The sequence below is a fragment of the Talpa occidentalis genome, unplaced genomic scaffold, assembly GCF_014898055.3.
Source record: "Talpa occidentalis isolate TD23 unplaced genomic scaffold, MPIMG_talOcc4v2.1 talOcc4.7, whole genome shotgun sequence".
Classification (NCBI taxonomy): domain Eukaryota; kingdom Metazoa; phylum Chordata; class Mammalia; order Eulipotyphla; family Talpidae; genus Talpa; species Talpa occidentalis.
In genome coordinates, this window is record NW_023605083.1 from 130059280 (window position 1) to 130131368 (window position 72089).

General features: G+C 42.2%; 1 long non-coding RNA gene across 5 annotated transcripts; it reads left to right on the forward strand.

Annotated features, from left to right (window-relative positions):
- Window positions 1-26826: 26826 nt before the first annotated feature.
- On the forward strand, window positions 26827-44593 carry LOC119232137 (uncharacterized). 5 transcript variants are annotated; one of them, XR_008549526.1, is made up of 6 exons: window positions 26827-27316; window positions 31035-31196; window positions 31856-32098; window positions 34147-34239; window positions 43243-43288; window positions 44503-44593. It is a non-coding gene; the product is annotated as an uncharacterized LOC119232137 (long non-coding RNA). The 5 variants fall into 5 exon arrangements; XR_008549527.1 differs by lacking the exon at window positions 43243-43288 and having other exon boundaries at window positions 26828-27316; XR_005122012.2 differs by lacking the exon at window positions 34147-34239 and having other exon boundaries at window positions 26828-27316.
- The last annotated feature ends 27496 nt before the right edge of the window (window positions 44594-72089 follow it).

Below are 72089 nucleotides of genomic sequence, written 5' to 3' on the forward strand. Positions count from 1 at the left end.
GGGTGTTTAATGGAGTCTGGGTCACTACCTGCCAGGGACAGCATAGAGAAGATTCTTGCCTCAGATGGGTCATTGAAAGAGCTAAAAATCTTTCTCAAGTTAAGTTGAGGGTAGTAAAAGGAATTGAGAGAAGACAAGAAAATAAAACACAGTACATAATTTTCTTTTTTATCCATATTGGTTTCCACACATTATCCCTGCTGCTCTTCCCTGTAGTCATGAAAAAAATCCACTAGACTCTCACGAGATGTTCTTTCATATACAGAATTGCATTATCATACAACCATTAATGCTTGCAGAAATTGGTGAAAATTGGAATGATGTATTGGAGAACTTCCTCAGTTTTAGATTTATCTCTCCCCCTTTAGTTGGCTAAAAGGTTGATGAGTACAGAATGACTATGGATACATAGAGATGAACTGATGGATGGGTGGGTGAGTAGGTGTATGGGTGGGTGGATGGATGGGTGTGTGAGTAGGTGTATGGGTGGGTGGATGGATGGGTGGGTGGGTGGTGGGAGGATGGATGGATGGATCGGGGGGTGCGTGGGTGGATTGTAGATATGCGCTATCTACTTCCTGTATGGTCAATGACTTATTACATCCACAAAAACATCCACACTTAGGTATCATATACAACTGGGGAAACTTAATCTCACAGAATTAACTTGTCCAAAATCACAGAGCTAGAAAGTAGCAGAGACAGGATTAAGATCAAGAATGAGTAGACCCCTAGCAGCATCCATCCACTCTCTCACACAGTTCTGCAAACCCAAGTCAAGGTAGTTTGTCCTGCTTTGGATAATCCGCTCTGAAGGACTGGAATGTTAATTCGAACTTCAAGGAGGGATGAAGACACCTATTTCTTTATATGTGGTTTTGTAGAGATGGTGACTCATAAATAACTGATTGCTAGGAGAGTTTAAAATATCACCTCAAAACTACCTTCTCCTTTCTAATGTGACATGGTAAATGCCAATCTAATGTCCTTCTGAAAGAAGGAATTTCGTACCCCAGTGGGTGTCCTGACACAGTTGGCTTTAGCCCAGCCCCTGGCAGGAGCCCCCAAGACACATTGTCAAGGGAGCAAACTTCAGAATTATTCCTGAGAATGTTGGAAACTTAAAGCCTAGAAACAACTTATTTTCCTTAAAGTCTAAAATTTTATATGATAGATGAGAGTGATAAAATTGTTACTCCTCCACTGGGGGATTTCAGCAACATGGAGATGTTTTTGAAAATATCACTTGGATTTTTCTAGTTCCTAGCAAGAGACTGACTTTTACAGGTTGACATCAAAGCGAGCGCTAGGCAGGAATCCAAATTAGGAAGAGTCCTTCACCCATGTTTTCCCCTTTTCCTAGCCTCATGTTACCATTATGTTGTTCATCCAGATACTCTTCATAATGCTAATTCTCTTCCAAATTGGAAGTGGCAAGTCTTTATGAGTAAGAACAATAATTAATTATTCTATTGCACCTCCCTACAGAGAAAATTCCATAGAGCCTATCAAGAAAGAGCTATGTTAAGTTTGTGTTTAGCTTAAAAACTTGGTTATCTACCTAACAGGGAATAGCTAAAAGCCTGTTGGAACAGGGATTGCAAAAATAAACAAAAGCTATAGGTAAACTGGAAATGGCATTCCAGGCCTTGAGTTCCATAATCCCCCTGACCAGTTCTTTCCCTATTGTCAGTGTTAGGCCATCACAATGGTTTTCATTAGAGATACTAAAATATGCAATGCTCTTTTTACATTAGTCTCATCAATCCCAAAAGTTGGGAGCAAGAAACACAAAGCAAGTATAGCATCATGGTGAAGAACTTGGTCTTGCTCCATTTCTTCTAGGACCCAGATACTGGTTATGCCTCTGTGTGACCTTGGGCAAGCCCTACACCTCTCTGTGCATCTAAAATGGGAATCACAAGAGTTCCCCAAGCACCAGGTTGACCAGAGAAATAAAAGTGATCGTGACTGGACTGTACCTACAGGATTTCTGACACAGTGAAAGGTTGTCAAGATGAGCCACTGTTATGATATCTTCTTTCACAAATAGCTTGTGCTGAGCACTCAGTAGAAGCTTTATATATAAGTGATAATTTGTAACATGAGGGAGAGACAATCATCACAAATTGGACTACATTGCAGAGTAATTCTAGGAGTCGAAAATTATGTTATTTTTTTAAGTGTCTCTCTTGTTACACAACTCTTTCCTTTCCGCTCTTGTTCCCTCATTTGATACTTTGCCCAAGGCATCATTTAGGGTTCCAAAATATTAGACTCTTATAGGTATTCAGAAGCCCCAGGAGAAATGGAATACATTTACAGACCCATAAACATCTAAATTAGTGCTATAAAGGGGAAATATACTCTAGAGTTGGAGTGTACCCAATGCATAATGTGTGGTGGCGTAGAAGAGACTTCCTTTCTGGTGGCTGGAAAATCTATTGACTCTAAGTATTCAATTTTAAAATGGATAATAAAAATAAATAATAGGCATGCTTCTGCTTAAATTGCACCTTTCATGGGAGATCTCAAAGAGTTTTTCAACTGTTAATTTATAACCCCTGGGAAAAGCTAGGTGGCAAGGAATAGCTTTCTTCCTCAAATGGAGAAACAGAAAGGTTCAGGTGACTTGTCCATGAACACAAGACAAGCCCTGCCTCAAGCAAAGCATCTCAAGAAAAGAAAATGCAGACTTAACTCTCTTGAAATGATTAAAGCCTGTAATGCTTTCCTGTAAAACCTCAGATGAGTGCCAATGTGGGTTGCACAAATGTCATACACCAAACGCTATTTTCACTGGTATATGGTTTGTCTATTCCTGCAAAGCAAACTACCACAAAAAGTTAAAGGCATATTTTGGTAAATATTTATTCCCTTTTCCCCAAAATTATGTTTATTGCAGTCAAGTAGGTTTACTTCTTTATATCTACTCCAGAAGTAATAGGTTCAAACCTCTACCAAAGTAGACTTTCATACCCTGCCCACCATTAGTGTTCCAAAATCTTCCACTATGTTCCATTGCTCCTTCCCTTCCGCTCTGGTTGCCTCGGCTTTGCAGACAACATTAAGAGTTCACTATTGGTTTGTTTGTAACTAACACTTTGTTGTATTTCTTTATATTCCCCATGTAAGTGAGATCATCCTATATTTGTTTTTCTCCTTCTGACTTACTTCATTACTCCTTCCAATTCTGCCTTTGTCACAAAGAGCAGGATTTCATCCTTTTCTATGGGCGAGTAGTATTGCATCCCATGTATTGTATATATCTCTATATATACCACACTTTTGATCCACTCCTCTATCCTTGAGCTCTTACACTGTTTCTGTAACTTGAATGTTTATTCTTCATTCATCTGTGGGTGGGCTGGGAGTTGACTATCCAGGTTGACCTCAAGAAAGATTGAACAGTCTGAAATGCAGTTTCAGTCCACATTTTCTCCCTCTCTCTCTCTCTCACTCTAACTGGAGCAGGAGTCTAGCAAGGCAAAGATCATCTCAAGGAAATGCAGAGGAGCAAGAGAGCAAACCCCAGCCATGCAAGTGAATCTGTCTCTCTACTAATCCCATTGACTAAAACAAGTCAACCATGAGCTCTGATGGAAGGGCAGATAATTCCATTCTCTACCATGAAGCTGAAAAGTCTCATGGCCGTGCTCCAAATCAATTTCCTCAGCAGTACACTGTCCCCATGCAAGTGAGAGCTGGGAATGGGCCGTCTTTTCCTCCCTTCCTTTCCATCCGAACCTCAGAGCCCCACAGTGCTTATTGCTTTCCACTAGTTTTTTTGCAAGTATCTTATTTTATCAAATTGTCCTTTGTATAGACAGTATTTGTTTTTATTGTACTGAGTTGCTTTCCTACAAGTAATCCTACAAACCCCCTGCATTTTGCTGTACCTGGTTGTATTTCATCTTTCCCTATTGCTAATAGGGTTGTATTTCATCTTTCCCTATTGCTAATATTCTATAGTGTGGATATCACACATCTTCTTGATCCACTGGTCTATTGATGGATATTTAGGCTGTTTCTGTGTCCTCACTGTTGTGTATAATGCTGCAACAAACATAGTAGAGCACTGTTTTGTTTTTTTTTTTTTTTTTTTTTTTTTGCTCTGATGGCTTCATAGCCTTTGGATAGATGCCTAAAAGTAGGATTGCTCAGTTGGAATGAGTAATCTTAAATAATAATCTCAGTTACCACAATCAGCATGTTATCATTTTAATATTTCTGTTATTTTTGCATGTGCTAATCCTTAAAACTGTGGGGCTTCAAACGCTTGTGTAACTTCTGCAGACCAGTGGCTTCACCCTGGCTGGGAAGGGTGACATTTAAGAAAGATAATAAGTACCTATTGTCACTCATTAGTAGCTCCTTGATACCAGATTAAATATACTAATCAGAGAGTTAAGAAGAAACCTCCTAGTAAGAAAATGGTGCTAATTATTTAGATGAAATTATATGGTTCATCAAATTAAGGAAGTTGTCATCATTTTAAGCAACAATGGGTTTTAAGGAGACCTTCTCTGTGTGGCAGGGTTGTGTGGGGAAGCCTGGCTACAGAGGATAAAGGGAAAAATGAGCTGTCGCTCTGAGACCACTTTGAAGTCCAACTTTCTCTCTAAGGTGGCTGAGTCCTCTCCACATCAATGCCAACCCCTGCCTCCAGGCACTATCTGAGTCACTTTCCTCTCTGATTAAATCTGTGGGTTCCTGTGGAGAGAAGAGTGGCTCCCACTGGCTCAAGACTACTTCTCTGAGTTATATATGTCACAATTTTCCATGCCTTTAACAACACTCAATTAAAAATTAATCGGTCCAGCATGGCAATTTGAGAGGTAATTGTTTCTTTTCCCGACTCCATGGCCATAGGCTAAAAGCACACCCAGAACCTAAATTAATCATCTAATTGGGATTTTTCCATACTCCAGCACTTAGTCTTCCAGGGTCTCAGGAATGTGCTGCCTGACCTCCATAATTAGATTGCCCTGCTGTCCACTCTGTGGTTTTCTACCCTACTCTTTCTTCCAATTCCTTTTAGTAAAATGGTAAATGGCCAGGTCGTTCTCCAACAACCCATAGCCTTTATCTTCAGATAAAGCAGCACTGGATATACTGGAAACAGTGGGGCAGGTTAATATATTCAACATGGTTCCCAATAGCAAAAGTTGATTGCAACGTAATGGCTGTCTTGGATTGGTTAAATACAATATGGCCCTTTCATGTAACATGTGCCTATTTTTGCCACAGGTAGCAATGTAGCTATAAAAAGAAACATAGTGTGTATATATATCCAGCTAGGAAATGTTCTCCCCCATCAAACATGGATACCTACACTGAATAGCAGCAATCCTGCCAGGTAGCAGCCATTCTCTCTCTTTATTTTAATCCAATGAATATATTGAGCATGAAAAGAAGAAATTAGGTTAATACCAGAAATGGTGTGTTGATATATCAGCTAATATACACTACCTGTATATTTAATTTTGATAGAAGAAGAAATACATTTTGTTGATTCTTCCCAAATTTAACAATTTGTTTGTTTCTGTCCTGTATACAGGTGAAGGCTTGCATTTTATTATTTCATTTTTCAGATCTTGACGTGAGCCTGATTCTTTCCTTAAGAGATGGTGTCAAGGGGCCTAAATATCTTATTTTTCTCATAAGACTTTATCTGGGGAAAATTAATCAAAAATATCCACTTTATTCTTCACATAGGTTTATTCATCATACACTGAAGATGCCAATAAAAAAAGATTTTTTTTTAAGTAGAGAATCGTTTGTTATATAATTAATATTTTGAAGACCAGTTGATATTTGAGTCTCTTGTGACAGAACTTAAGTTCTCATCATAAAAACAAACTTCATTTACATTACACTTTCCTCTCTCTGAATATACTCAAATCATAAATTTATAATTTCTTGCTAACTTTTGACCTTTAGGAAAATTTTGAACCACCAAAGACATACTTTTCACCTAGAAGGTAACTAAGAAATTAATTTTTTTCAATTGATATATCCTTACCCTTCAATTTCAAATAGCTAAGCATCTTTTGCCAACTATAAAATAGTATTCAGATATTTGCTATAATATTGTTAATAAAAATGACAACTAGATGCCTGTAATTGCAAAAGAATTATCTTAAAAGAAATTCCTCTCTAGCCTCTACAAATTTGTCTGTCAAGAGAATCAGCCTCTTCCCGCTAGTACATGTAGCCTCAAGAAAGCCTATTTCTTATAGCTTAGGAGCTGTATGAAGTTCATGAAGACTATCACTTTAATTTCCCTGGGATTGCCGGTAGGCATGTAAATAATCGTGCCAATCTTATTTAAAATATCTTCAGAGTGTGTGTCACAGGAGTGAGTGAATGAGGAAGTACACAAGTTCTGGTACTTGAATTCTGTCATCACACTATCATTTCAAGACCATTGTTCCATTACTAAGGGATACCGCTTCTAGAAAAAAAAAATCTCAAAGGAATGCATCTTCATCTCCCTGAACACACTTTCAAAAACATAATTCTGCTTTAACTGGCCTCACATAACCTATGAGGCAAGCACGTATCCTCTCCTGATGCACAGAAGTAATATCACACTTAGTATAATCATGGTCATCCAACAATGTGTGAAAGGCTCAGTCACTTCTGCTTCACATGTGTATGAGTGAGGAGCAAATTTCAAGTTTTATCTCATTCAATGTGTTTGTAAAATTCAGTGCTCACACCTCAGTTCACAGATCTTAACTGAATATCATACAGCTATTGCCAGTTGCTAATGGCCTATCCTAGAGGGCATCACAGTACCCTCCCACCTACCTGTTCATCATAACAATCCCAGGGCTTTCTTACCTGTCTCCCGGCAAAGCTTCTCCTTGGAGAGAATTTGCAGCAAGCAGGAAGCTTTAGCCTCTTTATATTCATAGCAGGACAAGTCAAGGGGAGTCCGAGACCTCTGACCTCTTCTCCACAGTGAAGGTCGCCTTAGGGCTCATTCCCATGGAGAAAGAACCGGGGTCCTACTTTCCCCTCTCTCCTTCCCTGCTCCCTGGTCAGCCTCACCTGTGATCACCAGGGATAGGAAGAGCTGAAACCCTCCCCTGGCTCTGATAACAGGGTTGCCTGACTGTAATTACAGGCTTTCGCTTCCTAGCTATCCAAATGACAGTTACAATCGAGGCTGAAACTCTTCAGTCAGATGGAATCAATTACGGGGCAAAATTGGGAGGTTAATTTTCCCCAGAACGAGATATGCCTTTTAGCTTTGCCATCTCTTTCACCCCAGCTGGTGGCTCATTTGGCTGCATTGTTCTCTGTTATATGAACAAAGTTCCATCAGGAAGGGTTTCCAAAGAGTTGATCTGAAAAGGAAACTCCATCAGCCCCCAAACTCAATATGTGGACTAGGACCACTGTTATTAACCAAGAAGCAAGGATGGCTAATCACAAGAATTTACATTTGACGGACAGGGATTTATCCAATAAGAAATGGAATCTGCAGCAACCATACCACTCCCTTCTTGAAGTTGCCTTGGCATCGAAGCAGTCTTTCCTTTTTGGAAAATACCACAAAAATATGTCAGTTGCAGAAAATTAGAAAAATTTTTAAGTACGACAAAGCATCTCTTTAACAAGGAATGAAATATAAACACCAGTATTCATCTTCTCCAAATGGAATCACCTCCTGTGAAGGGGTTAGTAGGAGTTAAAATAGTTTCCACTTAACAAGTAATGATAATAACAAGGATCAAAATTCAGTCAACACACATAATGTTTCAGAAAATGGTAAACATTGTGTATTCATTAAACTAAGGCGTTGAGAAGTTGAATAAAGAGCTCCTGTTTATCTGGTAAGCAACAGAGCAGACAGGTGATCTGAAGCCAGAGTCTGCAACTGAAAATCACTTCAGCTCCATTAACACTCCCCATCTCTATACATTCCAAAAGGGAAATACTTTCATCATTTTGTATGCAGGGAATGTGGAGCTAGTCATTTGTTCAAGTTTAGATATGTCATAAATGAATGAACCTGCTCTGCCAGGCCAAGCTTAGCAGACTCTAAAGTCCCATTAATACCCAACTGAGGTTTTGCACAAAACATTTCCTGGTCTTGATGGTTCGCTAAAATCATAGGTAGCAACTATCAATTTTGGTATCTTGTATATTCTTTCATCAGTCCTCTTTAGGAGTATGGCCAGGTCAGTTTGAGTGGATTGATATGATTCCTATAACAGTGTAGTACATTGACATTGCATTCTAAATCCCACATAGCTGTTTTCTTCACACCATCCTTTTTAAGGAGTCATTCAATAAAGTACACACCTCATCAGGAAACAAGACTTTAGGAGTTTAATAGTAAACTTGTAGCAAGACCTTTGGAATTAAATTTTGGTACTACTGAAAGCCAGTTCTTCCATCGCCCACCCCTGATATTTGACAGATCGAAGGGCAGGTAATTTCATTATTATGTCTTCAGTCTCTGAGACAGAAATAATGAACCAGGATCTGCCATTTGTGTGCCACTGATTAGAAGTACAGTTTAGTGGGTTTATTCAATAATTCAGCAAACATTTATTGAGTGCCTGCTGTATACCAGCATGCTGACATGTAACAGACCATGGCTAAAGTCTCAGGATAGGACAAGGCAATGTCTGTTTTCATGGACTTTGTATTCTACTGATAAATGTTGTGAGAAAGTTTGCAAACTTTCACGGACCTGATAGTGTATGTAACTTGGTGGAAATGAATAGCAAATAAGCTACTGTTTTGCTACATCTGAAAAACTAGATAACTTGTTTGCCCAAAGGGGTATACCATGCTAATCAAGACACTTAAGAATATATTAATGTGACCAGCAGGGGAATCCAAATTTTCTTTCATTTTGAGAGAGGGTCAAGGTGGAGGAGTGGTGTAGACATTAAGGCAGTAGTCTTTATTGTTCACACACACGCTGGTGTATACAACTCTTATTTCATAAAGAAATGTTTCTGCAGAGAACCTCAAATACAGAGTTACAACTACTGCCAAATTAAAATGAATTATTAGTAAATGCATTAGATGCTTAAAAATGTCTAAAAAAAACAGAATCATGAATGTATAATCACAAATTAAGTAAGTAAATATTTGTGTGTTTATTACAAGCACCTGATTCAACTGCACAATGTTCTGGAAATAGAGAGCCCAGATTTCATAATACGAGACTCACCCTGTGTAAGTGATATCTGGGGTGACACCAAATTGAATAAGCTAAAAGAACATTCTGTTCTCAGTTGACACGGAGAAATCATAGTTTGTGTAAGCCAAAAGGAACACACACACACACACACTCTTTGCACCCCATATTTTTAGATCAGAAGAATATGAGTTCTGGAGTCAGAGCATGATATACCATATGGTTTTGGATCACTCTAAAGTGTTCTCCAGTTCATCAAATCCCATCTCAATTTTAAAAATTCTTTTCTTTTTTGAAAATTGTTATTTTTTTTAATTGAGGTAACATTGGTTTACAACAGTGTATAGGATTCAGAGGTACAGGTTCACACCTCTTCAGATGCATGTGACCCCACCATACTTACCACCAAGGCACCCACAGGCCTCCACCATGGCCCATGGTCCCCCCTTAATCCCTCACCCCACCCTCTCCTTCTGGTAGCCACAATTTACAGTGAGATTCCTAGTGATTCTGGTTTAGTTTTGTCTGTTCCATGGTTTTATGGCCCTATATTGCACATATTAGTGAAACCATCCAATATTTGTTTTTCTCTTTCTGTCTTATTTCTTTAAAGGAAAAAAAAACAACTTAAAACCCCCACCACCATCCATTATACTCCCCCCCACCCTTTTTTCCCATCCCCAATCCTTTTCACCACTAGTAACCTCATTCTAATTTTCAGCGCCCACTTGTTTATTTTTGTTTGTTTAACCCATGCAGGTGAAATCATCCAACATGTGTCTATCTTTCTGACAAATTTGAATTTGCATAATCCCTCCTCTGAGTTCTCCTTCCATTTTGCTGCAAGTGGCAAAATCCCATCTTGCCTTCAAGCTGAGTAGCACATCCAAGTCTCTGCTCTTCGCCCTGCTTTTCTGCTCTTAGACTCTGTTGCCTCCCTTGCGAAAGGCAGGCCTGGATAGGAGCCGGGCACAGGCGCAGATACAGGCCATGGGGCTCTGGTCTTCCCCCATTACCACATCTTTATGTAGCTGTAGGAGCAGACCTTGTAAAAGGAGCTTTTTCTCATTATTATTATTTTGTGGTCAAAAGGTTGCATACACTATTTTTTTTTCTGCTGCTAAAGCTTAGAAAGGGTGGAAAGCAAAATATTTTGATAATTATTCAGGCCATCAGGTTACATAAGAGGTTCCATAGCTTTCTGCATCAAACTTGAACAGTTGAAACCACAAATTCTGTTTTTGCAGCCATAAAACATTCGTGGCAAAAAAACGAGAGTGAGAGAGAGAGAGAAAATAATAAAATCCATTTTCCATTCGCTTGAAACTTATAAAATTTAATGTGGTGAAAAATGACAGTTTACTCCCCATAGGAAACTGTTCTGAGCCATGTTTCATAGGCGTGGGGTGGAGTCATTCAATACGGCAAGAAATTGGACGCTGAAAGGATGTCGCAAGGTGAAAGGTCTAAGTGGGAAGGTAAATAAGGCCTTGGATCTAGAAGGGGAAGGTTCGCTTTGCCACCAAATCACGGACTTGCGTCTATTCCATGGTCACCATTACATCTCAAGCCTGCAGACATTTTCCTACTAGTAGGAAATGACTGTGGTTATCAGCAGGGAAAACATTGGATGATTTGCTAAAAATGTAATGGCAAAGCTATGAATGCCCCAAAATATAGCATTCATATAATATTTCTCTTCTCATGCTGTCTTGCTAAGCAGAGTCAAGACATCCAAACGGTGGAGTCCAGCTCTGTAAGTACTGGGGCATAACGGTAGGATCATCCTCTAACTCAATCTGCCTTGATTCCTTTTCTATAAAGTGGACAGTTGGACTAAGTGACTTCTAAGTCCCACTTTTTACTAATATTCTATAGGAATTTCAGAAAAAGGATCATCACCTGGAAATCCAACTCAAAAGAACATCTAACCAAGTTAATAAATGAAACAAGAACTGCTTTGACCTTATCTGAGTTAAGTGAAATATTACGTGTGGTTTGTGGAATTTCTGGTCCTACTATTGCTTTACTCATAACGTGAATGCTAAATATTTGTACTAATTACCTATTGCCGCAATAATGCTCTCCAGTAAACCACTCCAAACCTCAGCGGCTTGACACAAGGAGCACCTATGATTGCTCAAGGGTCTGCAGGTCAGCTGATCATTTCTGTCACTCTGGGTCAGGTTTGGCTGCCCTTGGATGAGCCTGCTGGTGCGTCTGCAGTGAGCTAGTGAACCAGTTAGCAAATGACTGGTCAAGGATGGCCTCACCTACGTGTCTCATGATTCATGGTCTGGTATCTAGAGTGACAGAGGATGCGTGGCCAAACATCTCCCACCATCTGGGTGGAGAGCACAGACCTGTTCTCATGGCAGATGGAAAAGTTTACAAGAGAGAGAAGAGACACACAGGACTCATTTGCAGCCTCTGCTCAGAACTGGCACGTGGTCACTTTCACCACATTGAGTTGGTGCAAGCAAGTTGCAAGTGCAGCCCAGATTCAAAGGATGGGGAAATAGAAGCCAATTCTTGACAGGAGAAACTGCGATGTCACGTTGCTAAGGGTAGGATTTGGGAAGGTGTGGAGAGTCAGGACACTTTGGCTATTGATCTGCAACACTCTGCTCAGGCACTACTGACAGTAGATCTGTGATTCCTGGAATAGCCCCTGTCTCTCTACCTGTTTTGTTCTGTTATACAATTTCCCATAAGGATCAACTTCTGCTAATTTTTTTTTTCCTGTGTGGTCTACTCTACTTACTACCATTAATATTACAGCTGGTCAAGCCATTATTTTATAATTAATCATAATTAATCACAATTAATTAATCACAATTTCATTACTGTAGCATTTACTATCTACTGAGGAAGGCTTCTTCATAACTGAAAATATGTAAAATCAAGTTAAATGTATCCAGTTATTATACAGAACAAAAAGGTAGGATCCCTGCAGAACTTGCAACCTAAAATATTAAAACTAGAATTAAATTCTGGAAATATAGAAAAAGGTAAGATGACACACTACTTGTCTGCTGTGCTTTATGGATCATTTAATTTTTGAGTCTCCATTGGCTTTTTGACAAAAAAAAAAGTGCTTATGTGAAGTGTCTCTTAAATTCTATGGATCTGTCATTTTAAGTGGTACCACTCTGCCAACATTCCTGAGGAATATTCCTGAAGTCTTAGATGTATTTTTAAAAGTATTTTAAGTACTCTAATAACTAAATAAAGTGCCCAAACTATCCTGGATAGGTTAACATCTATCAAAGTGACTTTGAAAGAAATTATCAGGAACAAATACTTTGCTACACCAGATAAAGATCAGTTTAATTCCATAAAAATTTTATCAGTATTTATCTACTGTCATGTTTGTGAAAATACTGAGAATGTTTTTCATTACAAATGTTTTCTAATATCCAGCAATTAGTCACCACCTGTAATATTCAAATCCTGTCATATTCATAACCTTTCCAAATCCAGGTAGCTCATGATCAAAAGGAAAGAAATATTTGAAATCAAGTACCATGGTTCAGTTTGGCAATTCTGGTCTCATTTTCTGTCACCAAAAAAAAAAAAAAAAAATGCTGGCAAATAAAAAATAAATTGTGTATCATACTTCATACACACAGAAAAATATAGTTGACATACTTGTCTATAGTTCAATGTATTTAAACTATATGCAAACAGTTTATAAAAATGATAAATGACATAGGTATAGACCATTGATTTCTATTTTAGAATGAGTTCTGGTAATGTTTATAGGAAAGAGACTTACCTTATAGTCAATATTTCCAGTCTTTCAAAATTGCCAAAATATTTAAAAATACATGATGAAGAAAAATGTTAGAAATTTCCCAATCATCAACCACAAAAAATATAATATTACCCAGGTAAAACCAACATTATCCCCCTCCTTATTAAAATTTGGTGCTTTTGAGCACCAGATACAATTGAAAATATCTTTGAAAAATATAACTAAACTTTTTTTCTGTTGGAGAAGAAAAGTAATCCTTAAAAGAGCAGCAAATAAACAAATACAAACACTGAAAAGTAACTCAATAGAAGAGAGACCCTGGAATAAGCAATGGTTTTAGCATTTTAAAGTCGTCAATACTTTATTTTGTCCCAAGAGTACCTCTGATTGGCAAAAGTGTTGGCACAGAACTATTTTGGTTAACTTCACACAAAAATTGGAACTAGAAGCTCAAGGACACCAATGAATTATTCGAAACACAGAGAAAATCCATGAGTTTCATTCCTATGGCTCTTTGGGATGGATGTGGTCTGGGGCCAACAATTTTCCAGAAAACCACTCGATCCCGCAAGTTTCTTCTGAGGCTAGACACACACACAACCTGAATCCCAGCTGATAGTGTTCATCCAGCCTGGAGGCCCAGACTGGCCAGAATACACACTCCACACTTTGGGGAAAATCTTGGAAGACTGGAGGGCATTTCTTATGGGAACAGTTAGCACTCATGCCTTTCAAATTCTAGGGGGGGGCCTCCCCTGGTGGTGCAGCGGTTGAGCGCTGGGCTGCGAAGCTGCCTGCAGCCTCTGCAGCATGGGTTCCATCCCTGGCCACTGGAGAGGGTCCCACATGGCACAACAGACCTCTCCTGCCGCCCGCTGCTCCCCTCAGCAGTGTACTTCGTCATTCTGCCTGCTCTGCTCCCCGCTCTGGCTCTGGTGAATTCTCTCACCCTCCCGCGCTTCTGACTTTACCAAGTGCTTGTATAAATAAACAAACAAACAAACAAGTAAGTAAGTAAGTAATAAATAAATAAATAAATAAATAAATAAATCTTTAAAAAAAAAGAAAAAAAAAAACAAATTCTAGGGGGGCAAGGCTGGATCCTCAGCAGGGCTCAGGACAGTGCTGGCACCTTAGCTGTGTCTCAGGTCACACCTGGAACAAGACTTCCCAAGTTCATCTTCACTCTTTACTAATGTGGAGTCCCAAGTAAGTCACTTCATCACCACAATAACCTCAGTTGTTCACACCTAACATGAAGATCATAGTTTACAGAACTCACTGTGCTCTTGTTTTCATAAAATAAGATTATACACACAAAGATGCTCCCCCAGTACATGGTAAACACACAATAAATGTTAGCTATTGATATCGTCACTCTATCCTATCCTATCATCGTCATCTGTCATGCAACCAAACACACAAAAGCAGTCGCACAAAGTCTGACTTCAACCCTACAATCACATAAAATGCTTATTACTAAGAAAGGGACTATCACAGAACCCTGAATGGCCTTCATAACTGGGCTCCAGCACTCCCTGTGCAGATCATTAAAGGGGTGGGAGAACCCTGTCTTCCAGTCTGGCAGGTCCCCACCTCTGAAAGCCCCTTTCATTCCTGGGCTCATCAATCAGCATTTATGGAGCAGCACATGAGACAGTGATGGAATTAAAGGAGAGGAGTCCCCTCTGCAGACAGACAACTCCTCACCCCGAGAGGAGACAGCCATATTCACAAGTCATTACTGCACGTTCGCTGCATGGCATTGGCATGCAGAAGGCAGTAGGACAAAAAAGAGAGGCCACTGTGTATGCCCGCAGGGGCTGGGGAAGATTTTGACACCAGAAGGGAGTTGGGTCCTATTCTTGGAAGATGAGAGGAATCACCAAATAGAGAAAAGAGGGAAATACTAAGGGTTATGAAAGCTCTTGACGTGTAGTGACAATGTTTAAGACGTGGCTGAAGCAGGAGCTCCAAGTAAGTTTGGAGAGGGATTTGTGGGGATACAAGTAAGTTTGGAGAGGGAAATAGGAGGCCCTATCTCTCTCTCTCTGTAATGCAGTAAATGAAAATGAATTAAAATCAGAGCATTTAGGAATGTCCCCACGGACACTGAGATTGAAAATAAAAGACCAAAAAAAAAAAAAAAAAGGCAAAGAGAAAACCAATACTTGCTTAGATAACAGCACATTTCACTTGCTCCTGCAAAATTCTCCCTGTGAATGCCTCCTTCCCACCATCAGACTCTTTTCTTTTTTTTAATGGACCAAAGGAAACGAAATAATATTTATTGTCTCTTGCATGTGCTCCTTACAAAAATGGCATTAGCCTCATATGGAAACACTTTGACAGGCCCCTGAAAATAATTCCTTAACCACAAACATGTCTTCTACTTGTCTGATCTCAAATTGTTCCAAGTGAGTATCACAATTTCAGGTCAGGTTTAAGGCTATGACAGGCACTATCAGTCCATTAAATTGAATGATATATGAGGTAGGGGGCAGAGGTGTTGGTACAGAGCAAAGAAGGCCCACGGGAGCCCCAGTCCAGTTTCTGCGGGAGCCCCAGTCCAGTTTCTGCTGAGTGTCTGCCTCTCCGGGAACTTTCCAGTCCCGCTTACAGCAGTGCCTCACACAGATGGAGGAGGAACAATAGTTCTTCTCTCTGTGCTCATCACCCAGATACCATCTCAGAACCTCAGTGGAGCATGATTATTGGAAGCAAAATAACACAGATAGGATTACACATCCAAGCTTTGGATATGGGCATAACAAAGATACGAGGACACACCAGCCCCCTCCCCAGGTTCACCCCTCCTCACCCCCTGCATCCACCTCCTTGCTGCTCTTTGCTTCCAGCTTCTAATTGGCAGACACTTGATCACCCAGGCTGCTAGAGACTGACCGATACGTGTGGGAAAGTGGCCGCCATGTTGCTTGCACCTGTTGTAGGACCTGCCCTGGCCCCCCTCCTCTTATCCCCATTGTGTGCCTCTTATTCTGTTTCAGCAGCAGCAGAAAAGAAGCAAAAGAGCGGCATTCAACATGGACACATAACAAAAAGGAGGCCAGAAAGCTTCCCTCTGCCATTTACCCTCCCAAAGGCTGCCCAGTGGCCTATTTTCAGAGTAAGCATAGCCATCCTATCTGCTTTCAGAAGAATCTGTAAAAGACAACAACATGAGCATTGATTTGGATGGTCCATTGAGTATTACTGGTGTGAATCAGCTAGACACACACACACACACACACACACTCAAAACCACTCATATTTGGTATCCCCAAGTAGGCCGTATCTATTACTTTTGTAAAAGTAAATAGACATTGAGATCAAAAAAGAATAGGCTGCGTACAATACCAATACACTTTCATAGCAGCCTCCTAGGAACGTAGACTGAAACTGAAGAATTCTACTTGCAGAACTTAATGATGAAGAGAACACGCTTGGATTCAAAGAGGAGGGAGGAAGACCAGCAGTAGCTACTGTCTTGAGCAACTCGGCCGCCATGAAACAAGAGCGAATTCTGTAGTGGGATGGCCCACGTGTTTGGTTGGTGTCAGTTACTAGGCGGACATTGAACATTAGACTCTAGGCGCGTGATGGTGATAATCATACATCATAAGACCTGTAAATGGACAAGGCCCATTAAATCATCAGGTAATGCCTTTGCCAGCACAGGATGCAGTTCCCAGAGAATATTCCTTAAGTCGCCCCTTGGGATGAGCTCCAAAGACCAAGTCATTCTATCCATCTCCGAAGAGTGCAATCCATCTACCTACAGTATCCGATTGCTGTTATGAAATTAAACTTTGGCCTTAAAAGCATTGTTCCATAGCAAACTAGTCCATAGTACCAGGTTTTCATTAAGGACCAGTCATAGCCCTTATGGAGGAGGCAGGAAAGGTCATTTTATCCATTCCCCCACCTCCGGGCAGGTCTTGTGTGAAATGACACCAGCCTGGCTCTTATTAGAAAATTCCCAGGGCAGGAAGTTCTACAGCCCCGGTTGTAACAGTGCTTTCCCAGGACACGGAGCTCTCATATAGAGTGTTTTCTACAGTCTACACAGAATCCCTCCAACACCATTTAAAAGCATGTTTCCACAGTAACAAGGAACTGCTTTTCACCTTCAATACAAAATGCACCCCGAAGCGAGGACAGCAGCTGGACAGAGCTTCTCTATTGCTTCTTGTAGTAAAGTCTCCACTGAGCTCGGGATCTCCTGTCCATGCACCAAAAGGGGTAGATGGGCCTTCGGAAGATAGGAATTGCTTTTTTCCTATTTGGAATTTATAAGCATTATGTGGGAGGATTTGGACTCATCGTAAAGTCAACACTGAAAACAGCACAGCACTCTCCTGACTAAGAAAGATGGCTCATTCAGATTTTGATATCAGACACAAATTGGTGTCATTATTCAATTTATATTTCAATTTTATTATATTGAAAGAATTACAGGTGTGATTTAAATGTGCAAAATCCAGAACTGAAGCCTTTATTAAAAGTCACCCTATAATATGCTAACTTTATATCATATTACCCATTAACATAGATAAGACAGAATCTCTTGTTGGCAATCTCTTACTTTCAAGTTACTAAAAGGAATGGAAAGAAATTGAATTGTATGTCTCTGCAAATGACAATTTGCTTTTGTGTCTTTTAACTTCTATCTGTTCTTTTCAAGATGTGTTCAGAGCAGTGACACCTCCAGAGTCCCCAGCAAAGCTGGCCAGCCATAAACTGTGTTTCCACTTCCAACAACACCCTACCTGATTTCCAATCAACTGATGAAAATATGCTCCCTAACAAGATAGTCTGAGGAAAGCAACCCACGTTGATTACTTCCATTTCTTATTTTTTCCATTTTTGAAAAAAAAAAATTAAAGTGACAGCAATAATTTTATACCAAAAGTTAAAGCAGTAAAGTTTTATGCTCTAAATTCCTATGTAAGTGCTTACAAAAATTCTGAAACATTTTAACATAGATAAAAATCTATGAAATAATATTAAGGACAACCTTGCAATAGATTCTTGTATTCCACATTGACATGTTTGATAACATTTAAAAGCACTAAAATCTAGAGGGGAAATGAATGAGCTAGTAGATTTTATAATACATTGATTATTGTCTCGTTCTCTGGTTTGCGGGGGGTGGTCATTTTCTTAAAGGTCATTTTCAAGCCCTCCATCGCCCAGAAAAAATTTTTTAAAGTTATGGTTACCCACAGAAGAATTGGCCAGAGGTTAGGGGTGAGAGGACTCACCAAAGACAGAGTGGGGAGTAGAACAGGTGGGTCTACTGAAATACACTGCTGAGGGGAGACAGGAGAGGTCTGCTGCGCCATGTGGGTCAGCTCCCTGGCCGGGGATCAAATTTGTGCTGCAGTGGCTGCGGATAGCGTAATGGTGCTAAGACTTAACCCCTTGCGCCACCAGGGAGCCCCCTCCTCAGCAAATCTTTTATACTTTTCTCCCTGGGCTTTCTCTGGTGTTCCCTCATGGTCTCATCTCCTCTGCAGTGATTCACCCTCCCATAACTGTCTTCCCATCTCTGAGCAACTCTGCCCTTATATCCCTGGCCCCTAAGGCTCAGGTGTACACATCTGCACATGTGTGCACACCTATACTCTGGGTGTCCACAATTAGGCACCCCGTGCTCTTTGCCCACACTCCCAAACTCCTGTATTAATACAATCAAGGGGACAGGGGATAGCCACAGAGGCCAGCGGTGCAAAAAGCCTGATTAATTCACTTACCCTGCAGTTAGCGATAGGAATATTTCCATAAACATTCCAGTGTGAACTTTCTAATAAAGTGAAACTGCAGTTGCTTCATCTATCATGAAAACAAAGTTTAGTCCTGTGAAAATTATTTTTAAAAGGTATCTTTGTGACCCACTGTAGGGTAAGGAAAAATGTCAGGCTTTTCTGTCCTCCCGCCATCAGGATAGACGATGGATCCTTGCGGTCCTGAATGCATGCCTGATGGCGGGCACCTGGAGTAGGGTGTGGGCATAGGTAGATGGGATTTACCTGGGCTAAGACTGTGCTTTTTAAGGACGGCATCACTGGGACGCCAGCAGCAGCAGAAGCCGAGAACAAAAGAGAAGCCTAGAGAGAAACAAGAGAAGCAGAAGCTGAGAGAAGGCCGGGGAGCCCAGAGTGAAGACCTGCTAGGGGCTGGGAGACCTGCCAGCCTCCCGGCCCCCCAGCACCCCTGCCTGCCATATGCCTGGTGAACCCCAATAAAAGACCTGCAAAACCACTGAGGACTCTGACTCCTCCTTTACCTGGTCTGCGTGGGACCAGAAAACCTGCTCAGTGGTCAGTCCTACCCTTACACCCACAAAGTGGATCAATAATCTTAAATATCTCGCATAAAATTTTAGGACATCTTCCTCTTCTCATCTTGGTCTCCAAAGAAAGACACATTTTGTGGGTTCCTAAACTTAGCCAGGATTGTTGGGAAAAGACTCATTTATCTACACCAAAGTAACATTTTACGGAGTGTTCACCATGCGGGAAACACTCCTTGAGTATCATCTTATTCGACTTCATCATCATCCAGGGAAGCAGGGACTCGAAGTTTCTACCATTGCAACGGATGTTCACCAAGGTGAAGCGTCTTCCCCAAGGTCTCAAAGCTGGTGAGTAGGTGCCAGGTCTGAAACCTCAGTGTTCCTCTGCAGAGCCCCAGCTGCAGTTATTCCCTCCCTGGCATTGCGCGCGAACCCCCGTAACGACCACTTTTACTCCCACTCCACTTCCTCGTAGCCAACACATCAACAGCTTGGAATCATTAGAAAAATAAAAGCCCACAGAGAAGTAAATCAAATCGATCTGAAATAAAAACAGTATTTTAAAATACCCTTTTCACTCACTTTCATTTTTCTTTGTTTAAAAAACTGGAGGTGCCCCAGTTGCCTTAAAAATTCTGACTTAATCATCCTCTTGTAATTTGGGTCACATAGAACCAGTCTGTCCTCTCACCTTCTACTAGACATTAGCAACAGTAGGGCAACATTTAAATATGCTAAGGCCACTTCTAGGAGAATGCCTACACCATCTGGGCCCCCGAGAGTTAATTTAAGAAAGAAAAAAATGGGACAATGATAAAATCATTACAGGTATACCCTTTTCAATGAAAGCAATTTCTTAATTGAAGATTTTGCCACATTTGTTCAAGCAGTCCTATCTGGTAAACTGTAAATTGGAACAATTCCATAGTAATGAATTGCTCATTTTTAGGGTTTGGCTGAATATTGAAAAGGGGAGTTTCTGTATTTAAAAATACTTCTGTATTTAAAAAATAGGCATGTAACTTATTAGACACAATTAGGTATCTTGTGACATAGGAAATAAGGGTTTGATGCAACTGGCAGCCTCAGCTGACTTAGGAAAGTCTGTCTCTATATATACATCTGGCTGGCCTCTCTGCTGACAGCAAACGGATGGGCTTCAAAGCTCTGGTTTGGACCACTGGAAAGAGATGATCAGCAGATGATGAAGAGAAACGTGCCCCCAGCCCCCCTTTTGTCCCTTCCAGATCTCCTTGTCAAAGGATGATTGATATGCGTGCAGCAGCCCTTCAAAAGCCAGCCACTGCCTGGGGCACTTCCTATAATCAAAGCACACGCCCACCCAGAGCTAATTAGACATTAGATTAGTGTCAACTGATTGATTTAAAGCAGCAGTCCCTCCTTCTCCAGCCGCCAGGCTCCCAGGCTGTGAGGATGGGACTGGCCTCCAAAATGGCTCTCTCGACAGACCAATTATCCATGGAAGCTTCAGGAAGGAAACCTAGAGATAATGCCGTGCGCCTAAAAAACAACCAGACGAGCATTTCTGGAGGGAAAGAGAAAGGGATGAGAGGGAGAGAAACAGAGACAGAGAGAAAAAGAGAATGAATCATGTTTCCATGAGCAATAAAACCCCTCGGTCCAATTTGTTGAATTAAGTTAAGGAGAGTGTTTGTGATGTTTGAAAGAAAATTATTTGCAATTTAACCTGGGAGAGTTCTGAGTACATTTGGCTACAATTTAGATACCATTTTTCAAAGTCTTTTCCCTTCATACCCCCTCCTCCTTATAAATACATGAGTCCAAAACATTCAAAGTTGTCTTAATGGATTAAGCAGAGTCAAGGCTGCAAGAAGCAAATTAAAAATGAAATAGTTACAGCTGTTGAGCTAGCAATGGGCAGAAAGAGGTTAAAAAAAAAAAAAGAGAGAGAGAGAGAAGTAGAAGATTTCTCTTCTCACAGGATAAGGGAGATTTCAGCAAACATCAAGTCCCTGCAGAGTTTGGATCCATGAGTGACCCTGGGACTTCTCAGTGACTGCACAGTCCGCTGCGTCTTAGTCTGTCGAGGAGCTCCAAATAGGTCCATTTCAACTCAAAAGTGAGCCCATTCCCAGTAGAGACCACCAGAGTAGGTGCAGCCAGGGGCCAGTTTCAGACTTTTCATTCGCAGATGAAAGGACTTTTCCACTTGCCACATCCCCTGCTCCAGAGCTGGGGTCAGGCTGATCCAATACAAACACAGCCCTGGCGCCATTTCCATGGCTGCAGACCCCAACAAGGGCTGTGATCTGGCAGAAACGCCCTAGAAAGATGGTCCAGGGCCCTCCAATGGGAACGCTTTCTTGGCCTGTGGATTGGAGAGGGCTAGGGGAGAAGGAGAGAGGACAGCAGGCAGAGGTGCCAGCAGGAAGGGCCAAGTGATTGAACTGGCCAGTGGGTCATGACGCCTGATATCCTTAAATTCTCAAGACAGTTTGCATGATTGACCTGATGCTCTCCAGCATCCCTGGAAGGTGGCTAAGGCACGTGCAGGGAATCATTTGTAAGTTGGATATTTCACCCATTGCAGATGAAATGATTAAGCCAAGTCCTCTTTCCCCCAAAAGATGATAGGAACAGTGAGCTGGTACCAGATGTGCAGACTTCTGGTTTCTATTGACTACTCTTTCCAATATGCCACACTGCCTTCCAACCTTTGCCTTAATGGCACTCCACATATACATCCCGTTATTGTTATTCTCACTATTATTTTGTTTGGATACCTCACCCATCTGCAAGCATCCTAAGACCAGGAGAACTATCCCTTTCAGTGCAAGCACTGAATCAAACCACTAGCCAGAGGTGTAGGTGGTCGAGAGAGAGGGTCTGCAGAAGCCAGGGAAGAAATCCTGAACCCGGGACTAATAACAGAAGTGATGGCTCAGATTCTTATTCTGCGCAAGAAGCGAGGACCTACGCCAGCCTCAGACTAACTCCTCCCAAAGCAGTAAAGACGCAGGGTAGTGGGCACTGAAATCTTAACACTGTGCTCTGAGCTATGTCATGAAAACGATCAGAAGTTTCTGGAGTCCAAAAATTGCAATCTGGACACTGGAACAGAATGGGATTATTGTTTTACTTTTCTCGTGCATGGGTTTTAATATCATAGCGACAGCTTTCAAGGACTACTTAGGTTGAAATATGAAGCCACGGGGGCCAAGGGTAGGTGAGTCTGGACAATCCCATCCACGTCACTGTTCCCCAGCTTCCCTGTCTCCCCATGGAGACAGGAATTCAGAGAACAGAATTGGAGAGTCAAAAGGAGTGAGGCATAAAGCAGAGTCCTCCAAATGCCGATTCGGCGAATTTTAACTTTTGCAGCCATAAACCTTTCAATACCTCAAAATAAATCCTTCAATTTTATGTGAGATTTTGGTTTCTGCAGCTGTAGATTTATGCAGTGTGCTGAGGCCAGGCCAAGAGAAGTGAACATAAATGATGTGACAGATAGCGTAAGGATGTTATTCAGCTTCTCACTGCAGTCTTGCTCACTTAGGAAATTTCCAAATGTCAGGCAGAGCCCCTCTCATTTATTAGCTGCTAAAGCAGCTGGTCTTCTGCTATGGCTGTGTCTCCCACCGCTGGTCCTCAGCTAGAGAGACGCAGAAAGAGATTCACTTCCTCACCCCTGGCCTAGATCTGAGATGCTCCAAGGGCAAATCACCAGGCGCCATCACTGCAGATGGACCATTCACTGCAGGCTGCCTTCTTGGTGCCCTGGGTGTTAGTAGGGTATGAATCATGCAATAAGGGGCTGCAGGAACCATCCATATCCACTAGGAAATTTTCTCAGACACACCAACCCCCTAAAACACCTGTAGGTTTTGACAACAAAGTCTTGTAAGACAAAATCAAGGGTCCTTCACTATATTGATTTTATCAATGTGTTGGAGAATTAATAAACTACTAGTTTCTGAAAATAATTAGGAATCTGGCCCTGTGCTAGTTGTTCATCAATATCTTAGTTAATCATCAGAATGACACAACAAAATATAGTGTCAACTCTGCCCTATAGGAGAAGAGATGAAGGGCCAGAGAGGTTAAAGGTCTTGCCTGAAAAGTACCCAGTTTGATACTTTATCCTCAGCATCATATGATCAATTTAATACAGAATGATCATTTCCCCCAAAAAAGTCACTTGGAAATAACAAAGAGGAGACTGTTCTCCAACTGAAATTACTGGGAGACTCAAGTTGCTGCACTTCCATGAAAACCACACAATTTTGGGCCTCCCTTGGTGACACAACAGTTGAGCACTGGGCTGCAAAGCTGCCCGCAGCCTCTGCAGTGCCAGTTTGATCCCCATCCACCGGAGAGGGTCCACGTGGCACGCAGACCTCTCCTGCCACCCACAGCTCCCAGCAGTGTATTTTGTCAGTCTGCCTGTTCTGTTCCCCGCTCTGTCTCTAGTGAATCCTCTCAATCCCGTGCATCTCTGGCCTGTACCCCAGCTCCTGTATGCATAAATAAATAAATCTTTCAAAAAAAAAATAATGGCTGAGATCATGATAGTTTTCATGCAACATATTTTTATCTAATTTTACCTGTACGAGATCCACATAGGCCAAGATGGAGTAAAATCCTCCCACTGGATACACTGTTACAACAGGGACTAGGATACATGAAACAAAGGCTTTGAAGACATTGGGCATCAGTCCAGGGAGGAACTTGACCTTGAGAGAAGGGCAACAGCCAGGTGAGGCCTATGATTCACCCAGCTTACTACCCAGAGACAATCTAGGGAATCGGGTGGAGCTTAGCATCCTCCTTGAGTTGAAGGGGAAGAAATGGTTGTCTGAGCAGTACCAGGCAAAGGGTGGAAAAACCAAAACTGAGTCAGAACCTCTCTCACCAGTTCTAGGTCCAGAACCTGCCATAAAATGTCAACAAAAGTTTTTTGGTGCAGCAAATGATGATGATGATGATGATTCCAGCCAACAGTGTAGAGGGAGAGAAAGGTCCCATCTCCAATCAGTGGTGTTAGAGCTGAGGCAGGGGGCTAAGGTTAAGGGTTCTCGGGCCTCCCCGGTGGTGCAGCGGTTGAGCGCTGGGTTGCGAAGCTGCCCGCAGCCTCTGCAGTGCCGGTTCCATCCCCGGCTGCTCCCCGGCCACCGGAGGAGGGTCCTGCATGGCGCGCAGACCTCTCCTGCCGCCTGCTGCTCCCCTCAGCAGTGTACTTTGGTCCTTCTGCCTGCTCTGCTCCCTGCTCTGGCTCTGGTGAATTCTCTCACCCTCCCGCGCTTCTGACTGTACCCGGTGCTTGCATAAGTAAATAAATAAATAAATCTTTGAAAATAAATAAATAAATGAAATGTTTTAAAAAAAAAAGGTTAGGGGTTCTCCCTTCTCATTCTCCCACCTTCACCCTGAACATCCAAACCCAGCTTGTGGATGGGACTGTCCATCTGTCTGTACAGAGAGACTACAACAATCCAGTCTTAGCCCTTCATCAGACAAAGAACTCCTGTGCTTCTCACCATATTCTTTTTGATGCAAACACTTCCTTTCTGATGCTCATTTTGATACTTCTGATCAGGAGCTGTTTGCCTGATGGACCCCTTAGATTTAGAAGTCCCTCCATTGACCCCTTAGATTTAGAAATCCACTTGGGAATGTACATCAGGTCTTCCAGCTCATGTCTTTGTCTGGTGAAGAAATAAGACTAGAAAGGCTATCGGTCCTTAGAAAAAGACACAATGCCATGATTTGTTAGGCTTATAAGTACAAACATGGTACTACTAAAGAATATTTGCCACTGTCAGAGAAGACCAAATGACTGTTTGCCCTACTGTATTTATTTATCAAAGTCTCCTTTTCTAACTGACTCTGATTGCAAGTTACTCCCATTTGCTCAAACCATTTTGTCAGAGAAACAGTGAAAAACAAAAACTGGAACCAGTGAATGATGTCCCAAAGAGACTCCACCTCCATTTCGACAGTGATGAAATTGTAGATGCTGAGGACTACAACTCCCAGCATGCCATGAACCTGACTTCCTTAATGCAGCACCACTGGGAACTAGGGTTGGGTTAAGTGGCTATGATGGACTTAAAACTGACCCCATACATGTTCTCGCTCTCCTGCTTTTCCAGGTTTGACTTGCAACCTGGTGTCTCAGCTCAGACAGTATTGCTGGTAGGCTCACTCCCCTTGTAAATAAAACTTTCAAAAATTTCTGTATGTGTGTATGTGAGGCTACAGCAGGAGTGTTAATCAGTGTAAACATTTTCTTTTGCTGTGAATACCATTCAAAGGAAGATTTTTCTTTTAAAGGCCATGGATCATTAACATTTCAATACACCAAGCTTAGATCTGGCAACTTAAAGCAATTTTTTTCTGAGGAAAGGCATAGGATCCAAGTGACTGTCTAAATTACCTGCATCAGCCCAATTAATTTGTGGTATATTTCAAGCTGAAACAAAGGTCCAGGAATGAGTCTTGCTGTCCCAACCTAGCCAGAGGATTCTAAGAAGCCTCTCCCTCGATCATTCCAGTGAAGAAAGACAATAGGATGTATTCGAGCCCTCAGGGTCTTGGCAGCCAAAAGCAGTGGAGGGGAAGCTAGCCAGGGCTCCTATCAGTGTGGAAAATCACATCACCATTAACTACAGCAAAGAATCCTTAAGGATGGAAATGTCAAACTAAAACATCAATAAAAGCAAAATTAAAAATGTGTCCTGAGTATGAATTTTACTGTCTGAATTAACAAATTTCCAAAATGCACTACTCCTCAGTGACCTTTACTAGCCTCTGGTATAGAAACCTCATTTTCCCTCTGTAAGTTGTTATGATGCTTCCTGAAACTGGATGCAAGGAGGATCCCCTAACAACCAGGAAACATCTACCCAGCCATTGAGTGTTCCAATCCCCAAGCACTTTTCTGTGGAGCTTTCAGCACCAGGAGAGATTCCTTGCTTCTCATCACATTACAAAATGTGCTTCTCAACAAAATTCCTTGTTTCTCATCACATTACAAAAGCACTGAGCTTGTTCTATGGATGTTCTAGTTTGGATTGTTTCTACTGTAAGACAAATCAACTCTGTGTAACAATTCAATGGTTAAGTAGAACAGATAGACACTCAGATGGCACATTTACTAAGGATGTGGAGAAGATCCATAGTCTCAACACCCATCATATCCTCACGGGTTCGTTTCTGATGTCTGAAATTACATCATGACAAGTTAATTTCTCTGGGTTAGAGTAGAAAAACCTAGCAACATTAAAGAGTATGTAGATAGATAATTAAATCATCACTAGCATTACCACTTACTATGGATTTTCCTACTCTCAATGTTTCCAGGGGAACTGAGATCCTAAAGATTTACATAGAAGAAAGTGGAAGATTTGCCCCCAGGCACAAACGAAATGGAAGGAAGCCAGTAGGAGTAGGAAACTGGGGCAGGTCAAAGCACAGATCTTGGGAGGAGGAAAAGCCCGTGGGAACAATGAAAAGGGGATGTAATAATTGTCCAGGTCCTATTTTACCTACTTCATAATTACACAAATTACTCAACAAAGGGGCAGTTCCATGATCATGGTTCTAGAAGAACAAAAACCTGAGAAGACCCTCCCCAAACTCATCTCAGAGAGTAAGTAGAGCTAATAAAGAGTCACCATGGATCCCCTGAGGATGGTGACATGCAGATGCCAGGCAACCACCAGCCCAAGTGCTAGGGACAGTATACCTGCATGCCAAGTGTGGGATGAGCCAAAAGGGTCTCCCTGGTTTCTTCTAGGAGCCTATAATAAACAACACATTATTTGTTGTTAAAGAGCTTCAGAATGGAAAAACTAATGTGGCATTTCAAAACAAATAAGACAACTCTATACAACATAACCAGGATGCCCACCAAATACCTAAGTTACCCTTGTACCTACTCTCAGTGAAGTCAAGATCTGGCCATCAACAAGAAAAGGCAGGACAACAACTCAAGAAAAGTGGTTGCAGAGAGATACATCCAGAAGACACTAGAAGATGGATACATCCAGAAGACACTAGAAGATGGATCCATTCCAAGAAGTTTCAATCCATTTCTGAAGGTTTCCAGGTACATATATGAGCTAAGGCATCAGAATGAGGGTTGGGCAGACATAGGGGAGGGGTGAATTCTATGTGGAGGGAGCAGCTGCATTTTCAGTAGCATGAGGGAAGATTTGGGTGCCTGGAATGTGTAAGGATCAAGAGGTGGGGGGAGAGAGGTCAGAGATTCAGCTGCAAAGTGTCCTCCTTATTTGCCCTGCTAAGCAGTTCCCTTAAGCACGTGTCCATGTTTGTATTTACGTCTCCACCTTATTCCAGAAATGATTTAAAGTGGCTGTTGCTAAAGAGTTTGGATTGTATTATGAATGCAATTGAGTGTAATTGAGGGATTTTCATCAGGGAATGACATGCTCAGGCATGCATTTAAGGAAGATTGCTCAGGCAATGTAGAAAATAAATTGTGAGGGGCACAGGGAAAGAGCCATGATTTCAGGCAGTTAAGGTAGAATAGAGGCAATTACTATAATCCAAGCAAAACCCAAGCAGGCCTGAGCTAATACAATGGCATTGGAATGCAGAGGACAGGTTAGATTGGAGATATACATATGATTGGGTGGAATAACCTTTTAGCTAATGAGTCTATGATAGTTAACGCTTTGGGGGTAAGCTGAGTAGAAAGATATTATTTAGGAAATTTGAATAAGGAAGAATTTGAATAAGGGACACAAGATATCTGGATGATTTCCCCGATAATAGAGTATTTTAAACATAGAACTATATTTCAAGTACTATGAGTTGACTTTGAATTTCCATTCGAATCTCCATCTAGTTTTTTTTAAGCATAACCTCGCTTCTTTCAAATACTAACTTCTGGGATTGTCCAATTGTCTAACTGGCCTTGAAGCAACTGCTCTGTGCATTTTTCAAAGGTGTGCTATTGGTAGCAACACCTCAAGATAGAAAAATATCTTGCCGTCATATTTGGTTTCCTCTAGGACACAAACACTGTAGGCAGTGATTGCGCCTTAGAAGGGAAAATTGCTTCTCAGTCAAAGCAAACACTTCACATAATATAGTGGTTTGGTCACTTACATTAGACATTATCAGTCCAAATATCTAGTACAGAGCTTCGAAGGTAATTAGCTCTCAGTAAGTATGAGTTGAATCTAAAAAGACTTTTAAAAATTTCATTGAAAGAATAGGGAAAGGAACTTAGCCAATGAATCTGGGTTGTGACCTTAAAATGGGCAGATTATTCTGCCTTATTTGGGTGGGTTCAATGTAATCGTGAGCCTTTAAAAAGTAAGAGGAAAGGGGCCTCCCTGGTGGTTCAGGGGTTCAAGTCTCAGCACTATCAAGCTATGGGCAGCCATTGTGGCCTGAGTTCAATCCCCGGCCAGAGAGGTGACCCACATAGTGCAGCAGACCTCTCCTGTCTTCCCACTGCTCCCCTCAGCAGTGTATTTCAGTCAGTCTGCCTGTTCTGCTCCTCACTGTCTCTGGTGAATCCTCTCATCCCCACACCTCTGGCCTACACCCCAGTTCTTTTTTTTAAAAAAAGATTTATTTATTTATTTATACAAGCACTGAGTACAGTCAGAAGCACGGGAGGGTGAGAGAATCCACCAGAGCCAGAGCAGGGAGCAGAACAGGCAGACTGATGAAATACACTGCGAGGGGAGCAGCAGGCCTGGCAGGAGAGGTCTGTTGCACCATTACACCCCAGTTCTTGTATGCAAAAATAAATAAAAATAAAATCTAAGAAAAAAGAGAGAGGAAAGCAGACAATCCATTCAGAAAGAAAGAGAAGAAAGGAAAGAGAAGACAGATTTCCAGTGTCAGACTTGAAACTCTACCTTTGCTCGAGTTGGAGATGGGGAGGCAGCCAGGGGCTGAGTGAGGCCCCTCACTACCACTGCTGGGAACTGGCACAAGACTATAAATAAAGGTCATAGGTCAAAGGTCTAAAGATGTAAAATTCGTGACTAAGAAACATTTCAACGGGATGTACACAGTCTGGGTGAGACATCAGAGACCAGCTCTCCAGCTCCTCCTCAGGGTTCCCTTCCAGATCCTTCCAGACACCCTTCTTCTCCCACCACTCCACCAGAACCTCTGGGACCCCACATATACCAAGGAAATTAAGTCCAACATGTTGTATTTATTCCCTGTGATCTGCTATAAATGCAAAAATTATTGGATTATAGGGGGGTGATACATGCTATATTACTGAATAAAAAACCAGAAACATAAAACACATAATGTAGCATTTACAACATAAAAATTTAAATATATATTAATAATTCCAAATAAGTATCTATGTGTGTACACATATGAATATACATGTCTAGAACAGTATCTGCATGTGGACTGGTGAGGGTGTGGAGAATGTTGACAGGTAGCTCATACTTTACTTTTTACAAGTATGTTGGGTTTGAACATTTTACAGTAAAATTTTTTGCGTATGACTTGTAGAATGTGTTTCAACACAGGAAAACAATTCACTCCAGAAAAATCAGCTGCCCCTCCAACTTTTTCATCACATCACATCTGTTATTGAGAAATTTTAATCAACTTGACAATCTTATTAACATCTTTCGTGATTATTAACACATGTATTATTTTCAGTAGATATGTTTTAAATATAGTCATTCTTTCAAAATACCATCTAAACAAAGCAATGTAGACGCCTCATTCAGATTGTCTACTTGGCATTATTAGAGCAATTCAAGTAATGGAAGTGTCCCCTTCCCCTTGATAGCTGAACAGAAATGCTGAGATGACAGGGGAAAACAAATTGTGGTTTTGGTGCGTGTCGACCCAGACACACAGGCTTGTAAAAGCCTGGTTAATTCCATCTTTCAAGTCTGTGTTAGTCTTTTGCCATAACAAAATATCATAGACAGGGTGGATTAAACAACAGAATTTTTTTTTTTTTCCAAACAATCTGGAGGTCTGAAGTCCAAGATCAATGCTTCGGCCAACTTGATTTTTGGTGAGAGCGGTCTTCCTGGTTTGCAAATGGCTGCCAACTAGTTGCATCCTTGCATAGCCTTCCTCTGTGGTGGGGTGTAGGGGAGAGACAAAGAGAGACAGAGAGATGGGTGTCTAGTACCTCTTCTTAAAAAGAGAAGTGGATCAGGCCCTCCCTGGTGGCGCAAGTGGTTACATCTCAGCACTATGAAGCTACCAGCAGCCACTGTGGCATGAGTCCGATCCCCCGCCAGGGAGCAACCCACATGGCGAGGCAGACCTCTCTTGTCTTGCCCGCTGATCCCCTCAGCAGAGGACTTCAGTCAATCTGCCTGTTCTGATCCCCACTCTGTCTCTGGTGAATCCTCTCAACCCCCATGCTTCTGGCCTATACCCCAGCTCTTATATGCATAAATAAAAAATAAATCTTTTAAAAAAATTTACTTTGAATTCTATTTAGGACCTTTAATGTGAAAGAATCACAGTTGTTGATTTTTCTCTGCCTATAAATTCAATGATGCTGGTATTGATAGAAGTGTTTCCATTAAAAAAAAAATGGAGAAAGTAAGATTTTTTTTTAATGATGTTTATTGAGGTCATGTTGTTTCACAAAGCTGTGTACGTGTTAGGGATAGAGGCTCACACCTCTACAAATGGATGTTATCACACCACTCTCACCAACAAAGCAACGAAAATCTCCCACCCGAGCCCAGAGGGCCCCTCCCCCTTTGCTCACACCTTCCCCTCCGCTATAGTTGCCTCAATTCTGTCCTGAGATTTTTAGGGTTTGTTTTGCCTGTTACCTTTGCCAGAACCTTCTGAAGCACAAAACAAACCAAAGTGAAGTTCCTATGGATGAGCCCTGAGGAGAGGCTGAGGTCCGAGCCAAAATGGGGGAGCCCGGCCGAGTTCCTGGGAATAATTCAGAGAAAGTGGTAACAGTCAGCACACCTGGAAGTCAGCCCAGCCACTAGGTAACCGTGTGACTTAAGCAAGTCACTTCACCTCCCAAATTTCTATTACCCCTTCTATTAAAAAGGCAAGAATTAGATTAGATGGCTTTGAAAGATTTTTTACTAGCTCTAAAATTCTACCATTCTTAATATGTGCACATGTTTCTTCTCGGTCTCTGGCCACTAGAAGCTCCACCTTCTCTTAATAAATTCTATTTACTTGCAGGTGGTTGGACTATTAAGAAAAGCAAATGGTTGAAATAATGTCTGACTTTTTCACTGGCTTGCCTCTCCTAACGGGCCATATATATAATTTTTGTTCTGGGTAGTGATTTTTTAGGTACATCAATCAAGGAGCCAGCATTTATTGCGTGGAGCTAATTAACTTTCAGAATGACATTTTCATTTGTAACGTTGGTGGAGATTTGAACTCAGATCTCATCAATGAAAAGCAGCTGCACTAATAACCCCAGTCCCAATGAGCCCCTAATTCCCTAGCTTACCCGCCCCATAATGTGTGATTAATCACAGGTTTAAGGGAGTTCTCAGTTACTGTGAAAACAAATCATTACCAGAAACTGGCATTCCCAATTTATTTTATTTATTTTATTTTTATTTTTATTACTTATACCTTATTCTCCATATTTTCCATATGTTTTGTGTTCTTTTCATCCACTCAGGACCTTGCGGAGGGCTCAACTCACCCCCCTCTTTCCTAATGGGGCACAATAAACAGGAACATTTGTGTTCTCTTCACTTTCCCATTTCAAAGATTGTTGGAACCGGAATACCTTCTAGAAAGAGGCGAGAGAACAATGGGGTTGGCTCTGGGACAGAGTGAAGACAAAAAGAGACGTGGTTGCTCCTCATTTCAGAGCCATGCAGCAGATACAAAACTTCACCCACCTCTAAGATCCAGCGAGGTGAGAGATTGGAAGCTGGAGGTGGGGAGAGGGGTCAGGAGTAGCTTCTCTTGACCAAACACTCCATCTTTTTTTTTTTTTTTGCTATGATTGGAGGAAGTTACATAAGGAAATATAGATAAACAATTTAATCTCTTGCCTCTTATTTACCAAGCAAATGGTTAGAAGAATTTTACAAGGTTTGGAGAGAATTTGAGGGATATTCTGAATAAGTTGAATTCATGGAACTCCCGAAGCACCATGGGTATATCCCACTGAAAGGGACACGTGGCTAAGATGCTGGGGCCCTCAGTGCCGTGAGATGCAAGCCTGAAGCTATAGCACAGCCTCTACTCTGGCCTCTAATGTCACATCTATAGCTCCTCCGGGAGGACCAGCATTCCCTGTTGAACACCAGAAGGAAGTGACTTGTTTAGGTTTTTTTGTTTGTCTTTTTTTAAGATTTATTTATTTATGCATACAAGAACTGGGGTACAGGCCAGAGGTGTGGGGGTAAGAGGATTCACCAGAGGGAGTGGGGAACAGAACAGGCAGAGCTACTGAAATACACTGCTGAGGGGAGCAGCGGGGAGACAGGAGAGGTCTGCTGCGCCCTGTGGGTTGCTCCCTGGCTGGCCCGGGATCAAACTCATGCTATAGTGGCTAGCAGTAGCTTAATAGAGCTGTCTTTAACCCCTGAGCCACTAGGGAGGCCCAGGAAGTGACTTGTTTGACAACACTTAACAATATAAGATAGGCTGGCTACGAGTGTGCATATGAGTGTGTAAGTGTGTCTGTGTGTGTGAATGTGCATGTAATTTATACCTTATATGCCTGAATCTCCCAGTCCTTTGGCTGGGTGAGAACATGTTTTCATGAATGAATTGTATTGATCCTTTTTTTTTAAAGATTTATTTATTTATTTATACAAGCACTGGGTACAGTCAGAAGCGCGGGAGGGTGAGAGAATTCACCAGAGCCAGAGCGGGGAACAGAACAGGCAGACTGAAGAAATACACTGCTGAGGGGAGCAGCGGGCAGCAGGAGAGGTCTGCACACCATGGGGGACCTTTGCCCGGCGGCCAGGGATCTAACTGGTGCTGTAGAGGCTTCGGGCAGCTTCGCAACCCAGCACTCAGCCGCTGCGCCACCGGGGAGGCCTTGTCTTGATCCTTTATCTTACGACAGAGGCCAAACTCTTCTAAACAGGGTGGACTGTCTAAAGGAGCTTTTGCTTCTCATAGTTAAGACTTTCCCCAACTTCCTGTTTCTGTTGACCTTTCTTTGATTTCTTTTGTATCTCATGTGAGGGTTCTTTTTCCCTGAACCATATACACTTTGAAAACGCATGCCCCTTGCTCTGACTTTCCCCAAATATCACCATCCTGAGTTAATTCTGTTTGATCAACACATAAGAAAGTCTGAAGTTAAGCAACGAAACAAGGTCATTTCACGTCGAGAGACTGCAGCAACCGGTTGGCTCATGTCTACATTAAAATCCTATTGGCTAATCCCATATCAAGTAGGTTCTCAATGTCCCTCTCTGCCCGGTGCCTCAGCCGACTGCCATATTTTTTTTATTTCCTTCTTTCTCTCATGGCCAGTCTCCAATTTCTTCTTCTCATGCTGATTTGCTTCTGATACGGATGAGGTCAGCCCTCCACCCCTACTTCAAAGGCTTCTGGCCCAGCATATCCAATCCCAAAACTCATTAGGACGGCTCTAGAAACAAAGCTAGTCCTACTTTCTCCCATGATCAAATTCTTAGGCCTATCAAGCGCCCCCACCGGTCTTTGTAAGAAGAATAATATGGCATGTCTCCTCTCAGTAGGGACTCTGAGCATCCTCAGAGGGCAGATCTCTAAACGGTCAAGCCCATTTGTGTCTTGTCTTATTTCTAATAGTGTATTTTACTCACTTCCGAGCAAGCGTCACTCTCACAAACACTTCGTCTAAGTGCTCTTGCTTCCTCCGTCCTGCCTCCCTCCTTCTTTCTCCTGTTCTTCTCTCCTTGCCCCCTGTCTCCTCCCTGTTTTATTTTTTTAAGATTTATTTATTTATGCATACAGGAGCTGGTGGGGGGCTGGTGAGAGGATCCACCAGAGAGAGTGGGGAGCAGAGCAGGCAGACCAACCGAAACACACTGACAAGGGGAGCAACAGGTGAGTCAAGAGAGGTCTTCTGGGCCGTGTGGGTAGCTCCCTGGCCAGTTGGGGATCGAACTCGTGCTGCAAAGGCTGTGGCCTGCCTCACAGTGTGGTGCTCAATCCCTTGTGCCACCAAGGAGACCTCCCTCCCTCTTTTACTTCTCTCTCTCCCTCCCGCTTCCTCTCTCCCACACACATATTCCCTCTGACACATTTATTCCCTTCATTTCTTTTATTTTTCATTTAATTGATTTTTGTATTTTTTTAATTGAGATAATGCTGGTTGCAAGCGCCACCTAATCCCTTCAAAACCCAACACCGTGAACACAGGGAAGTCTTCAAACAGCCGATCAGTGTTTACTTTTACAGGGTCCACAATCAGTGTGGAGCAGGGGGCAGGACAGAAGAGGAAAGACCAAGAAACACGAGGGCATCAAAGGGAAGAAAAAAAAAAGTCATTTTAAGAGACAGTGTGAATGTGGTGGATCTCAGAGGCTCAAGGAGGTGGGGGAGAGCGAGTTGGAGGCCAGTGGGATTCCCGGCCTGGGAGCTCAGCTCCTGCTCCCCGGGGGGTCTGGGCACATCCCTGGCCACACGTGGACAAAAAGCCACAGGCCTAGTGGGGACCCCACACAGACTCAGCCAGAGCCTGACTTGTGTCCTCCGTGTAAGGGGAAGAGTCTGAGGGGAGTGAAGTCCCAGGGATTAAAAAAAAACCCACACACACCACATCGGTCGCTGACCTTGTTCTTATAAATGATTCTTCTTCTGACAAAAGACACGAGCAAAACTTTCATCTAACAGGTATACATGGGAGGGACCCGGTAAACTAGCAATTCCACAAACCATTATTTTTAGACTTCATTAAGCCGTTGCAAAAAATTCAGCTGATTTTCTCTGCCCTCATAAAGAATGGCTTTCTTTGACGCTTTCCCTCTCGTCCTGGCGCAGCGTGGCCAGCCTGGAGCTGTGTAGGCGAGACTCACAAGGCGCAGACCAAGGTCCGTGGGCCAGGCGAGGACTGGGAAACTGTCCCCAGGAGGTCTTTTCTTGTAAGATTTCCAGCCTTATAATTCACCCTTCTGAGGTTTAGCAAAGTAACCAAAGCAGCCAAAGCCAGGAGGTGTTAATACAAACCAAACCTCAGCCCCTGTCCAGCACCTCCCCGTGACTCCCGTCCCCTGCGGGCCGCCCCACCCTGTCACCACCCCCTGCTCGAGACCACGGCTTTGGAGAGGGTCATGCCCACAGACACGTCTTTCTCTGTGTGTCACTGGCCTCTGCCAACTTGTGGTGAGAACTGGGATGCCAAGCCAATTACAGGAGTCCCCATCGTGTGGCTGAAGGCATCTGTTTGTGGGAACATCGTCCCTGGATGCCAGGGGAGCTGGGACAAGAGATCGCGCCCCCCCCCCCCCAGGACATCTGGAAGAGAGGCTTCCCCGGCCTTCCCCAGGGTCCCAGCACCCTCCCAAAGGCCATCTTTCAGGCCAGGGGTGGCAAAGCCATTCTTCCATCTACTGGATGCCACACCCTCCAGGGAGGGTGGAAGGAGAAGTTAAAAAGGACCGAGCAGATGCAAACAACAAAATTGAGAAATAACTTGAAAACAACCCCCAAATCCGTTAGCAAGAGTTTTTCAAAAATTTGACATTTCTATCACATCAGTTTCCTCTTCTCCCATCCCTCAACCCTCTCGTCCCCTCTCATGTGGATTTATACAAAATCTCTGCCAGTGTTCTGCTCACCTCTTCCATCCTGTCTTCCAGAATACCCCGTTGTCTTCCTGAAAGCAAACATCGAATTATGTTCCTTGTCTTTAGCAGTTTCCTCTTTTCTGTAGTGAAAAATGCACTTTTTTTTTTTTTTAATTTGCCCACCTGTGCTATAGTCCACTGAGTGTTCTATTAGTCCTTCTGGAATGTTCTCCCTACAGTTCTTTAATGGCAAAGCACTACTCCTTCAGAGTACTTCTACCCACTCAGTCATCTGCTCTGTAAGACCTTCCAAAGCCCTTCAAATAAGGAAATTCTAGGGGGACTCAATCTGAGGGGGTGGGGGGAAGCAAATATTGTCTAAAAAATGTAAAAAAAATGATGAATGTTAAAATAAAGAAAAGAAAAAGAAAAACCAAATATGGTCACTTCTTATTTTCTCAGTTTTCTCTTCCTTTATGCTCATCGCTTCTATAATGTGCATCCTGCTGAAAGGAGAGACACCATCTGTAGTTCGGCACCTATAAAAGATAAGTTCTAGGAAAGTAGAGACCATGTTTTTAGGTATCCGTGTATGACACAACCTATAAGAGGTACTCCACTAAGGTATGAGCCATACCTAAGTATAATGACACATACTATACACATACACATAAAGTCTCTATGTGTGCTCTATGTTTTCTGTGAAAAATGCATTTTTTTTGGCATTTTTTATTGAAAAATATACCCTGAAGGTCTTTTTGAGTCAGGCCTGTCTATGTTTGTTTGTTTGGTTATTGTTTTTCTTTTTGCTTTCCTAATTACTACTTTGGATTCCATGGATCAGATACAGCCCAGATTTTCTAACTGTCCTCTGTGGCTGAAAGCTGTTTAGTTCAGTTCTAATATTTAGTTCTAATATTTAGCTCTAATATTTAGTTCGGTTCTAACATTTCTCTTCACCATTAGGAACAACTGCTCTATGAAATCTTTATACACAGAAATAAGTATTTTTTAAGGGTGACAACTGTGAGGAATTGCTAAGTCATAGCACATGCCCTTTTTATATGTTGCAAAATTTTACAAAGTTGTCCTGTAATTTCGTTTACAAACATAGCTACTTCTCTATACTCTCACTAACATTAGCTACACTGAATAATATTCTGCATTTCTACTCCTCTGTCCTCCCAGTCCATGCACACTAATTTCCACATGGATACTTTCTGGAAATTTAGTGCCAGAATGTTTATAGGAGTTTAACTGTATTCTTACGATTTGTAGAAAAATCTTCTTTTCAAACTCATGCCTGAAAAAAAATAACAGTGCAAGCTGTTGTGGCCTAAAAGAATTATGGGCTAAAAAAAATTTTCTTTTAGTATTAAAAATGCTTTTTGTCTTTTTAAATCCAATGTTGGTGTTAGTGCTTATGTCGATGTGATTCTCCAGCCACTCTGGCTAATTTTATTTTATATTTTTTACTACTCTGATAACTTTCAGGATTTTTCTCTTAACTCTTGGTGTTCTAAAATTGGAATCCAGTGTATCTAGATGAAACAGGAGAGGTTGGTAAATAACTGAGAAACTTCTGAATACTTATGATAAGTGGATAATTCATCTGACACAATGCTTATTGGGCTTAATTTTACATCCAGTGTCCCAGTGCATAGAATAACTGAAACTTGATTCTAGATTTGCATTAATTAGGCTTGTGGCTGTTCTCTGAGCTTAAAACTTCCCTGGGCCTCACTTTCCTTTTTCCTCATTTATGAAATGTGGAGGTTATAGAAAGTCTCTCTAAGGTCATTTCCAGCTCTATACAATGGGTGCTAGGAACTCTGAGTCTTTAAAAACTTTGAGATTTTTTATGGTTCTTTAACTTCTTCAAGACAGTCTCAATCTTAAATGATCTCAGTTATGTTGCTACTGATTAGAACTGCTTTACTGAAATGATTTCTAGAAGCCTAACATCTCATAACTCCCTTCCCTGGCATCCTTTCCCCCTAAAACTACATGTCTTTTGCAAGTACAACATTAAAGATCAGGAGAATACATAAGTACAGGAATGTTGTTTAATGTTTCTTTTAATCTTAGAACTCAGCTAGAAGGGAAGGTATATAGGTCAGTGAATTAAAGAAGGTTTCCGTATGAGATGCTGTATATATCCTGTTTGCCAAAAGGACACTTAAACATTCACAAAGGGAATTCTAGAAAGCTGAAAGACCTCTCGCTCCAAAAGGCATAGGAGCCCTCTGAATTAAAGCTTCCGACCTCTAAGTACCAGGCTGCCCCTGATTAAAAACAAATGGAACATGTGCTATGGAGCATGCGTCTACCTGATTTATGGCTTGGAAAATTAAGTTACTATTACTTATGGGGCTTGGAAGCAGAGGCCCAATGCAATAGCTAATTGAGAGTAGAGAGGGGGGATATGCTAAAATTGGGAAAATATATTTTAGAGAAAGGCTGAGTGAAGACATCAGGGTATGTAATTAAATGGCCTTGAAAAAAAAGTCACACTCCCAGAAACCTCTTATATCAAACAATTGGAATGTGTTGGCTTTATTAACTGCTGTTTTGCCATTGGCTCCATCAAGCTGGTACTACTGAGTGAACCTTCACTGTTGACTGACTGTAGTAAACATCCAAAAACCTTCCTCCCAAGTGGGACAACAATGGAGTTTAGAGAAAACCATGTGGCCATTCTCCAGTAAGGTTCTTCTAGGTTCTCTGTACATGCAATTATATTTTGATGAGCTTTCTGGTTCATCAAATGACTTTCCAATAAAGCCTCAGTAGGAATTTTACTTTCATAGGAGTTAGGGACCAGCAAGTTCTGATTGAGGAAAGTTAAAGGCTGGAAGACGTGGGAGGGAATGAGAGCTGGGTAACCGTGTAAATCCAAGCAGCTCAGAAATTTGCAGGATAAGCAACTAAAAATTTAATTATTTCTTAGAGTTGGGCTGTGACTCCATGAGTGATATAAAATTGATGACATATGTAGAGACTTTTTATTGTGATTCAACAAACATTCCAGACTGATTGCTGCAATTTGTTAAAAGTACTAAAATCTTTCCAAATTGAAGCGTGATGCCTGATCATAAAGATCATTTTCACTATCACTCAGTTGGGTTACTGAGGAAATATGTACATGTACTTATTTAAAAACGATGAGGAGCTATTTTGCTGAGTTATTTTTCTAATTGAGACACTGAGATAATGTTTCCCCTACCTACTACCATTTCGGTCCATACATTTCCTTTATTCTGTAATGTGGGTCTCTACTGGGGGTGATTTTGCCCTCCAGGAGACCTGGTGATGTTTGGGGATAATTTTGGTTGTCACAACTGGGAGTAAAGCGCCAGCATCTAAACAGTAGAGGCCAGGGATGCTGCTAAACAGCCTCAAGGGTGCAGGAGAGTCTCCATCATGAAGAATGACTCAGTCCAAATATCAGCAGTGCCAAGGTCAAGTAACCCTACTTGAAAGAAACCTTCAACTATGCAGGAATGTAGAGTATTACCTCAATAAATGATAAATCTATGAACAAAGCAAATCATGGAGATTGCTAATTATGACTCTAAATGAACTCAATGTATAACTAGTCAACCTCACATAACTTGTCAGCGGCTTGGTCATTGTTGGGAATGATGTAAAAATGTACAGATCTGAAACAACCAAGAACCAAAAGAAAACTCAGTGATGACACCATGTGGGGGAGGCACTTTTCAATGCTGGCCTGGCACTTTGCCTGTAACAGAAACTCAATAAAGAACTGCCAGAGTCAATTAAATATATAAGGATTGTTCTAAGAAGCTCTTTAATACATTATTAGTAAAGATCCAAAATGTTCAACAAGGGAAAGCTTCCTTCCTCAAGGAATTAAATTCTTACCTTACTCTAACTTAAGTGCGTTTAATTTCTTTTAAACATATCGTTTGGTTTTAAGGCTGTGGACTTGCTTGAAATATTAGTTTTGTGGCATTTTTCATCTTAGATCTGGCTCAATTTTAGTGAGATACACTGTTTCCAGTAACAGAAATAGTGTGTGTCCTTCCAGGGAACATTCCAGTCTAGCTGTCTCCCTCCCTAAGTGGCAGGCTGTTCCTGGGAACCCTCTTGTCTCAGTCAGACTAAGAAGAAAGGCTGAGGGTCTTTGGCTCACTAGCCTGAGGTAACAGAGATGTTTCACACTCGCTAATTAAAGGCTGGCAGGTAACCCATCTAACCTCCAAGATGGGAAACACATGGTTAAATAATTGTTTGGTCACACTTCCTGCCACTGTGCTCAGGATGCTCATCCACAGGTCTCCAACCTTCTGGGTGTCCTGGTAAGGAATTTTGAGAAGGGCAGGGAAGTCAGAGAAACTGTGACAATGAGAAAAAGATTCAAGAAAGACCCAGAGGCAGAGAGAGGCCAAGAACTGGAGGCTGCTGCTCTGGGACAGAATTTCCAAACTTTCGTTGAATCATCTCTATCTCTTTCTTTCTTTCACAGACAAACTCACATAAATAGTGAGTGAAATGTTGTTGAAAGTAATAGTAATTACATCTCTCTAGATGTAAATGGCATGAGTAGGAAATGTCTTCCACACTGTGTTGGTCATCATGCTGAAATCATTCCAGGCTAATGTAACTGTCCTTTGTTATAAAGAATTTTAAAAGATTATATGAAATAATAACAATTAAATGTAAGGATAATAAGAATGTGGATGGATGTTAAAGATGGAAGAAGAAAAAAAACTCTGTGTGTGTGTGTGTGTGTGTGTGTACATATTCTTTATCTATGAGAGAAAAAAATCTAATGTTTCTTTGGTTAATGTTATTAATCACATTTAATTTATGACAGTCTTACTGTACTTGGAAATAAATTAATAGGTACCTGCTGAAAGTTAAGTGTCACTTAAAGATGAAAAATAACTATGTCAAGAAAAATACATCATGCAAACTTAGAGAATTTTTAAAAAGTGATTTGACAAAAACAGCTGAACCTAATTTATGAGATAGGACACGGAGCTCTGAGAAAGGTAAATGGGCATTCATTGATTAAAAATGAGTAAATGAATAAGCTAGTTTGATCCCATCAGTTGTTAAATTGAATAAAAATAGAAACTCCACCAAATGTCTACTTTTTTAATAAGTATAACCATATGAAGTTATACTTCATATGACCTAAGTACTTCATATATAGGCCGACAATGAATAGCAACACTTTTACCTGGTTTATTATAATAGCATCATCTGCACAGAAAAAATTTAAAACTCTCCCCCTATTTCCTAAGTTATTGTGAAAGGGTTACCTTTAAAGTGAAATCCTATCTTCCTCTCCATGAGTGTGGAGTGACATCTTAGAAATATCTTTCTCACTAGACACCTAAAGTGTTACCAGGTAAACTCATAGGATACCAGACTGACTAATGTAGGGTCCACTCCCTCTGCATTGCACAGTAAAATTGGAGGAAACATACCAGTTAAGAATTATAATCAGGGCCTCCCCTGGTGGCACAGGGGGTTGAGTGATGCACTGTGAAGCTGTTCACAGCCTTTGCAGTGCCAGTTTGATCCCCGCTGGCCGGCGAGGGTCCCATATGGCGCTGCAGACCTCTCCTGTCGTGCCCACTGCTCCCCTCAGCAGTGTATTTCGTCAGTCTGCCTGTCCTGTTCTCCAGTCTGTCTCTGGTGAATCCTCTTACCCTCCCATGCATCTGGCCTGTACCCAGGTTCTTGTATAAAATAAATTTAAAAAAAAAGAATTATAATCAAGGCTGTTAAGTGCAGCAGTAAAAATAAACTCGGTTTCATACAACCCAACAATGAGAAAACAAATAGCCGTATGGAGTAAAAAAATGGGACAAAGATCTAAATAGACACTGCCTCAAAGAAGATATACAGATAAATAACAGAAGCATGAAAAGATACTCCTCCTCATGGATTATCAAGGAGATGCAAATCTAAACCACAATGAGATATCATCTCACAGCTGTGAGAATGGCCCATCTCAACCAACCAGAAACAAGTGTTGGTGAGGATGTGGAGAAAAGTGAACCTTCAGAAACTGTTGGCAGGACTGTAGACTGATGCAGTCTCTATAGGAAATAGTATGGAGGTGCCTCAAAATATTAAAAAAGGTTCCACTACGTGATCCAGCAATTCCACTCCAAGGGATCTACCTGACTATGGGCGCTGTGGTGCTGGGTATGGTGTGGTAACAAACATTTGAATAGACGTGAATCTGTACCCCTAAAACATACACAGCACTGTAAACCAATGTTACCTTAATAAATAACAATAAAGGACCTCCCTGGTGGCCTAGGGATTAGTCTCAGGCTATCACCACTAGGGCCTGAGACGATCCCCAACCAGGGAGCTGACCCACATGGCACAGCAGAACTCTCCTGTCTCCCCGCTGCTCCCCTCAGCAGGGTATTTCAGTGGATCTGCCTGTTCTGCACCCCACTCTGTCTCTGGTGAATTCTCTCACCCCCCACACCTCTGGCCTGCACCCCAGTTTTTCTATGTAGAAAAAACTTTAAAAATAAAAAAGGACAATAAAAGTAAATAAACTTTGGGCCTCCCCAGGTGGCGCAGCGGTTGAGCGCTGGGTTGTGAAGCTGCCCGCAGCCTCTGCAGCGCAGGTTCGATCCCCGGCTGCCGGCGAGGGTCCCACATGGCATGCAGACCTCTCCTGCCACCCGCTGCTCCCCTCAGCAGTGTATTTCGTCAGTCTGGCTGTTCTGTTCCCCGCTCTGGCTCTGGTGAATCCTCTCACCCTCCCGCACTTCTGACTATACCCAGTGCTTGTATAAATAAATAAATCTTTTTAAAAAAAAGTAAATAAACTTTAATATACACAAACAAAAACAAACATGGACTTGCATGAGAACACAAAGGGAAGGGCAAGGATTTCTGGGAGTCAGAGGTGGAGCCTGGACACTGCATATAAAATACACATAAATGAATCTGAGAGGTCCCCATTCTGCCGAATCCACCTTCATCTAGTTGAGTGGCCACGCCGGTCCCAGAGCCACCCCTGGGAACTGCCCGAGTTCACACGGGAATGGAGCTAAACCTGGACCACAGGTTGGCCAAGCTGAGGAGGGGGAGGGCCGCCCTCTGGGAGAGGCACGGAGGCCCCAGTGGGAGAGACACACCTGGAGAGACACAGTGGGTGAAGTACAACCAAGGAGGGTGGCGGGAGCATCTCAGAGAACACTAAAGGTTTAGAGTAACTTTTGAAATTATAATCATATATATATATATATTTTTAATATCCAGTGGTAGGAGATCTCAAACAAGGTTTTCTCCCTTCTTTTCTTTTCTTTTTTAGGTACAGGGTCTGGATCAGGGTTACCAGATAAAATACAGGATGCCCAGTTAAGTTTGAATTTCAAATAAACTCTTATTTTAAAAATAAAGATTTATTTTACTTATTTATGTGTACAAGAGCTGGGTGCAGGACAGAGGTGTGGGGGTGAGAGGATTCACTAGAGACAGAGTGGGGAGCAGAATAGGCAGACTGACTGAAACACACTGCTGAGGGGAGCAGCGGGCGAGACAGGACACGAGAGGTCTGCTGTGCCATGTGGGTAGCTCCCTGGCCGGGGATCGAACTCGTGCTGCAGTGGCTGCCAATAGCTTGCTAGTGCTGAGACTTTAACCCCTGCACCACTAGGGAGGTCCCTAAACTCTCTGTTTCTACCTACAAGCATGCCCCACATATTACAAAGGACGTATATATACAAGAACCAGAGTCTCAAAAATCGCACGAGACAGACACTAAAAAAAAAAATAAACTTTGCTTATCTAAAATTCAGACATATCTAGACATCGTCGACTTGTGTTTGCTAAGTCTGGGGTGCCAGCCTGCGAGCAGGAGCACCCCTGAAGAGCAGGCCTGCCGCTGTCCCGTCACCTGCAACCCAAGGCTCCCTGAACCAAGCTTCACCTGTTCTCCAGAACAGTGACTTCATTGAGACCACACACCTCTTCCTGTTTACCCCAGAACCCCTGTGCTACCATCTGATGTCACCCCTTATTTGCACCCCACTCCCTGTCCTTGGGCCACCATCCCAGGCAGACATCACGAGAGCAGGTTCAGGAGAGTGGGCGGTTGTTCAGGTAACCCTGAGGACAGAGCCAAGTGGGAGAGCGAGGGAGGAAGAGCAGCTGTCAACACCATGTCAGCAGGCCGTGCTGCCACCCTTGGCTGAGAGCGCGGCCCTGCATGTTCAATGCCGCCAAGCTCAGGTCTCCAGAGGGGCCCCCCAGATGCTCTTCAGGAGGCCACAGCACAGCCCAGGTGGACCCCACCGGCACCCATTGCTGACCACAGCACCCGCGCCTTCCAGCCACCAATCCTTGAATGAGGGTCAGGGAGCAGGAAGGACACGGAGATCCCCAGGTGCCCTCGACTCCAGCCTTCAGCACAGAATTAACATTTTAATCTGATTTGACACAGTTATTTGCTGCATCTGAGGACTTGTCACGAGGGGGTTACAGCTGAACAGGGGTTTGGGCCTGTCTTTGTGAAGAAGATAAAAATAAATTGCAGGAATTTGCTCAGTTTCTCTCTTTCTTCTTCCCGCAGGAGAAAGGAGCATGACATGCTTGACGGTGCATGTGGGGCCGGTGGCCAGGTGGGCATGGCGGGGTTAGGGGGGCAGAAAATAAAAGGCAGATCCAAGCACCAAGGTGGGAGAGAGTGTCCGATGCACTTGTGGTCACTCCTAGGCCTGTTGTCTAAAGGAGCTACGTAAAGCGGCGAAACAAATGGGCTTGTTTTATTTCTCTGAACCAAAGGGCCCTTAGAAGCGATCATTAAATTATGGGAAAAGGACTATAGATGCAACTTGAGGGACGGGCCCCAAGAAAAGACATTGTTTGTCCATGCGATCACACTCAAATTGCACTTATTTTAGAGTAGAAATGACTTTTGCTGACCAGTTTTTGAAAGACCAATGCCAGTTTTCGGACAACTTCGCAACCGAAGCAGTCAGAGGGTTGGGGACTGTCCTGCTGGAGGGTGTCATCAGATAATGTTAAGTTCCTGACCCAGATAAGGTGGGATTCACCACCTTTGGTATCTATACACTTGTTTGCCCCAGCCCAAGAGCACACCCTGGTGCAAGGACCAGAGTCACGTTATCTCCCCACCCTGTCAGCACCAGGATGCTGGGATGTGACGTGTGAGGAGTGAGCATTCTCACAGGGGCTGCCAGCAGTGACCTGGAGGTCCCTCAGGGGAGAATTTCCTGAGCCTCACGGAGCACGTGGAATGGGTGGGGGTGGCATTTCCTGAAGTCCTCAAGTCACAAGACTCTTTTATGGGCTTCCTCCCACTCTGTGTCTGGGCACTTTGCTCTGCCCTTTGCTGAAGAGGCCCCAGGACCACAGAGACGTGTTGTTCCTCCTCCACTGGGAGACTCTCAGGCCTGGCATTTTGACCTTCGGCAAATCTCATAAAGTCCGGGGACTCCATTTCAACATCTCTGAAATAAGAGCAATTTTATCTGTTCCTCCTACCTTCCCAGGGTGGTTTTAAGGGCAGAATGTTGAGATCATCCATTTCATAGTACGCTCGAGTAAATGAAGGCAAGACTGGCACTGATATCAGAAATATCATCATGCTAGTATCAATGTCCATTTATTCTGTCAATGGACAATTGTGTGATCCCCTCACATGCATGTGCTGTCCCCAAGAGTCACCTCTGGAGTGATGGTTTCTTCTGGCTGGGATGACCTTATAACATCACAGCTCACTTCCTCCTTCAAGATTTACTCATAAGCTGTCTTCTCAATGACACCTGTTCCCACTACTCCATTCAAATTACACCCTCCCCCCAGTATTCCTGATACCCCAACACTGCTACTCATTTTCCAATGGAATGTATTTTCTTCCAACTTCCTATAAAGTCTATTGTGCTCACTACAACCATGATTGAAGCAACACATTAAATTGACACCATAAACCTATCGTTTATTATGTTTATTATCTGTGGCCTGTCTCTGTATCATGAAGGCAAAGATATCTGTTTTTGCTTATTAAAATAGCCCAAGCTTATTCAGGACAGTGCCAAGCACAAAAAAGACATTTAAAAAACATTTGTTGAATTAAATAATTAACTGAAAAAAATCTATTGCACACCCACTAGGTAAGTTCTATGTTGTCTGGCCTAGAATTCAACACCAATCATGACCAATCTAATCTTCCTTTCAGCATCATCTTACTCTTTCCTTATTTGGTTTACCCCCCTTCATAAATGTGTTGTAGACAATGTGAATTGTCCTTAGTTACCCCAAATACCCTACCAAAACATGTACATTGCTTATTCTGTTTCTTTCACTTAAAACGTCTAGTCTTCAAATCTCAATTATTTCTCAAGTTCAAATCCTTTTTTCTCTGTGAAGCCTTCCTGAGGTTTCAAACAAAGGCATAAATTCACCCTCTTTTTAGCTCTGATGCAGCACAGGCCTTACAAGCCTCTTATTGTAGTTGTTGGGGGTCAGGAAGGGCTGTATTTGTTTGCTAGGACAGATATGACAAAGCACCATGGACTGGGTGGTTTACGCCAAAATCTATTTGCTCACAATATTGATGTTTAGAAATCTGAGCTCAAGGTGTTGGCAGGATGGCTTCTTTGGAAACCTCACTGCTTGGATTGTAGATGCCCAGCTCTTCCTCATGTCTTCACCTGGTCTTTCCTCTATGTGCAACTGTGTTGAAACTCCTTATAAGGACAAGTCATGATGGATTAGGACCCACCCTACCAAACTCATTTTAACTTTACTAACTCTTGAAAGACTATCACTGAATGCAGTTGCATTCCAACATACTGGAAGTTAGGACTTCAACACGTGACTAATTGAGAAGTCAACACCTACCCTCAAGCTCCCCTAAGGCCCTTACAGCCTGCAGCAGGAGCTTAGTCCCTTGAAGACAGGCACTCCATCATATATCTTTATGGAACTCCCTGACAACTTAGCATAGTTTCAGATCTAGTTGACTCTCAAAATTATGTGAATCACGTTTCTGAGCACAACCACATAAGCACCAGAGCACACTGTGAAGACAGCCAGGACCCCCTTCTCTGCTGATCTTTGAACTACCTATCAAATCAACAAACTCCCTAAATTCATCTCAACTTCATCCCTTATTCCTTTCCCTTTTCCCCAAGTTTGATCTCCTATGGATCTTATTGCAGGTGAAGAAAGATTTGCTTCTTCAATTACTTTTTACAAATAAACTAAACCTTTAGTCTGCTTGGCAATAATTGAGCATCCTAGTAGTATTCAGTCAGGACAAATCTCACATAAACAGGCTCACATTGTAGTTAAATAAGGCTTAGGGAAGAGTTAGGAGAACTTTCTGCTTGAACAATGGTGTAGCTCATTATTCTAAGTTAGGACCTGCCTATTTTGTGTTTAGCACTTGTTGACTTTGAAGCACATGATATCCTTGACAGCCTGTACTTCAACAGGTACACTTTCTAAAATGCTCTACAAGCATGAGAATTGTGTATTTCAGCTAAAATGTGAGATGGTGTTATCTAATATAGGATTCCAACTTGAGAAGCCATTGATTGGGAGGACTTTAGAAACTTGTGCTAGGAGGTTGACAATAATGCATGTTTTAAGCACAGAAATAACATTAATTCTTAATTTTCCAGAGGATGGCTGATCTTAATGTACAGATTAAATATCTTACATGTAGAAATTATGTCCTTGAATAAATTTTAACATTTACAAGCAGAACTCTGAACCCTGATTTCTGTTACTGAAAAGAATACACCATCTATTAGTGATATTGAGGGGCAGAGAACTAGGTTATTGGTAATAAAGCAGATCACTTGAATGTTTATGCCTAAAGAAGAATGTCATCAATCAGCTATCTCAGAAACAAAAACATCCCAACACTGCGATTGAACAAAATAATCCCTGCAATAACTTTTATGAATAGAAGGCAATGTTTTTAGGGGAAAGAAGATTAAATTAGATGAGTTTAAGATCTAGCTCTATTTCTACTAGGCATTTGCTGTGTAAATTGGGATCATTCATGTATCGTTTGGGGGGCTTTTTATAGTCTCTCCAGTAAGAAGAAAGGGTAGATGGAGTGAAAACCCTCTAAAAACAGCACTGAATTGTAAACTTTGGGTAACTTGAAACCCATTGAGTCTAGATTCTATTTCTAGACTTTCCTGAAGTTCATGGATGCTCCATTTACTATTCCATGGGGTGTTTTGATTAGACAGAAGGCAAAGGCAAGAACTCATAACCCTGTACAATGAGCAGAAAAGGTCTCAGGATACAGCATTCCTAGGAGAAGCCATGGCTGTGGACTGATCCTCAGCATCTTCCACTTGCTGAAGTAGACACACTCAGCTATTCATCAAGAGGTCCTTGGAGACAACAGTGAATACCCACAAGACATCGTGATGATGAAAGCATGTCAATAAAGCAAACATATCCCCTTGGGTCACACTATGTCACTCCCCAGCTATCTTATAAGGCATAATATAAAAAATACAATAGCCATGAAGATGCTGTTGCAAGCATAGGTCAAGTTCACACAGTATAAATAAAGACAGGAATTGATTACTGGTTAATTGTTTTGACAAATTCCTAGAGAAATGAATGGGGATATTTGTCTTGTATTGTTTAAACAAATCTTAACCTCATAATCCTAGTATTCTACAAATTTCTCCCAAAGAGAAAAATCTCCCCAAGTACCTTCATGGCAAATGCCAGGAGTTGCTGTTGTAGGCATTGCACAACGACTCTCAGAAAACCTGCCAGTTGCCATTCCTGTTGGGTTGGGCATCCAGTGGCTGTAGACAGAAGACCACATCACCCAAGGAACCTGTCTGTCAAGAAAAGACCAAAAGCTGGCCAGATCACAGTAAGGTCTGTTGTTTACAGAGTTGTGTGCCAGAGTGGCATTTTCTTTTTTTCCCATTTCACATGGCAAGTCTCATTAAACCCTAGGTATGCAAAGCAAATTGGGTTAGTGAGAGTTACCCACAAAAGTTTCCAAAAACACGGAGACCCGAAGGATTCCATTAAGTTAGAGAGACCTACTACTGGAATCGGCTGGCTAATAAATTCTACCAGAGGATTACACCCAGGGTTAGAGAAACAATAGTAATAATCATGGACAGGATCAAGCAATCAATAACCTACTTTCAGTCTTTGTACACTGACCTCCACTTGTTATTTCATATAAATAGAATTCTACATATATGTAAAATTCTCTATTTGTCTCTTACATATACAAATTCTCTTTTTAAAAAAGATTTTATTTATTTTTGTGTAGATGAACTGGGGTACAGGCCAGAGGTGCTGGGTAAGAGGAGTCACCAGAGGCAGAGTGGGGAACAGAACAGGCAGATGTACTGAAATACACAGCTGAGGGGAACTGTGGATATGGATTAAATCTAACTCTTCCTACTAAGGTTTAGGACACTTACTGGTATTTTTCTTCCTCACAATTCCCAATTTCAACCAACAAAGGGTGGCCATAATGATAAACTCCAGTTTGCACTTCATCCAACAATTTAGAAAGCTCCCTGTTTCTCCATATTCTCATAAACACTTGTTATTTTCTGTCTCTACGAGACTAAACAGAAGACTGAAGCTCAGCTTATCTTTGGGGACTCACATCTGGATATCTTTCATGGCAATAAGCCCAGCAAAACACACCATTGATAAATTATCATAAGGATGTGAAGATTTAATATCTCTTTGAATTCAATAATCATTTCCTTTATTATATCAAAAGTACTAGAAGTAAAAGCAGTCACTTGCTTTACTATTGAAAATAAGTTGTTATTCTCCCTGCATCTTAACCTCTCTGCCTCCCTGTAAACTAGTATGAAAAAGCTGCAGTTGCAGTCAACACAAAATAACCCAGAAGTGGTGAAATGAGAAATGACAAACCAGACCCAAAAAAAGTATGTAGCCTGATGATGCTAAAAATGAAATGGAAACAGCTCAAGACCATAGAAACAAAAATCTAGGCTGCTGAGTCTTGGCTTCTCATTTCACCAGTTACCAGTCGCTCCCCTGAAATAAAAAGGTTAGTCATTACTCAGTGGAAAATTTTGTTGAAGGGAAAAAAAATTATACTTACGGAGTCTCTTGTCCAGACCACAAATTACTTTACAAGTGACAATTAATTAGGACACATAACACATGGTCCTACGTCGTATTATTGCAAAGCCCTCCTGAACCTAGTTGTCTTTTAGGATGCAACATTTGGGGAAGAGAATTGGGATTTGGGGATTTCACAGGAACTTTTACAGCAGATAAAGGCCACTTAGGCACTTTGTGAGGGGAGATCTTCCTTTTGTCAAGTCTCCTAGAGAAAGAGCAAAATAAATCTAATGGATTTGCCACATGTTATCAAAAGCTCATCCTCCTTGGGGATATGGCTTAAATCTAACTCTTCCTGCTAAGTTTTAGGACACTTACTGGTATTTTTCTTCCTCACAATTCCCAATTTCAACCAACAAAGGGTGGCCATAATGGCAAACTCCAGTTTGCACTTCATCCAACAAACCTTTATTGACCATCCATGTAAGTCGATCATCCCATTTCCTGAAATTGCCAATTCAAGCCTTTTTTTTTTTTATAGTGGTGTCACAGCACTAAGGTTGCGAGCAGTGGGTGGTGACAGCTGGGTGTGGACGGTGTAAGGACCACATGACACAGCAAGAAATTAAATCATGGAAGCTTTGTAAAACAATAGAAGCAGCAGAACAGAGAAATTCTACCTGCCATGCCCTAAGATAGTGACGTCATTAACCAATCTGTTCAATACTTTGTTGGTGCTGGGGTTTTCTCCTCCACCCCCAAAATCTAGAAGTTTTCCAGGTTCGGTCAAAGCCCAAACCATCACGCCAAGTGCTATTTTCAGCTCCAGCAGCTCCTTGTTTTGCGAGTTCAGCCCAGACAGGAAACCACCCAGTCTGGGAGGATTCAGTAAGATCCCAAAAGAACACACACACTCAGGTGCAAGACCTTCAAAGTGGTTTGGGATGTTCTAGTTAATTCCCATACACACATAAGAAGTCAACCATCAGCCATGGTTTCTCTAAGGGATGAGCAGTATTTTATATATAAAGCATGCGTGTGTGTACATAAATATACATGGAAATATGTGACAGGTGAATCTAAAAAGCGTTTTATGAATCTTGCTGCTCCTTTGCATGGTTTTTCATAAGGAACTTGTGGAGAACTTGGACATAGTTTTATTGTAGGGAGATGTTTCATCTTGATTTAAAAATTCTTCTGGTTAAAAATGTTTGTGAGCATGAGGGGAGCGATATGCAACAGATTTCATACTCAAGAAAAAACATGTGTCACATGAAGGGTTAGGACTAGGAAATGGGCAACTTCTTTAAAGTGTTCTTGACTTAATCATCTCCTGCCATGAAAAATAGTGTCTCTCTGAGGCTCCAGTCCATAGGTCCATCCAACATTCTTGGTCCTGCCAGCACTCATGGTGGCCTTAGAGTTAAGAGAGGAGAGGTAGAGCATAATAAGGCTCAGTATTCTGGGCCTCCCTGGTGGTGCAGTGGGTTAAGACACAACCTATGAAGCTATCCGCAGCCACTGCAGCATAAGTTCCATCCCCATCCAGGGAGCTACCCACATGGTGCAGCAGACCTCTCCTGACTTGCCCGCTGCTCCCCTCAGCAGTGTATTTCAGTTGATCTGCCTGTTCTGTTCCCCACTCTGTCTCTGGTGAATCCTCTCAACCCCTATACCTCTGGCCTGTACCCCAGTTCTTGTATGCATAAATAAATAAATCCTTAACAAAACTCATCAGACCACCCAAACATATGTGCAATATTTGGTACATACTTGTACTAGAAATTTACTCATTAATCATATCAAATTCAAATTTCAGTGGTTGTCCTGAATCTTGTCTAGCAAGCCTATCATTGATACTCATCACTCATTCATCTTTATGCCTTGATTTCTTCATGGGCACTTTTTTGCTATTTATTTCCCCCATGGAGTTTAATCCAGGCCAGGGGAGAAAGCAGATAATCTACTGTGTTCACTGGATAAATAGATGGATGGATGACTGATACACCCTAAACCACTAATTCTTACAAGTCCCTTTATTTTACATAAATTGTTCAAGTTCATCAAAGAGCATAAATATCAGTGAGATCTTTCAATTGCATGATTTCAGACCAGACTATTTAATTCAGGATTTTCTACAGTTGGCAGGCTTCAACTGGTACTTGAACTGGGATGAATTACTCTCTTGGAGGGAGGACCAAAAGTTCTAGTCAATTATGAGTATCTAACATTTGTTAAAGATTCACTAAAGGCAAATATATATTTATATTAATATTTAATTCTGGGCCTCCCCGGTGGCACAGGGGGTTGAGTGCAATGCTGTGAAGCTGTCTGCAGCCTCTGCAGCACAGGTTTGATTCCCAGCCAGCCAGGGAGATACCCATATGGTGTGGTAGACCTCTCCTGTCTTGCCCAGATCCCCTCAGCAGTGTTTCCAGTCCATCTGCATATTCTGCTCCCCACTCTGTCTTTGGTGAATCCTCTCACCCTCCCGTGCCTCTGGCCTATACCCCTGTTCTTGTATAAATAAAATAAATCTTTAAAAAAGAATATTTAATTCTCACAAAAACCTTTGAACTAGGAGTTTAAAACTTTTTCACAGATGAGGAAAGTAAAGCACAGAGACACTAAGTGATTTTCCCAATATCATGATGTTACTAAGTACTACAGGAATTTGAACCCAGGCCATCTGGTTCCATCACTGATCGCCTAACTATTCAGCTAGACAGTTCTCAAGTAGGAGGAGACCATGTCTTCTACTACGCTGACTCCATAATTTTTGCATTGGGAAGTAAATGCATTCTTCCTGATCATCCATGCCTTAGTTATCTTCCCCTACTGCCAACTCTATCCTTGAACAGAGTCCTCTCTTTTTATAAACTTCTCCTTTCTCCATCCCCCTCCCCCATGTAAATCTCAGTCAACCTTGCAAATAACTTTCCAGAATTATGACAACAGCATGCAAGAGGAATCTCCTAGGGGAGTTTTAACCCAAATGTAATAGCTTACCAGGCAAATCTTCTCTCCAGCCCCTGCCTCAGAAGAGATAGCATAGTAAAAAAAAAAAAAAAATAGCAGAAGTAATTAATACAATAGAAGCGACTTCTTTTATGAAATTCTTTGATTGGGTAGTTTGGGTGGGGTTTGCTGTACAGATTTCTCAGACTAGAAATTCATGCCCAGTTAATAAACAGAGACCCCCCACCCATGCCTGACATAATTCGTTTCATTAAGAGGGTGATCTCTAGTGACTCATAGCATCTGTGTTTTGGAGGGAAAGAATATTTTGGAAAGTTCTCTAAACTCATCTTGTAGAGGACTCTTAAAAATATTAGGTGTGAGGCTATTTTATCTGCATCTGATAGAGATGTAATGTATCTTTATTATCCAATTTAAAACTAATATTTTAGGTGATGACAGGTTGAGAAGATTGGATTCACTGGATTCACACAACTGGAACTGGAAATTATCAACTGGAAGAAATCTAATCCAGTTTGACTGAGGGCTGAAAGGAACAGGGGTGAGGTTGAATTAATATTTTGGAAGGTCAATTCATCAGCAGTAATAAGTCAATTTCAAGGGGAAAAATAATGTACTAAAGCACGAGATGCTTCAGTTAGAATGGAAAAAAGTTACAACAGGCCAATATCAAGAGAAATTTCCAAAGAAGATTATTCAAACTATTGCCCAAGATTTTTTTCGAAACTCCTTTTAAAGAAAACTAAATAATTTTCCACCTGTAGTGATGAGGGTAAAATTCTCAGTAGGCAGATACAGTGAGCCAGAATCTTACTCCATTTCTCAAGACTTATTGACTTTTAAATATCGAAGGGTTTTTGGTTCTATTCACAGTGAATTTATTAATTTCTGTTCCATTATCTGCCCACAACATTCCATTAAACTTAGGTGCTCTAGGGCTGAGGAAATACAGCTGAAGGATTGACCACTTTTAAAAGGATGAAAACCATTGGCACTGCCTTTAGATATCAATGCACTATGCCTCCTCAATCAAATTTCCAGAAGCCTCAAGCCCATATCACTCTTAACATTCTCACTACTGTCAGGAAAGAGAGAAATACCTGCTCTATTTCATTGCCACCTGCAGCTCGCTAGGTCTTCTCCTGCTAGGACCAATGAATTTAAGCAAAATCCAACACACAGTTGCTATGCGAGATAACAAGCAGGTGGAGACTTCTGGGCCTCAGCCAGGCCCGTTGAACCATTATATCTTATTAGGATGCAAAACCTCATTTCTACTCCAAGCAAAATTCTTGGTTTATCTCCTGGGGCTTTGTGAGCGGAGCATAGGGATCAAGGTGCAGAATCTCAGCCTCTGCTCTCCCCTTTGAGGAAGGGCAATCTTGGGTGACCTTCTCAAGGTAGATTTGAGATGGGTAACCACCCTATCCTTTGGATCTGATGTGATCACAGTCAAAATGAGGACTTCCTTAAGAAATATTAAGAGAGCTTTACCCAGAAAAACTGATGGGGCAGCAGCGGGGGTTGGCAGGGTTGGGGAGGTGGGGCAGGAAAGATGAGAAGAGAGGGAGATAGACAACAGGAATGAGAAAGAGAGATGAGAAGAGCTGACCTGAAGCCCTTCTCTGATTGAGCCTGAACCCCTGCCAGCCGGAGAAGTCACTCTTGCTTTTTAAGGCTCTGTTTCATTAAGACCAGGAGTTGGGCAAGCTTCCCTCCTCATCCCTGGGCCAATATACTTCTCAGTTATTGCTGCCATTGAGAAGGAAAGAAAGGATTTACAGTTGGCATCATTGCTGAGACAGATTTACATTTCACTGTGGAGGATGCATGTTTGCTCAACTTTGCTTAGTTTCAATCTGTTCCAGTCAAATGACTTTTTTATCCTTTTTCCTCATTTTTGTAGGGACAGAAAGGAAAAGAGGAGAAAAAGAAAGTGAGTGAGAGGGAGAGAGGTGGGGGGAGAGAGAGAAAATGCTGTTATGGTTTAGTCAATTCTGTCCATTGTCCTTTGAAAGTGGAATCTATTTTCCATGTGTACAAACAATTAAAATTTGGATGTAGCTGTTTCTTGATTCACTCACGGTTCCCAAGATGACTTAGTGTTTTAATGGTAAAAATCCTTCTACAAGGCTGAATAAAACACAAAGGACTATTCTCCTATCCAAAATCCAACCCCTTCATTCATTATAAAATGCCAAAAGGGCCTCGTTCTAGAGTAGACCATACATTAGAGTATTCCATGTCTTGACCTAGAAATGAAGGCTCACTGAATATTGTAGGTTAGACCAACTGGAGACAAGAGTTTTACCTCTGAATTGCCATAAGTTCCTCAATGATACGATTCACCCCAGCCCTACTATCATTTTATGTGTCGATAGGATAAAACAGACCCCATTTCAGGGTGGTTCTTCCCTATCACCCTGCTAACCAGAGAAAAAGAAAGACAGCCAACCTGGAAAATATAAATCTCCTCTTGCAAGTTGGCATAAGCCAAGTCTTTAATATTTAACAACAATGAAAATCTAAATAAATAAAGTGGGACTGCAAGACTTAAGTTGAAACCAGAACCAATTGTCCAAGCGCCTTATCAGGTACGATCCCGGCCCCGAGATGGAGGTAGAGCGAGCCAGAGTGAGCTAAGCGAGCTATAAAATCAGATCTGGGATCACGCAAATCCACCCTTCTCGAGTTCTTATTCCTCTGGAAAAGGTCTGCTGCATTTGGAATTATTTGACTTTAAAAAAAAAAAAAAGGGTAACTATTGACTTCATTTTCCCTAAAAGTGCAGATAGATATATACATGTATAACTCTACAAATACACATTCCAAATAAATTAGGAAATGACATAATTAGTTTAGCATGGCGGTTGCAGCCACTTGAACAAGAAGGGAAAAAAAAAGAGCCAACTGCCGGCTGCCTGTTTCTGACGACTTAACAAGCACTGAAATGACTCTGTGTAGGTCTGTCCTGCTCAAGCCTCCTGCTTGGAACTGAACCTCCCCCATCCACATCAAAAATGAACAAAATTGATCTGGCTGCATCTCTGGATTGTAGACCCTTTCAGAAAGTTTTTGCATGTTTTCTATTTGCTCAACACAGTCAGAAAATAGCAAGACACAGGGAGAAGCAGCAGGGAACAGGAAGAGAAAGAAAAGAAAGGAAAAAGAGGAAAAATTCCTTCCGGACACAAGAAAGAGGTGCGTATCTCCAGCAAGCACTGCCAAGAAATCCCCAGGCTGATCTCGTCGCTCCTCAGAGCAGGTGTGTGGGGCTTCACTCCAGGCCTATCAGCCATTTACCTGATGGATGATCCTATCCCAGATCCAGCCCAAGATACCTGTAGCATAAATTTCACCCCTGAGGACGAAAGAACTCACTGTTCTCTCTTCTACTTGGTTCAAACAGAGCCCCAACGCCATTTCATTTTCTTCGGAAATTCTGAAGGACTCGACAACAACCTATGAAACGTGATGTATGTTGAAAGGTTGTAAATATGAAGCATCATCCAGGATTTTTGTCCTTTATACACTTGACTGTTCCATGGTTGAAAATGCTCTTGCGCCCATGTTCACATTAGCAGAATAATTTCAAAACAGGAATTCCAAAAGAATTGGCATGTAATGGACATCAATAGTCCATGAGAAATGTGAAGTCTTATTTTGATCAGAACTTGCTCATAATCAGGTTCCTGCCCCACGCTGAATCCAGTAGTGCTATCTGCTGGACTCCAATAAAAACCAGAATCAGGTCTGAACCAGATGTTTCCTGGTATCTACTGCTCCAAGCTGTGGGCAGCTGGGCAAAAAAAAAAAAACTGGTGAACAAGGCAGACATGCTCATTGGTTTTACAGATATAAAATCAGAAAAAAAGAGGAGAGAGTCCAACAAATCTTCATAGGTGAAATACTGTAAGGAAAGCACTGGGCCTCGTGAGAGAGGGGAGCAGGGAGGTCTATTTAGATAAGGTGAGGCAGTGAGGGTGGCTGCAAAATTATTTCCTCTGTGGACTCAGTCTCAGACATAGCACACAAGGCAACCTCAGTGAAGGTCTATTGATTGATTGAATTTTGAGTCTGTCTCGTTTGTAAAGAACATTTTTTTCTCAGGATGCATTATCGGAGAAAGGCAAATCAGCCACAAGTGAGGGCCCCCTCAACTGGATGCTACTTCGTGGGGAGTTAAAATGAAGCATCTGTCCTGAAGCCATGGAGTCAGGGTGTATCTGTCCGCAGGTGGGAAGATTTTGCCCTGATTATGTCATGGAGAGGGGACACGGGGTGATGGAGGCAGAATTTCGCCCAAATGCCCTACCGCTGAGGTCAATGCTCTCTGTCTTGATTACAATTCTCCAGCGCCCACATCCTGTTTTCTCCCAGGCTCTGAACTCATCTGCATAGCCAAACCCAGGCAGAATGTTCCTTTCAGCCCTGGGTCTCCGTGCAAGGCTGAAACTATTTCAGTAGCCCCTTAATCCATCACAGGCCTCCCCTGAATGACATGAGGTAAGAGAGGCCCAGCTTCAGGTGACAAAGGCTACTTTGCACTTTGAATTTCCACATGCAGGAAAAATGCAAAGGCCTCTTCCCCATCTTATCAATAAAAGAACCAAGACTAGAAATCAGACTTCCTGATGTCTTGCCCAGAATCCTTCTCAAAGTCTTTATTTTTATATCTGTGGGTAGCAGGAGGGAAAAAAAATGCATTTTCTCTTTTCCAAATTTGAGGTTTGCAAAGTATTATGTGCCCTTGTTTAAATTGCAATGTCACTTTATACAATGCATTTGTATTATTAAAAATTGACCACGTTAAATGACTGGTAAAAATATGTGGTATGGCACCAAACAATTGCCAGGTGGGTTTAAATGCATTTCCAAGACCTGTCGTTACAGGGTCTCCCAGGAGACTCAGAGAAATGTTTACCATCCTAAGGGTCATCTTAACCATATGAAAATGTATTTAACTTAAGTTTTGGTGGAAACAAGTTAGGCTGAATGTTTCATTTCACTTCTCTTATTAAGTACCCTGTGAACAAACTATATAGAATCACGAATTACAGACCTGGAAACATCATCCAACCTAATCCCTTCTCAGGGATTTAAATGCCTCTCCTGATAAGGATCTCACCACCTCCTCAACAGCCCAGAAGACCACTTGAAATTTTAAAAACTACTATCCAGAAAAACGTAAAGAAGAAAAATCTCCAACCCACCTTCAACGCAAAGACCAGGCAATCCACCAAGATGCCATAGAGTATTTTGCCAGGATAGTCAAATAAATAAATCATAAATGGAACATCACCATGAAGAGGAGCAGAGCCAATGCAGATGTGATAGCTCAACTCATTAGCTTAGCAAATTTGTACTAAGTATTGACTATTTACCTAGCCCTGCTCTGGCTTCTCTGATAAAGCAATAAATAAGTTAATTCTGGCTATTCACACAGGAACAGCTCTTATAAGAATAGGTCATAAATGACAGCACTGCTTTAGGATGATGTGCCAGCTTTTATTCTAAGACTTCTGTCATTTCATGATCTGATTGATGAGGAAAAAAAAATCACTTTTGGGCCTGGATGACTGTGTGAGATCTGCCTATTCCCCCCCAGGTTTCTTCATGGACTTTCATTGGGGGCTCTGGTGTCCCCAACCCACATCCCAGAGATGCACATGTGAAGGTCACGGACGTGTGGCAGTTGTCTCAGCCGAGTGAGCGTGGGTGCGTGCATCCCTGTCCAGGGTTGGGACTTGCCTTTATCCTGAGCTGCCAGGGGAGTCTCTGGCCTTTCCAAATACTGCTCTGGATAAGTGGGTTGGAAAATGAATGAATACAAATGATTGTTTCACATCAGAAGTGCTTGGGGTCTTTATTTAGAAGTCTGGTGATGCTTTGGTGACTGGAAGTCTAAATGTGCTTCCATTATACCTGTTTTCACTTAAAGTAGCATCCGAGGGCCACCAACAATGCTAAGTCAAGACTAACTGTGCTCACACATTTGATTCCCATAATGACTATGTCTGATATACTTTTATCACCCCATGAAATTCCTTTCTGTGGGAAGGCTAAGTCCTATTCCCCCAGGTCTCACGACTGGTGCACAGCTGTGCTGGAGGATTTGCCATCAGAGCTGCTTCTCACCACTGTCATAACTTGACTGTCCTTTAGAAAGGAGAGGGGGAGCCTGCTCATTTAATCACATGGAAATTTAACTGATGCATGAGCTAGATGCCAAAGTCAATGTTAGGGGGAAGATCTGTAAGGTATATTTGGAGGATATAACCCTAAACTGAGGCTTGATGGTCAAATAGGACATAGACTGATGGAACCAGCTGCAGGTAGAGAGAGCAGAGGGAAGAAATTCTGCCAAAGAGGCCAACAGGTACCCAGGCTCCAGGCATGACGTATACCCACAACAGACGGCTCTCAATGTGCCTGGGTCCCTAATGGATGTGCAGAAGCTCCACTGTGATGCAATTGACATGAACCCACTTTGTTGCTGTTGCTTGGATCATGCCTTCATGATGAGTCAAGTAATTTCTTCAATGATTATTAATGAGGATGAGTCAGTCACCTCACAGTAGCTCCATCTACTATACCCAGCCCAAAGGTGTTCTTCTTTTGAAGTGAGGACATGGAGGACCAAGAATTGCTGGAGTAACAGGTATCCATCTCTTGAAGATGGAAGACAACACCCAAATGTGTTGCTTCCTAATTCAATCCACACTGGATCTCTGAGATGGATGCAGGTCCAACCAAGGCACCAATGGTGTATTCTGAATTACCTGGAGGAGTGATTCTAAAGTTTATTGGGGAGGCGTGGGGTGGCTTGGAGGAGATGTGGAAAAAGAACCAATAAACCTCTGGGAAACAAATGCAAATGATTTGGGTTAGAGAAATGCTAGGTAATAAAACGTATCATTGAGGCATAATCAACTTTCAAAAGTGATGCTGGTTCAAGTACAGACAGTGGGTCACACACGAGAGTTCACTCAACCTGTCCTTACAGTGCAAGCTAAAAAAATCATTACAAATCTCCACCAACACCATGTTCATTTTCCTTGCCTTAACTACTATTAAAGATTGAATATTTTCCAGCTATGTTGACTGTTGTTCATAGATTCCTGGCCACTGTATTTTTCTTTCGGTGAATGCTATATTTTTAGATTTTTTTTTTCTTTTTGGTGAAAGTAACATTGGTTTACAACACTGTATGTGACTCAGAAATATAAGATCCTACCTCTCCAGGTGTATGTTTTTATGCATGGATTTAAGATCTTTATATATCAAGGACATTAATTTTTGGAATGCTTATTTGTTGCAACAAAACTACACATTCACGTTCATTTGTTGACACAACTGTAGACTTGGCCCTCTCCCTACAGCCGTGTGTACCTGAAAACACACGCACTTGCTTGCCTGCACTATCACTCCTCCTCTTTCCAAAATTACAAGAAAGCAGATGAAGCAAGGCCTTCCTGGGGTTAATTCTCAGCACTGTGAGACAAATGAGTTTTATAGACCTATGGTAAACGAGCAAATCCCTTCCCTGAGCACTGATTCAATAAAGTCAATAAAATCGCTGCCGTTCTGCCCCTGAGCCCCTTGTTAATCCTAGGCATGTACCCAGTTTTAACTTTTCCCAGGATTTCTATTTTCTGAGATTGGTTGTTTTATGCAGATGAGTTCGACCCCCGGCCAGGGAGCTACCCACATGTTGCAGCAGACCTCGCCTCTCTTACCCGCTGCTCCCCTCAGCAGTGTATTTCAGTAGATGCGCCTGTTCTGCTCCCCACTGTCTCTGGTGAATCCTCTCATCCTGCCCCCACATTTCTGGCCTAGACGCCAGTTCTTTAAAAAAAAAAAAAATGATGAAGCAACTGAATCTGGTGAATTCCATCATAATACACTTCTTGGGCCCTCCATTAGCCCACTCATAAACTCCAGGAGTTATATCTAAACAACATTGCTTTCTTTTATGAGAAACCCCACACTACATGGAACCCCATACTATCAGAACTACATCTTTAGGAAAATGGGCTTCTATTTGAAGAACATGTTCAAGATACAAAAAATATTTCCAGTGAAAATCCACCCTCTTTCTACAATTCATCATCAACTATTGAAAAAGTGAACACCACCTATATTTCTCTCTGAAGGTGATGGCACCCATGCTGTCTAGAGTAGGCATGTAGCTAAGTGGGTAGCCTTACTCTCCACATGTGGAATAGCTGAGTAAATAAACAAAGAAGTCTCCCAGCCATGTGCACATTCACAATAGTAAATCCAGTGTCTCTAACTCGCCCTCCCTTGGATTTGATTGACTTCTATCCTCAAAGCTTCTTCCAGGACTGGGCGCCCAGCAGATCCTGGATTACACCATGTAGTATATTTATCTAATGAAATATGAGCTGTGGATACAATGAGCAATGCTTTGCCCCAGACACCCCATCCATCTGCATAAAACAACCAATCTCAGAAAATAAAAGTCCTGGGAAAAGTTAAAACTGGGTGCATGCCTAGGATTAACAAGAGGCTCAGGGGCAGAACGGCAGCGATTTTATTGACTTGGAATCAGTGCTCAGGGAAGGGTTTTGCTCATTTACCATAGGTCTATAAAACCCATTTGTCATATAAAGACCAGGGATGCCATCTGCACAGCAGCCAGTGGGTTACACAGAGTGGCCCCTTGAATGGAAATGATGTGTTTGTCAGTGACAGCTGATCGCTCTGACTCCTGCACCAACTGATACTCCAGGTTCATCAGCTCGGTCGGAGGACATTCCCACTATCCTATAGTCCCACTTGGTGCCCTTAACTGGGGCTGTAAATCACAGTAATATAGTAATGGGAATAATATTCCTTATGTCCTGAGTGCCTCTGATAGATCAGGAATTTTCAGAGATAGATCACTAAACATCTCGAGTGTTCCTCGGACCCTTTGAGGTAGTTTTTACTACTGCTTATTTGAGGCTATAACCATAAATTGAGGATAAGTTGCTAGAAAGTCATGAAAACCAAGATTTCAACTTTATGGCTGTACTTGGCCACTTGCCATGTGTCACCATCACACTGCTGGAAAGGCAGGAAAGAGTGGACATAGGTCCAGAAGAGCTGATTTCTTTTACCGGAAAAAAAAGACTAACCCCAACTTCAATGATAGACCTCAGATAGACAGGACAGTAGCTCACCAGGATGGGGTGTCCCCAACGACAGCATCTGGGGTAAAGAAGACTGAAATTCTAAGATTGTTTTCTAACACTCTGACTCTCATTTTGTCCTTTGGGTAACGCTGGCTGCAGGCATTGCTACCCTCTGCAGGGGGTGGACTGCCTGAGCCACCAGACCCTCCCGATATTTCCCAACGTAGCTCGAAACATCTTTGCTCTGGAAGAAAAGAATTAGGTTCCTACAGGAAAGTATCTCAAAAAGAAGGTTAAGAAGAGCTGACAGCAAAGAGCCAGCAGAAGCAAAGCCACAGCGGGCTTCCTAAGTTTATTGCAGATAAGAACATGAGCTGCAGCATCAGCCAGACACAAGGATGAGTCCAGACTGGGCAGTTTGGACAAAGCAACTTTTTATCTATAAAATCAGAAGAATAGACCCTGTTGCATAGGGTTGTTGTCTGCATTTAATGGCATACAGCACGTGAAAGAGTTTGGCACATAAAAAGGACTCAGTGAGGACAGTGATTTGTTGTTCACCTCCTCCTGTTCTTTCTCTGCCCAGCTCGCATCCACCGATGCTCTGTGCGGACTCTCTGCACCTGCTTCCTCCATCCCAACCTCAGCCCCCCTTATTCATGCAGAGTTGACAGCACAGGCTTATGGTAAATAGCAAAGAATGACTTCCCACTGGCTTTCAGGCATGGCCAATCCCAAGTGGGCTGATTCTCACCACTTTCTCGCCAAAAGTAGCAGAAAGAATGGAATCCTAAGGCTTGAGCTATTCTCAACAATCATGTTTTCTTCTTTTTTTTTTAATTTTATTTTAGTTGCCAGTTGATTTTGACTTTTACTTTATTATAATTACTTTTTTTCCCCTAATCCCTTATTTGGATCCTCTACATTTCTTCTCTAAGTGAAACCATGCTTAATCAAAGCAATCAACAGCTCCTAACTCTATCAGCCACCCCACTCTGCAATCTGCTATTTCCACAGAAACACCATCTCCTACAAAGGCCTCTTTTCTCTCGAGATGGCGTCATGCTCCATCTTCAACATACTGACCAACTGTAGAAGAGAGTTGTGGGGAGGGAGAGAGGAGATGGAGGGCAGCAAGACACAGTTAGGAACCGGGGCTGTGAGTAAAGGGGTTTACATTGGGGTAACAGAGAAGCAGTGGTCAGGGAGAGGGTTACAAGACAAAAAGACCCAATTCAGAAAGTCTGGTTGAGTTTCTGGATGTTGACCCATTCTGCTGAAGACAGCGCTCCACTTTGATGTTGGCCTTAATCACGCTAACTCTAAACCCATAAGCACAGCCTTCTGACTCTATTTGGACCGGCTGGATAATCGCCTCTAGGACCTTTCCATAACAATACGGTGTCTTGCAAAACAGGGTGTAAGGAGAAAGAGAAACTGCCTAAGCCTGCGCAAATAAAAAAATTCAGATCGGCAAAGGCATTATAGCAACACAATCCAAATAAAATAAACCTGGGGTTTTCCTCACTGACCTTGAATCACAAATTACACTTCTCATCCCACACAGAGAGACCTCGCCCTGCACGGCCCCAGTGTCAGCTTCAATATTAGAACTTAATTCTACATTTCCTTCGGCGGATCACTCATTCCAAGGTTCAGCGTGCCTGACTGCTCTGTGGTCGAGTCGATGTTAGTGGTCTTTAAGAGATTACCTCCAAGGCAAGAGTCTCTCCCGACAAGACCAGAAGGTTTGCGAAAGAAAAGAAAAACACTTCTAACTGCCGAACAATTTAGCTTTCAAGACTTTGAAAATGACTTACGGCCATATTTTCACATCCACGCGCGCCAGGTTTCAGGCCTGGGAGATGTCCTCTTCTTGTGCTGCAGACAACGCGTCATCAGACAAGTATTCGCCAAGCACTTGAGTCAGGCAGGTCACTGAGCAAGGGCAGCTGGAGAGCATCATGGGGACCAGACGCTTCTCTGCCCTCAGGGCACTTACAGTTGCAATGGGAGTCCTTTGTTTCAGAGAGGATTGTGGTTTTGTTGCTGTTGTTTCAGTGTGGCTGTCCTTGGAGTTGTTTGACATATAGTCCAATAACAGAAGAATGTCTGAGTTCCATTTGCTCGTTTTTGTAGGATGACTTCAATCACCCACCAGGACTTCCTATTTACACAACAACTTTATATGTGAACTTGGCAAGGGATGGCACCTTCAGAAGGGCACACGTGTACCTGGAGAGGGGGCGGGAGTGATGTCCCAATCGTGGAGCAAGAGCTGGGAAGTGGTGCACTTTGGGTGGGGAAGGAGAGGCTGCGGGTTGGCAGAGGTGTGAGAGGAGAGGAAGGAGTATTCCTTCCCAAGGCAAGAAGGTAACAGATGAGCAGGCACGAAGTCCGAGGCAGCCAGGTGGGTGCCGTGGCTGGCAAGCCGGGGGCACTGGCTCTCTCTTTGCTTTGGCGGAGACACCGTTGTGTGGAGATGCATTCACACTGAACTTTAAAGGGTAGGGAACAGAAAGGGTTTTGTCCCCTCCGGAGAGTGTCCCATTTTCCACTCAGGCCCAATTTGCGTGCCACAGTTCTGACTCGGCGATCCGCCTCTCAATGGGCGCCTATGTTCTCGCCAGGAAGGGCAGCCCTTGCTAAATGTTATGGTTTGGAATGATCCTTCACAAGGATGGAAAACCGAGTTAATTCAATTAAGGCCCGGGGTCTTGGGCTTTGAACCAGCCACAGTCTCAATTTTATGAGAGGATGAAAAGTTAATTATTTGCCGAGTTTGAGTGAAGTCTACTTTGAGAATCCTTTTCCAAGAGAGTAATTTCCACTTCAGCTTCCCTGTGGAAAATCAAGGCAGGTTGAGCCAGGGTCATGGAGAACCCCAGAGCTGGTTCAGATGGGGGTCCCCACACCCCCTGCTCCCCGTGTTGCCTCTCTTCATCCGTCTCTCAGAGAACTGGATGGCACCCGAAGGGTGACCCAAACCCATATTTGCCCATGGTCGATTCTGAAAACTGAAAGGAAAATACAAATCAAATTCTGGAAACCGAGTATTTAGGGTGCATTTTTAGAGGAAGTTCTTAATCAATCATTTGATGGGGTTTTCTCTTTGTAAATGGCAGTGTGTTTGCTGCTTTTAAACTTTTTTTTTTTATTTAGCTTTAAAGTTTTCACTTCAAGGCTTGTACACACACATATGCACACATGTATGTATGATAATTGTGAAATAATCTCAATGGTGCTGAAAATGCCAAGAAAATGGAAATCATCCATAAACCCACTGCTCAGACAAGAGATGGATGGCTTTGGTATATAGATTTCACAAACCTTTTTAAATGTGTATACACATGCCTCAAAATTAAGCATGCAAAAATAAAATAGTTCTAATACTTTTGTTGCTTTTCAGGGCAACATATCATAGACATTTTTTTATGTGAGTTGGGAGAACATAAAGGTGAATTTCACAGGTTCTGGGGGAAAAAAAAAAAACTTTAGAGTGAATTGAGAAAAACTACTCAACCCAATAAAAAAAAAAATCAACCAATCTATGGCGTGGGTCAGAAGCTTCAATGAAAGACTGCGTCAGGGTGTTAGTATCTAAATGCAGCAACAGCAAATGTTAGCTATTGTCTTAGTATCTATGAATACAGATTTGTGTCTTTCTTTTAATAACAGCAAAGAAGTCCAATCTATTTATGGATGTGGCAGGATTTAGAGCAGTATATGTCTTTGATGGCCATTTTGTTTCTAACTGCTCACTCTTGTAGCTGGGTCTGCGATGCACCTTCTGTGTACACAACTTTTGCAAATTTGGTGTTGATGTCGGAAACTAGAAAGAAATATTTCTGAAAATAAGAAACTTCAGCACTCCCTCCTCCAGCCCCCCCAACACACACACAAGTTATTTTAACCTTACTAATAAGTTTACTTAAGTAATCCCAAGGAACATGCTAGCAAAGCTACTGCAGGACCTACCTAAATTAAAGGAACATTTTCAAGTCACTACACTCATGCCGGGAAGAGCGGAATTGAGGCAAAGAGAACCCAGTTCTAATGCTGACTCTGCCCTCAACCCTAAGTGACACCAAACTCTCGAGACCTCAGCTTTCTCTTTAGTAAGAAGAGGTGGAATGAAATGGGTCAGGAGCCCCTTTTCAAGTGACTAGAATGTGTACTCTGTAAGTATTGTAGATAGAATATTGGCATTGATGCCGTGGAACAATCTAAATGCTCATAGAATATTAGACTAAACCTAGAGGCTGTCACGATGCTTCTTGTTTTGTTTTCAACTCCGATGAGAGGGGAGGGGAGGAAAAGGTAGGGAATGGGAGGAATTAGATGAAGGGAAAATGCAACTTGTTATCTTCATCCTCATGCTGAATTCTTGGCCACGGATGCTACATAATATTACACAACACATCAATTATCGAAATTCATAAAAAATGGAAAGAGCTTGCAATCTCTAGCTAGCAAATCACTCAATCTTCTCATGTATGGAAAAAAAATTCTCAAATTGCTATGGGGAACAGAATGAAGGTAAGAGTTCTGCTTTAGCATCATTATCATATAATGGGAGAGAAAAACATGCCCCTAAAAAGATCTCTGAAGATAGAAAGACTTGATTGTTTATGAATTAATGCCTTCCTTTTTTCAAGGAGAATTTAGGGCGGTTGAGAAAATGACATATAACCTTTTTGAAAAATGTGTTAAAATAAGTTAGAAAATCTGCTAATAAAATAGCAAATAGCTGCACAAGAGTAAGGCAGAATGTTAGTGCACCAAATTCATTCAGTAAAATAAAAAACATGTCTCCAATAAGCCTCTGGCGGCCAATGCAAAGAGAAAGGACTAGGTAAGGAGGGGCAGGCACTGCAAGATGACCAGGGTCACACAGCAAGAGGAAACACACAGGGCTTATGATGGGACATGGCAGGCAATGTCCTGGGAACTGTAGAGATAATTAACTCATCGAGCCTCATGACAAACTATGAAGTAATTCTATTTGCTTGAATCTATTATTGGAGACACAGACACAGAGAGGTCAATTCAATCAGCCAGGGGCACCCAGCTAGGAAGTCGATTCCAAGCAGTTCCTGAGACACTAGGCTCACTCTGCTCTCTCATTCTGCCTGCAGGTTGTACAACAAAAGGCAAAGAGTCCTAGTTCCTTCTTCTGTTTTTCATTCCTTAAGCTATCCTGAGTGTTCCTGTTTATCTGAAAACTAAATATAAAAATGCAAATTTAATCAGAAAAATTAATATTTTTACAAAAACGAATGAGCCAGGATCATCTTAGAATCCATGCAGCAAACTCATCCAGGATACAGAGAGGGGTCACCTGTTGCAGAGATATGGACACAAGGGCTTGGGGAAAGTGTGACCCCTAAAGAACAGGTAGGATTAGGGGAAGCCCCTCAGGTACAGGAACTGAGAGCAAGTTAGTATGATTTCATGATCTCTCGACAACACTGAGCTCCTGGGCAAAGGTGGCATGAAAATGTAGCTCAATTTTCTCATCACCCACAGGTATCAACCAACCTTCCTATACCAATGAATCAAAAAGAAAGAACTAAATTATCCACATCACACATTTTCTCTGCATTCACTTTCACATGCCCATATCAACTCCTCATTCCGTAAAGATGGTAACCATTGGGACCTCTTGTCTTTAGCTATAATTTTCTTCTCCCTCATCCCTAAAGTAACAAATCCACAACTTCAGATGAGAATGGCATAGCAGGGAGGGGAAGGATGCAGTGGGGGCAGTTTGAGAAAGAAAAGAAGGAACAACAACTGGTCTTGGGATCCTACTCCTTGGTAATTTCAGCAAGGAGAGCCCCCTGCAGAGATGCAAAGTGCAACCCTTATTAACAGGCTGGTGACAGATATGAGAAAGGTCATCCGTCTGCAGCCACTGGCGCTTCCTTGTCTCTGAGAGTCCCAGGCGAACAAAACCCTGCTAGCAGATATTTTCAGAACATTCATTTGCTTCAAAATCAGATGAGTGAAGGGTTGAGCGAATTCTCTGGCAAATCTGGTCAGCTTTCAAGGAGAGGGCTCTAAATGCAGCTATTGATGCTGTGATTAAGGGGAATAATTATCTCTTCCCTTTATTCTGCCACAGAATTGCTAGAGGCCAAGAACCGATTAGTGCTGGCTAACCAGTCCTGCCCTAACTCTACCCCCACCACCCCCACTAGCTCCCAAATGGAAACCGGCAGAATATTTTTCAGCTGAACTAATTCATGAAGCTATAAAACTAGCAGCCTTGCTTGCCATTCACCACTTGGGATTTAAAAACCCAAAAATAGGAGATTAGACAGATTGGCTATATAGACTGTTACTACAATTAAATAAACAGCCCCCTGTGTGAATTAATCATTTCGATGCATCCTCAAATAGTGTAAGAATCTAGGTGAGACTTTGAAAAATTTGGTGACTGACTTGAATCAACTAGAATTACTAATGGTTTTTATAGCTAGTTCACTCAACTCCCTCCCTCCAAAGCAAACACACACACACACACACACATACACACGTCCTAAGACCCTGGAGCAGGATTGTATCTGTTGGTTAACCTTGATCTTGAAAAACAAAGATTTGTCTTATTCTGGCATTACTTTTTTCCTAAACCTCTCAACTTGACTCAGGAGATACAAAGACTAGAACGCAAGTGATATTTCCTTTCCAAAAGATGCAAGTGCATAGCCCACCCAGTGTTCAATTCATCCTGAAGTCTTCAACCTGAACCCCCAAGTGGCTGTCACATTGTTGTTGTCAAATTGTCCTTCAAGCAAGATACTCATGTGACATGATGCCTAAAAGTGACATGAACACAGAGAAACTAATTCCTTAACAACAACAAAACTCTAAACACCTCTAAGATTTCATCTAAGAAGAGAGAGAATTTGAGAACATCAATGTGTGTGTGTGAATTAAGATTTATTTCAATTGAAAGTAGAATAAGTAAAAAAAAAATCATACCAAATCAGTAAGGGAGAAAATGTTAGTCCAGCCATTCTGCAAAGGTGGCCTCGCTGCTGTGGGGGCTAGTAGCTCTGAACTCAATTTGCTTAACTCTTTTAAGAGAAGAATGGAAATATATAGGCCACCAGCAGCACACATGATAGTGCTCGGGATGATCGAGGGAAAATAAATGAAAGAAGAGCAAGGTAAATGGGAACTGTGATGGTCTGGGTAACGAAGCAGTAGGGACATGCTCGGGGAAAGCCTCGAACAGCAGGTGGAGAAGATGTTGATTTTATTTAGCATTAATTGCAGGAAAGGGTCTATAAAATGTGGTCTAAATTATTAAACCCCCAAAGTTATGCCAACATTATGCCATCCCCTGTTCCACGGCAGGTGTATTATTCCTGGTCCCCAGGATTAAAGTAAATCATTGCTTTCCGTGTATTCTGAATATTGCATTTCATTATTTTTTACTGCCCTGTTTCTCGAGGTTTTTGTGGCTTAATAGGCACCATTATGTATAAACTCCTCCTGGGTTCCATGTAGGGAGACAGGATGTCAGGAAAATAATGAATGTCATCTCAATATTCAATTTCCATCCTAAAATTCCTATATACATTTCCAGGTTTTCTGGGGTCAATCATATTTCCAGTGATGACTGCAGATAAACCTCTCAACCTACTGGCTTTGGGAGGCTTGCTTAGAATTAAGAAACTTACCTCAATTCATTCACTCCTCTGGAAAAGCCCATATTTGCATATTGGAAATCCAGACCTTTGTTCTAGAAGCCACAGAATTAAGCTGAGCATTCCAAACAAATGTGAGTTGGTGTAGCAGCAGGAATGGCACAGTGCCGGTTTCCTATGACCGAGCAGACAGGGTAAAGGAGTCCTGGAGCCCTCAGTGGCTTTTCAGGCTTTTATTGGGATTCACCAGGTACACGGCAAGCAGAGGTGCTGGGGGGCCGGGAAGGCCCGGCAAACCTTCACTCTTTCTGGGCTCTCCGCATTCTCTCTGCTTCTCTCGTGGTTCTGCTTCTCCACTTCTGCTGGCTTCCCCGTGACGCCACCCTTATAAGCCCAGTCTCTCAGCACAGGTGTATCCACTTACATATGCCCACACCCCACTCCAGGTGCCCGCCATCAGGCATGCATTCGGGACCGCAGGGTTCCGTCATCCATCCTAATGGCGGGAGGGTAGAAAAGCCTGATATTTTACCTTACCCTACAATTGTGTTCACCCACAAATCTCAAATGAACCAAAGCATATTTATTAAAATTCAGGGTAAAACGGAAATGGCCAAGCAGCATTTTGCAGTGGGCTCTCTACTACCCACTACAACATCCATGGAGAACTGGAAAAAGATAACTAAGACTGAAGAACAGCCTATTTCCAGAATCCAGATAGCATTCAACATCATTTCATTTCAAGGTTGGTGAGTAGATAAAGATCCCAGCCCATGTTAAAGGAAGTTTTGTTGCAGGCTCTCAGGACAACACATCTGAAAACAGTTGAGTCATTGCTCAGCTGAGTGTGAGCTCCTACAGGAAAAAAAAAAAAATGTTGAATAGGCAGACCCCCAAATCACCTACAATTAGCCCAACCCAGTTAGGAAGGGAAGTGTTCTGCAAACATCCCAGCCAAGTGGGTTCATTGTCAGTTCAGTCAGCTTGACAGAGAACTTTGGAGCGCTTGGCATCATCCCCACAAGTTAGGGGAAACAAGCCAGTAGGGAGACAGCAACTTGGGGCCCCCTGCAAATCTCTATATGCTCTTTCCTCTCGTTGCGATTCTCCGACACTCTCCACTGCTCTCTGGCACATGGACCACTGCTGCACCCACATACTCAGTCTCTCAGCTCAGGTGTGCCCACACCATACTCCAGGTGTCCACCATTAGGCATGAGTAGCCCGAGCCCAAGTTCTGAGCTGCCTTCTGCCTTCAAGACCACAGGTAATAGTCACAGAGGCAAATGGCGCAAAAGCCTGAGCAACTTGCATTTACCCTACAGGAAGCAAGTAACCCAGCCTGATCCCACCTCATTAAATTCTAAAATCACACCTAGAGGAGACCTAACATTAAAATGAGGTAAACAATATGTGTGCAAACATGTAATTCAAGTGCATACACTGTCCTCCACAATCACAAAAACGTAGGCGATACCCCTTGCCACACTCTTGAAAAGGACGGCTTCTTCCCAGGCCCAAGGGGAAGGGGTGCTGTGGAGCATGAGTCTCCCCTTCTCTATTGCTTGCCAAACAATAAAGTTGCTTGCTCTGTTTTACCAAACCTGGTTGCTGTATTATTGGCTGACAATCAACAGGCAACAGACCCTCATAAAGGATAGATAACAATGTTATCTAAGGACCTGATTTCATTATAGATCATGTCACTTAAAATTGCAATTTCTAAGAGCCTGTTAACATTAAGTGAGGACTTACTGTACATTTGTAAACTCTTAGGTCCCATGAGATCCATGTGTCCCTGCCCATCCCACTGTTGGCCACCGGTTACTAGAAAGCCACACTTCTGCCAGTCAGAGAACCGAGTGGTCTCCACCTGCCTGTGCACCTGGTTTGGGAGGTGGCCAGCATGCCACCCCTTCCAGCACTCTCTCATTTCCACCCCCAACTTCCAGTATCATTTTGTCTTTAACTTAAAGAAACCCAAAGATTTGGCAGTGGAGAGTGACTTGCAGTCATTTCTCTTCCTTAGCATGCAAGTACTGGGCAGAGACTGAGCGTAGTCCCTAGTCACATCCCAGGTCACATGGAGAGTGGAAGAAGAGAACTCACAACCAACCATACCACTCCAGAGTTACCAGCTTTTTGTTTTCATTTGCAAGAAAACTTTTAACTATTTGACTATTATTTCCTAATTGCCCACTCTCCATGAAATGTTAATGTCACAGCGATAGCATAAATCCATTTATACAGTGCGTATATCTGTTATTTATACATTAAAAAGTGTGAGAAATGAAGAGGTTTGTTTTATT